Source organism: Mchenga conophoros, linkage group LG1 (assembly GCF_057382185.1).
Source record: "Mchenga conophoros isolate Kocher_MC1m ecotype Shallow Benthic linkage group LG1, M_conophoros_male_GT1.1, whole genome shotgun sequence".
NCBI classification, from domain to species: Eukaryota; Metazoa; Chordata; class Actinopteri; order Cichliformes; family Cichlidae; genus Mchenga; species Mchenga conophoros.
In genome coordinates this window covers 20607476-20668423 of record NC_140526.1, presented here as the reverse complement: position 1 = coordinate 20668423, position 60948 = coordinate 20607476, and the positions used below count along the sequence as shown (strand labels likewise).

The 60948-nt window shown below is 39.5% G+C and overlaps 2 protein-coding genes across 5 annotated transcripts in view; both read left to right on the top strand.

The window, feature by feature from the left end:
* Positions 1 to 1972: 1972 nt before the first annotated feature.
* Positions 1973 to 38453, top strand: cpne7 (copine VII). Of its 4 annotated transcripts, none has more exons than XM_085269755.1 (16): positions 1973 to 2144; positions 3265 to 3595; positions 9024 to 9206; positions 9440 to 9514; positions 14684 to 14758; positions 19186 to 19269; positions 19365 to 19454; positions 19676 to 19774; positions 19982 to 20068; positions 20361 to 20420; positions 21031 to 21164; positions 28313 to 28367; positions 31254 to 31305; positions 31660 to 31793; positions 32648 to 32884; positions 33934 to 38453. In XM_085269755.1, exons 2-16 carry the CDS (start codon positions 3422 to 3424, stop codon positions 34084 to 34086), a joined length of 1692 nt encoding a protein of 563 aa, XP_085125881.1. In that variant the 5' UTR covers positions 1973 to 2144; positions 3265 to 3421; the 3' UTR covers positions 34087 to 38453. The 4 variants fall into 4 exon arrangements, with proteins under 4 accessions (XP_085125881.1, XP_085125880.1, XP_085125869.1 ...); XM_085269754.1 differs by adding an exon at positions 3083 to 3150 and having other exon boundaries at positions 19676 to 20068; XM_085269749.1 differs by lacking the exon at positions 1973 to 2144 and adding exons at positions 2175 to 2993; positions 3083 to 3150 and having other exon boundaries at positions 19676 to 20068.
* A 20327-nt stretch (positions 38454 to 58780) lies between these two features.
* Positions 58781 to 60948, top strand: part of LOC146583300 (uncharacterized) — a 4657-nt gene continuing 2489 nt past the window's right edge. The window contains exons 1-2 of the mRNA XM_085271531.1: positions 58781 to 59026; positions 59274 to 59581. Of these exons, the coding sequence (XP_085127657.1) occupies positions 58781 to 59026; positions 59274 to 59581 (554 nt within the window). The remainder of the gene's footprint in view (positions 59027 to 59273; positions 59582 to 60948) is intronic.

The following is a 60948-nucleotide window of genomic DNA, read 5'->3' as shown; positions in this document are numbered from 1 at the left end:
CCTCTGAATACCCATGGAAGAAGAGGCAGTGAGGGTGAAAACTCCAGGAGAGATCTGCCTCTGTCGGAAAGCAGCCAGTGTGCGCGCCTGGCCGCTGATCCAGGCTTCTTTTGTCTGAAGTGCTTCACACGTAAAATCAACTTGAGAGCAATGCGTGTGCATTTTTATTTATTTACTTTGAATGAGTAACATGGTGATCATCTCAGCAGAGTAGTTAATTAGAAGCAGGGAGCCAAATGTTTTACATCTCATGCTGCTGGAATGATTTTATTGACCTGCCCATCTGCTTTGAAAGCCTCTCAAAGCCTCACATCCTCTTGATATAAAGACCAGATTTTAATGCGGCGCAAGTCAAATGAAAGCAAAGAATGTTCCACGTATCCGAAGGACATTTTTAGCACCGTGAGGTTTAAAAAGCTTTTGGAATAAAATGTTAAAATGTGAAGCCTACACTTTACTTTTGTCATTCACTTTGCCACAATGACTAACAGCCAGCTGCACAAGTTGCTTTCAGACAGCTCGAACTAAGCTCTTACTTTGAGTTCTTACATTTTCTCTGTTTTCGTCAACTGCTTTGTCTCTCACGGCCTTCAGTGCTGTTTTGCAGAAACTCGAGAGCTGATGTTTTTTTGTCAGCGCCATGTATGAATGTTATGCAATATCTGGAAATACATTCAGGAAAATAATACATTTGTGGGTGGACTGTGAAAAGGTCCAAGCATAGACGCAGTGTAGAAACAATACATTATATAACATACACAGCTGTCAAGTGATTGAAAAACTCTGTGAATCAATTCATTGTCACTTTTACTGAAGGCAACTTTACACTTGACTTGGAGCATTTGTGCGTGCGTGGACTCAGCACATATTGTTTATTACTTGTGGGTGCATGTGTGTATTTAGCAAAGGTAGAAAAGTCACCTGTCTTTAGCTGTCTGCAGCTTCCACACGGAGATTTGATTGCGATGTGCTGCTGCTGGATGAGCAGTTCTTTTGAACTTCCTCTTGCAGTTTTATGTATGTCTGTTTAAAACCTGACAATACTACTAAAAGGATAAAATCTCAGTGCAGAATGAATGGTTTCTGTTGAAAGACGGTCCCGTAAATGGGAAACACGCAGAGGAGGATGGCGAAAGGGGCACTATTGTGTTCACTGTTGACTCCAAAATTTTCATTTCATGTACTCTTCCTTGCTACAGCCCATCAGTTCATGCTCTGTCTGAAACATGCTTAAGGCCACCTTCCCTTTCGGTCAGCCCCTGTCCAAACAGAAAAGCAAGAGGATTGGGCTTCTGTTCTGAAAGCCAGATCTGTGTGCCTGAAATGGCCACTTTCAGGATGTCAACCCTCAATAACATCACAGAGCATCAAAGAGTAGAAAGAAAAATAAAACCGGTAATGTGCCCGAAGCCTGAGCTTCAGCTCACAGAGGTCACTTACACATATGCTAACCACATTATTTTTACCACTGCAGTATCGAAAATAAAGAAAAAACACAAATGCTGCATGCAGTTCAGCTTACATAAAGAAGCGTCTTTCCCCCTCTCTTTTGCACATATTTCAGTGCATCCTGCTCTTTCTATCCTCATAATCTTCAGTAAGCAACTTAATCCTGAGCGGGGAGGCTGCTGTAATAACTAGTTGAACATTTGGTCATAAACAGTAGTATTGTGTTGGAAAACAATCTGAATGGCATATCTGTCTAAATCCTGGTCCAAAATCCACAAAGGCAGCAGAGAATTAGCAGATAGAAATGAGCGACACCTTATGGAGGCGGGTTAAACATGAAAATAATGCTATGTCTGTGTTTATAGACAAGAATTTAACTAAATCACTCAAGATCTACGCACGCCTCCACCTCAGGTTTTGAGCTTCCAGATCCCAGCATTTTCCCACAGCCTCTTTTCCCTACCTCTTTCTTTTATGGACTCGATTTCTAACTGAACTCAAAATAATCGAGTCCCAACGAAAAGCCCATCCCTTACATCAGCAGCTGGACTCTCTCCACTCCCCATCCCTACAAGCCGAGCCTACTCCCTCCTCACCAGTCTAAGCCAATGAGTTTCGGCGGAGAAAACAAAAATCAAGCAGTGTGTTATGGGAGCGGATTAAACAAGTGTGCTCAAGAAGAGAAACAGCTTCAGGTAGGAAGCGAGTCTCCCGCTTAACCCGACTGTAAGCGCAGTTTATCGGTTTGGTGAAGTGCCGCTGAGTTTTTGATCAGCTGCAAATAGTCTCGGAAGTGAGTCAGATGAGCCAGCGATACACGAGGCTGTGAAAGTAGACTGTTCGCTTCACGCTTTAACTCGTATTTAACTGTTGCTGTTATTTTGCCCTCCTGAGCCTTGGTCGGTGTTGGGTTTTGAAGCTTGCAGATGAGCGGTGGCGTTTATTCACCGGGATAAAGTGTGAAGTAGCCGTTTAGCCGCCTTCCGTGTAAATTTCACCGGTGGATTGAGCAGAAGTTTGATTCATAACACGCGCGCGGTCGTATTTGGGAGCCTTTGATGCTGGCTCTGTTTTGAGCTTTCTGGAGTTCAGATTCATGCTTTGAGATAACATGTGGTTTCACAACTGGCTGAGAAAGACGCGTACGGGCGCTGTCCTCGGTGCTGAAAGCCAAGCGCCGAGTACGCTGCACTTCTTCGTTTGAATTATAAGGATGTGACATTTACAGTGATATTAGAGGAAATTACAGCCCCACCTTTAAAGCATTTAGGGGGGGTTATTAGTTGTGCGAAACCGCCGTGCTCAAGGACACTTAAGCAGGGCGTACGCTGCCCACATTAAACCCATCAAAGTCCTTTCTTTGACTACTACCTGCTAAACCCATCGCCTTTTTGGATCCATGATTCTTTCCATCTACTTTCACGTATTTGCTTGTTGTTTATTAGGAGGAAATGCACTTTAAATCCTTTAAACGCATCAGCCATCTCATATTCAGTTCTTGAAACAGGATAAAATAGTGAAAATACAGGGAAATCTTGATACAGGTGGGCTCTCTCCCCTTTAAATATTGTAATAAAGCTCGTTAGAATAAGAGGTGGCACTCAGCTTGATCATCTTAAACGAATTTTTGCAGGAATTTGAACTAGACTCCTAAAGGCACAACCCTGCCATCTTCATGCCCTCTCTGTCGCTGTTACCAAGGTGAGATGATAACCCTCAGGAGGGGGGACAGCTCTGACAGGCAGCAATAACAGCTTGAGTTTGCTTTGGTCCCCTGACACTCAGCAAGAATCTCTGTTTTTCTTTTTTTGACAGCTGTACCAAGTCAAAAGGGCCCGTCTCCTGTGAGAGTGCCACGTCTTTACCGAGATCCCTCAACCTATCACTGGATTTTTCCATCCCTCAGAGCTACACCACAGCCTCACCTCGCACTGCTTCGCTGGTTGGCAGATCTCTCTTGCCCTGAGCCAGGATGAATGATGTTCTGGAGGCCACCTCCCCTGCAACCAGCCTCAGCGGTCCAGCTACCTGTGTCACCAAAGTCGAGCTGCGCGTGTCTTGCAAAGCTCTGCTGGACCGAGACACTCTGAATAAGTCTGACCCCTGCGTCATACTCATGGTACAGAACGATGGACAGTGGATAGAGGTGAGACCTCATTTTATTCTTCAGTACTGGCACATATACAGGTGAGCCTCTGGGAGGGAAAAGTGTGACTAATATCTCCTCACTTAGCAGTCCACCTTCATTTATTAATCTCCCTGCCTGAGTCATTATCTGCATTATTTCAAGAATTGAAGTCTTGACTCACACATCTAGAGAGCTGAAATATTCAAATGCAGGCTCTTGAGGTGATTTAAATAACGTGTGTTCTTAATGTTATTAATGTTAATTGCACAGGGAAACACAGAGGAGACTTGCTCTCTTCCCTCCTTGAATCACAAACCTAAGATTAAAGATTGGTCATGTGTGAAATGTTGTAGATTGGGAGTGATATTGCTCTCTCTGTCTCTCTCCAGTCGTCACAAAATCTGTGTAGTCATACATGATCGACCAGGGAGATAAATCTGTTAATGGTTTGGTGAACTTGCAGCTGTTTTATTTTTTTTCCTTTCTTTTTATTTATTTATTTTTTCTTTGCTCTTTTGGAAAAGAGCATGGCTTACACAACAGATGCCTGATTCAGAATTGAAAATGTCAAATGGAGTATACATTTGCAGTCATCACTGTCTGTCTCCACAATTAAAACAACTTGCACACAAATTGTGTTCGCTGCCCTGTCGGATTCACATTATGTGCAGTATAATTCACTTGTCTACACGGGTAAACAGTGGGTTGGTAATTTGCAGCATGATGAGATGTGTTCCAGCTGAAAATGTTTACTTTCTTGGTTTGGTCCCAAGCTGATCTGAAGTGTAGGCAGCGGCTCTCTCATTTCCCTGTTAATTAAGTCATTTAGTTCATGAGGGAGAGCCAAAAGGCAGGTTTCCGTTAAGTAGAGGATGTGTTAATGTGTGGCAGAGGATATCTAATTATATAGATTTTTTTCCCCTGCAACCCTTCATCTAGAAAAAGCCTCTGTTTTCAGGGAAATGGGAGATGATTAGCCCTGACAGATTCCGGCCACATGGGAGTCATTTGTTGGAGGTGCGCACATTAATGTTTGGGCTATATGAATGTGGAAACCTCGAGATGCTATTTTTAGGTGGGGACGATAAAAACTTGCTTTGAAGTTGTCTGGGATTTAATTTGATGGGAGGGTGTTACATGAGATGACTGACCTGGGTTCAATGTGGCATGAATTTATGAGTGGCTATTTTTAGCTGCACTAACTGAAGCATATGCTTGACAAAAAAATCAAATAATAGCGCCATCACTACAGCTCTATCTATCTATCTATCTATCTATCTATCTATCTATCTATCTATCTATCTATCTATCTATCTATCTATCTATCTATCTATCTATCTATCTATCTATCTATCTATCTATCTATCCATCCATCCATCCATCCATCCATCCATCCATCCATCCATCCACCCGAGTCTTGACAATCATAACAGTATTCACCAGTTGTCCAATGCTCTGCTGTCAAATCCCTCAGTTCTGGGCGGCACCATCCCGTCTGCAAATTGTTTACTTACGTCAGCAACTGAGTAAGAAGCAGAGCCCACTCATATCGCCACCATATCACGCTCTTCCTATCGTCTAAGCTCATGCTGCGTGGCCCCAGTGGCTTTTTAAGCTGCACATATTTCAACGTTTACCTTTTTTTACCACCTGCTCACGGGGCAAATTAGGAGGCAGGTTGAAGATCACATGACATGTGCTGCTTTCGCAGATTTTGTCCTCTTCTTACGTAAACTGGACCCTGTACGCTTCTCTGAAAACTAGTTATTCCCAAAACTCGATCTCTAATTTAAGCTGCATGTATTTGTTATGATAAAGCAGCCTAAATAATGCACTGATTATAGAAATGAATTTCCCATGTCAGGAATCTCTTTATAGTTTCTGGCCCCACACCAAAAGCAAACAGGCGTCATGCACAGACTAGCACAAACTACCCTATGTAGCTCTGATTAGCCTTTATCAACAAACAGACTCATCAGACTCATCCCGAATCTGTCCATCCAGATGGCACAAAGAGAGAAAGAATAGGCAAGAAAGGCCAGTAAAGAATAAATAGGAGTAAATGTGACAAAGGAGGCCAAGTCTGAGCTGGTAATTCTTTTTTTTCTTTGCATTGCTTGCTTTGAAACAATAGAGCAACACCTGCTTTTTATTATTGCTGTTAGCCATACAGCTTTTCTGGTTATTAATCTAGAAGTCTGACATATGTTTAGAAACAAGTACATCCTTTTCCCCCCTGAATTACTAACCTGGAGCTGAATTACAAAAATAGAGGAAAATAAGATAAAAACTGACAATTGATCAGTTACATTATATTTGTGCAAAAAGTAAGTAAATAAAAATGGAAATGGTTGGCCTCATGTAATCCTGTCTACAGATAAAACCCCCACCCCTCAAAAATAACACAAAATGTTTACATTATTAATGTAAATGAATAAAGCAGAGTCGATTATTCACACTGAAAATGTGAGTATCAGAACAAACTCCAATGATTACAGTGTACACAAGACAGGGAGTAACAGGTGGAATGTGACTTATAGCCCTTTAAAGCCTTTAAAGCTCAAAACATTAAATAATTACCAGAAATGTCTTGAAAATTGATTTTTTAAATTAAATCTTCAGACAATTAAAACAAAAGTTTGCATATATGAGTTTTAATTTGTATTATATTTGCTACATCCAGCATTTTTTAAAAATTACTGCTTAAAATTAACAATTAAAATAATTTAGAATACAATTAAAACATTGTGGAAACTCATATACACTGGGCGCTAACAGGTTATACAGTGACTCTGGTGTTTACATGCACATGAAATGTGAAATGTCATCATGCAAATTTCAGCCTAAGAGAACATCTTAAATGTTATCACAAGATCGACAACACTTGCAAGTGTTTGTGTTAAAACTTCCTGCATTTACAGTGAGATTTGACCTGCCCAGGAGGCACGGCAGGGAAAAACAAAACAAATAAACATGCAATGAACACTTTGCTGTCCATAAAGTACATTAGAGCAAAGCTGCAGTTTGCGAGGGAACACAAAGGGCAAACACCGGGCTTTGTGAAAGACTATGCTCTAGACAGACATGTTTGGCAAAGACCAAACACAGCTTTTCAGAAAAAGAACATCATACCAACTATGATGGAAGTGTTATATCGTGGGGCTGCCCCGGTGCCTTAGGGAATGGGCAGCTTACAGTCATTGATTCAAGTAAAAATCCTGCATCATAACAAAAAGTGCTTGAAGATAACATGAGACCAAAAGCTGAAGTTGAACCAGAAGTGGACCTTTCAGCAGGATAATGATCCTAGATGCACCAACAAATCAATAAAGGAATGTCTCTGAAAGAAGGAATGGAGAAAGCGCAAGCAAGAAAACATCTTGCAGCTGAAGGAATTTTTTTTGAACATTGAAAAACTCTGATCTCAGACACTGATTCACAACTGTGCAAAATACCCTAAGGTCATTTCGAGTCCATTTTCTTTCTTTCTTTCTTTCTTTCTTTCTTTCTTTCTTTCTTTCTTTCTTTCTTTCTTTCTTTCTTTCTTTCTTTCTTTCTTTCTTTCTTTCTTTCTTTCTTTCTTTCTTTCTTTCTTTGGCAGAAGAATGGCACGCCCATTGATGTTGAGGTTGAATACTAACTTTATCTCTAGGCACAATTTAACATTTTATGTTTGTCCAAATATCAAAAAAGCCTACAATTTTCATTAGATGCACTTATTTGTTCACATAAAAAAAGCACAAAACCCCCATCAGGACTATAGGGACTCCAGTCGAATTATTCGTGCATGGGTGTTTTGGGCCCATGCCCTTCTTTATCATGTAAAGTGGCACCAATAAAGATGCTTCCGAGTAGGTGGGAGGCTTTATGTGGTTTGGGTCTCCTTGGAGGGAGGGCTCAGCTCAAGTTATTCTGAGTCATCCTTATTGTCCTACAATGAAACATTTCTATTCACAAATATGAGTGGGTTTCTTCCAGGTTGGTAACAACTCTGTTTACTGCGTGCGAGGATTCACTGAAAAGGATGACGAGGAAGTTTTATAACTTTCACAATATTCTATTCAATATCGTCGGTGTCCATTCAAATGTCTGAGAAATGCCACCAAGAATAACCTTAAATGTTGATGTATGAGTTTATTCGTGAAAGGCAGGATCTGAAGCTTTCCAAGTGAAAGCAAATTCCTTCCCTCAGTGCTGACTGATGTCTTGTGCAGGCTTTTTAATGATTTCCCATAATGTTCCCCCATGAAGAAAGTGTCACGGCTTATGCACACCTTGTCACGATGAAGACAGTCCATCATTCACTGTGGCAAAGATTATGCTTTAATATAGCATGCAAGAGGAAAGCTTCAGTTCCAATTATGTTGACAGCATCATTATTCTTTGGCATATTATTTATAAAAACCCTAAGTGGCTTCAAAAGGAAGAAAAAAACCATTTTAAATGTATAAATATTATATTGTTCCACAGATCTTGGAAGACTGGCATCACTCTAAAAATCACAAAATGAAGAAATACCTTTCAAAAGACCAAGAAAATCGATTACAAGAAGCTGTTGGCTTGTGATCTGAGATATTTGCTTGATGTTTGTGCTTTGATTTGTAGATTAGATGTATAAAATGTTGTGCGTGATGCAGGAATCACGCTTCTTATTCCAGTTCAGTCCTTCAGCTTATAGACTCTCCCAAAGCGAGAGATGAGAAATGGGAAAACACTGTCAACCGTTTGTAAAGTAATCAAAAGCAAAGTGTGGACCTGCCCCGCTGACAATGAAGAAATGACTTTGGACTGTGTCGTTTGGATGAGCACTTAAACCTTCCTCAGTCCTTCATTTGCTGCTGATAGATCAGTTCCATATAATGCACCTTGGTGGGTCTTTTCCCTTCTGGGTCATTCAACTATTTACACATTTAGCTTTAAGTCCCAAACATCGCTTATCAACGCGCATTTGGTTAATCTTGGAAATTCGTGACAATTTTTTTTCCTGTGTATATTTATTGTTCTTGTTAAATTTACCAGTACTAAAGCGCTGTTGACTTCAAAATGCTCAATGATGATTTGTCCTTGTGACAAATTGGGCAGTGTGGAAATGTTCATGCAACTGTGTGAGAGCTAAATTCTACATCACGAACAGATGGGGCCCCAGAGAGATCAGCTTTTCCTTGTCAGGCAGTCAAAGACAAGCATGGATGTTTCCTCTAAGCTGAGATTAAATGTCAGAGCCCTCCAATCATCTCTCGTATCATCCTCATGACAAACATAATAACGTCTGCCCTTCTTTGTAAAGAAGCTGACTCTGTTTCCTACATGCGATGTAAAACACTATAAGACAGTCTGTCAAAGGAGGGCTTCATTTCTTTACAAATGCATACAGTCTGTCATAATTAGGAACATTAGATAAACTAGTGTTGACATTCAAAAGTTCATTCATCATGTTCTCTTTCAGCTGGACAGGACAGAAGTGATCAAGAGCAACTTGCACCCAGTCTTTGGCAAGGTTTTCTCGCTGGATTACTACTTCGAGGAGGTTCAGAAACTGCGATTTGAGGTTTACGACATCCACGGCACTCACAGCATCGGAACCCGTGATGATGACTTTCTGGGAGGGGTGGAGTGCACTCTTGGCCAGGTAAACAGATGCTGCTGTCTTACTAACCCATTTTTGCCAGCTGTAGCTCCAGATTTGTGGTCTAATAACTGGGATTTGTTGGTGTAAAAGCACTAAAACATGCCCCCTTTTGTCTTTATTGGTAAATGGTGTATATTTGCTGCACCGCTTGCAGTAAATGATTCATGCTTATTAGTGATGGCAAAGGCTCAGATCTCTATATACTGCTGTTTTGTTTATCTTGTTCTTTGCAGATAGTGGCCCAAAAGAAGATGGTGAAACCTCTGTTGCTCAAGTATGGGAAATATGCCGGCAAATCCACCATCACAGTAGGTTCCTGACATTGCGTGTGTAATGTTGCTGCTCTGATGAATGAACTAATTTGAACACATAACACATTAGCCCTGTGTTGCTCCTTGGTATCACTGTAGCGGTGTAATTTTATTTTATAAGTCAGACATCTTCTCTATGGTAGTGTCCGTTTTAGTGGCACGGAGAGGGATTCCCACTAAAGCGCACAGGGAAGCAAGAGAATCCATAAGAAATGATGAATGCACAAGAAATCATGTGTCAAATGTGGAAGAGAATAGCTCTTGGTTCATTATCCAGCATCTTATAGTTAACAAGCCAGTGGCGGTAGCACATCAAAACATGACAAGGTAATCACGCAACCCTCCACTCAGGTCGAGAATACACAAAAGAATCTCATCTTCTCCTTTCTCTAATGAATTCATGGTGGACAAGCTGCTGCAAAGTCTGACAGCGTTATTATCACCGGGCTGGACTGTCACACACAGTACAGATGTTCCCGTGTTTGCGTCGGTCTCCTGCATGTTTTTGGTGTGAGCAAAAGTACAAAGCGTGATTTAAATTCAGCCCCATCTTACACACACAGACAACAAACTTCACCTCCTTGGTTCTCTTCACTTACTGAATACAGGCAAAAAAACGAATCACTCAGTCTTTTGCCAGATTTAGAATTTATTTAAAAAGCAAATGCATTATGAAGCTCTCGAGGGGAATGGTGAGGATTCTCACAAAGGAATAATCTGACCATTTCATCTGCACAAGCGCAGAGAATTCAGTGCACAAGCACAATGCTGAACCATTATCCGTAATGCTGTAGTGGCACACGCATAATGGCATTAAAAACATGCCTCTGTCGATTTATAATAGTGTAGCTCTTCATTATACTTTACTTGCTACGCGTAAAAAAAACAAAACAGAAAATATTCTTACTGTAGCATATTATATGAGACACGATGGAGATAATGTAGGAGGTTTTTTTCTTTGTAAAAAAAACATCCTAGATTTATAGACACATATTTGTACTTCTACACCCCCATTGACATGATGCATTATCAAACCCATGGGACCAGGATTAGGTAACGCACCAGGTATTTGAGGTTACATAATTACTAGTTAAATTCAAAGTCAGACCCCGTGGATCTCACCTCAGACAACGTTAAGATAAGTAAGAGAATGAACTGAGAAAGTATACTTTTGCCATATAGTTAGGTAGTGAGCTCAGTAGATCCACACCAAAAATGCCTGTTAGCATCTACTGTTTGCAGTGTGCCCATTAATGTGCAGACAGCTTGCTGCTGCTATACAGCCTGCTCTATTCTTTACCAAACAAATATATTTTCATTGCTTTTGCAAAAGCATGAGCCTGCTCCTTTCTGTGCTCACTGTATTATTGCCTTATGTATAACAAGCAGCAAAAACCATATCTTCAAGCGTGAGACAGAAGCTGTTTTCAAGCATGACTCCCAGAAAATGTGCAGGGAATCATGTTGGGGCAACGTCTGAAGTTGCCCTTTCCCACGTGAGTGCTACCCCATGCTGTCATGTGTCCTGCTTCCTGGAGGTGTGAATTCACCAGGCAATTAGTGCACTCTTCTTTTTGTGCACTCTTCTCACATATCTTCTGCACTTTTGAACAAACATACTTCTTAATGTTTATTAAAGGGCAGAGCAGGTGTGTTTCAGCTGAAAGCCTTTATCAGTGCAACTGGACTTAACAGTTGTAAAGACAGCTGGCTGGTAAAGGCTGCTTAATGTCGCATCCGACTGCTTCAGACATTTAGGGTCTCAGGCTCAACTCTTTTGGGTGTGAAAATGTCTGTAGCCACAGGCAAATCCTCATTCTAACTTTAATACTATAATCCTTAAACAGCTATTAAAATAGATCACAATCTACTCACGCTATACTACTTAATCTGCTGCCCTGGCAAAGATGGAAAGAGCACACCTGCCTACATTTTTACAAAGATTTTACATGCTAGTTGTTCTTGTCAGGACAAACTGGGTGATAAAAAAATAAAAAATGAAGCCTTTCCTTCCCTGTCATCACAAGCGTTGTCTAGCCCTGGGCATGCTTACTTTAGAGCCACAGTTCTGGCAATTTGATAAAATGTTGCTGCCAGTTTAACACAGAAGCAGAAAGCAAAGCCTTGTGTTCTGTGAGGTGGACAGACAGCACAATGGGAGCAGCAGAAGGTGCACTGTGTTTCTTACAAGCTGAACTTCTTCCTCTCTAAACAAACGTGGAAAGTGGAAAAAAATCTGATAACTAGCACAACTTTACTGTTTTGTTGTGGTAACGTTTACATCTATAACAATGTAAATTCACAAGTTGAGGTGATAACCTGACACATCAGTAAGCTTCTAGCTAAGGTGTCTCTCCACGCCCTGGTTTAATCCTACACCAAGTAAAAGCCACTCCAAGAAAAAATGCTAATGATCACAACGAGCTTCAACTATTTGTTTTTACAATAAAAAACATAGAATTATGTGCATATGCATGTGCACAGAAATATTACTGTTACAAGCAAGCAGGTAGACTGCAACCTGTAATTTGCATTTACCGTGTAATTTTTTTACAAATGTAAGGTGTCATTTACAGAGTATAAAATATGTAGGCACTGTAGAACAATGTAGCAACATTCGAAGGATTTCAAATAAATAAGAAACAAATCAGTAAAGACTAGCTTTGGAGTATTCTGAAAGAAAGTAGAGATCATTTATACTACAAGCCAGTCATTTTATTATATTTTGCTTCCAGGGAGTCAGAGTTTCTTGTTAGTACGTAGTCTTGAGGAATCATTTCCCAGGTTTTCTGAAGGTCTTTCACAATTTCTCTTTGGAGGCTGCTTTTCCACTGGTTTTTAGTTCAACCTAACTATTTTCAGAGGACTGTTTTTGTTTGTTGAGCCATAAACACTGACCTGTATCTTTCAAGTGCAAAAAAAGATTAACTCAAGGGATTAACCAATATTTTGTCTACACATAACAGACAGCTAAAAGAACCCAACCATTTTTAACTTGTAGCCTGTCACAAAAACACATTTAGTCAAAGAAATGTTTCTATTTCTGTAACTTAACCCTTGTATGGTGTTCGGGTCTGTGAGACCCGTGTTCAGTTTTTTTCAAAAGAAAAATTAAACAATTAATTATTTTTTCACGTGTAAATGTGTTGTGTCTTTCCACTCACTCCACTTGATTATAACTGATTTATTTATAACATTTTATATAAAAGAAAAACGAGAAGCACATTAATTCATAAATGTGATCTAACAAAGGTAAAGGGAAAAAATTAACCATGTTTGCTGTTCATATGTCTTGTAATTGGGATGAAGTAAACATCTGTTGAGTAATTTAACATAAAATTGTTTGATAGTGTTAATTTGGAAAGCCAAAACTCTAGCGGGTCCACCAGACCCATGAACAGTGGCTGAGTAACAAAAATACGAACACCACACAAGGGTTAATCAACTAAAAATGTCAAAGATAATAAAGTTTGACAGGCACAAAATAGTATTTTTGCACTAGTAAGGTCATTGCTCAGGTTAACACAGACAACTTGGCATATCTTGTAATCATCAGCAGTTTCTCCTTAAAAGATTTAAGGAAACTGGACATGTGGGAGTCAAAATCAAAGGTTTTGGGTCTAAAAAAAAAAAGATCTACAGCAGATGAACCTTCCAGTCTGGTCCTTCCAAAGACCTGAGAGATGCATCTGGCCCTTCAGGTGATCCATCTGCTTTTCACTGAAGCTTCATCAGAAATGGTCTCTGTGGATCGGTGGCTGTCAAGAAGCCATTCTTAAAGAAGGGAAACAGGGAGCAAAGGCTGAGGTATGAAACTTACACAAGAATTGGATTGAAAATCAGTGGCAACAGATCTGATGGAGTAATGAATCCAAATTTGAATTTTTTGTTTCAAACCATTATCAGTATGTATGGAGAAGTTCAGGAGAGAGGTACAACAGTGAGTGTCTGCAGCCATCTTTAAAACACGGCGGAGGCTCTGTCACGGTTTGGGCTGCATTTCACTAGGTGGTGTTTGAGATCTTTTCAAAGTTGATGGAAAAGTGCCGGCAGATTTGGATAGATTCTGGATTTCATCATGCAATACCATCCCAAACACACAACCAGTAAAGATGACATGGGTAAATTATCAGTCAAGAATTTATCTCCCCAGAGCTCCACAGAAATTACTAAAGGAGTGTGCGATCATTGTGACAGAAAACAGAACAAAATTTATAAAGTAGAGCTTTGACTATCATTTAAGAAGCCCGGAGAACTATTCCTGAAGACTACTTAAAGGAATGAAAGGAAAGCTTGCCTAAGAAAGTTCAGACTACGTCAAAGGATAAGTGGTGCTCATACCAAATATCCACATCTGTTTGCACGTGTTTCAATAAATGATGGCACTTCTCATTTTCCTAGCAAACAATAAAGAAATGAGGGGTGGCTCTGCACTCTTGTACAGTGCTGTAGTTAAGTGATGACTAACTTTGGAGTATTTTTCTGATGTTTTTTCTTCTTGCATTTTTACTCACTCATTCTTCTTTTCACCTACTGGTTAAACGTTTTACAGGACTTCACTCTAAAATCACTTTCATTTGCAATAGAAAATCAAAACAGTACAAATACTCATTATAACTGATGATAGATATTTGAGTCACACAGGGGCATTTAAGTTTTACAAGAGTGGAATTTCATTTGCCGTGTAATTTGTGGATTTGTCTGTTTAACTTTGCATTGACGTAAACGTCTCTTTTATCCTTTATGGATAGCATTTACGTAGCTTTTAAAAATCTCTTTTCCAAAGAGCCTCACAATGTGTCTGCCCGTTCCCACATTTATGCACATTCACACAGTGATGACAGAGAGCTTTCATAAAATTACTCATCAGGAGGATTTTGAGCTTCGGTGTCTTGCTCAAGGACACTGAAATAAAAGCACGATTCACTCCAGTAGCTAATGCAATAAAAAAAAATGGAGCCACTAATTATTGGCGATAGTTTGTTATAAATGCTGACAAATGATATTGTATTGATATTCTGGAGCTTGAATCACGACAGTCATGTTTGCGAGCTTTAAGGTCGTGTTTTGGAAATATATATCACAGTCTTAAGTCACATTTCTTTTAACAGTAATAATAGAAATGCAAACACAAAAACATCACTGCCAAATTCTTTTTCCTTCTAGGTGCACGCTGAGGAAATTTCTGGCAACAACGGATATGTGGAACTCTCCTTCTGTGCCAAGAAGCTCGATGATAAGGTGAGAGGAGTACACGTTTTTGATTGAAACACCAACACAGTTGTTTTATTAGACGCGGTTTAGAAGCATTAGATGGTGAGTAATATGAGAATCCTCCTGTCATGATACTGTATAGGCTAAGAAATCCATCCACAGTAATTCAATGGCATTAAATTTATGCTCACAGAAGGGAATATTTTCTCAAAAAAAAATCATGCTGTTATATACAAATTATATTAGTATTCAGAATTATTTGTGTTATTAAATGTTGATCTACTTTAAAGCTGCATATCACTGACCTTAGCTTCTCCCGGACTCATGCTGTCAGACTTTGCTGAAGGCATGTTTCAATCAAAAAGAGAGCGGGAGTTTACATCCAGTTACAACTCTGATGATCTGTAGTCACACCATGTTTTCAGGAACGAGCCTCGGGACTCAAGACTCATAGGTTGCCCTTTGATTTCCAGCTCTATTTGGAAAAAAATTCAAATTTTCTACAGCATGTGCATTTATTTTTGGAATTCCACTCTGAATTTTACCGCCACACTGACAGTGAAATTGAACCCGACTCCAACACATGGAGTACAAAATAATAAAAATAAATCCTTGTTGTGAAGTCCATTTTCTCCTCCTCGTAATGGCTGCCCCAAGTCTCCAGTTTCTGTTGAAATGCTGGAGAAACCACTCTAACCCAAATAAATTACTTACTTTTAGAGAAATGATGTGCAGTCACTTGCCACTCAGATGCAAAAGTGTTCATTTGCTCTGAACAAACAATATAGACTGTGATTAGATACTGATTTTATTTAGGAGCAAAGACAATTTAATTTTGGTTCCAAAAATAACCCATTGTATGTTAGCAAGGAGACACCTTTTGAAAGAACTGAACATCATTTATTAAGATACAGAAGTCAATTAATAACCTATTTGGTGATTAGACTCTGAGGAAACATCATAGAAAGTAGTCCCAGCAGTGATAGGACAGGACCCAGTGGAGTCTGGATGCTGATGGTGGTGAAGACAAAGATGAAGACAGACATGCTTGGATGCAGTGACCAGTGTGAGGTGGAGATGGAGAGATGGCGGATTGGGATGTAAAACTCATTTTACACTGTGGGCCACGTAAAGCCCACTTTATCATTTACTTTGGTGTAGATAAGGGGAGATCTTTATCAGCAGAGAAGCTGCAAAACTTTTAAGAATACAGTTAAAAATCCCAACAATACATCTTGCTTCACATTTTCCAGTGGGCCTGATTAGAGTCTTTATGGGGCCGATTCTGGCCCTGGGGCCCTATGTTTGACAACCCTTGACTACACTCATGATGTTGACAGGATGGGAAAGGGGAGCACTCAGGAAAGCAGACAAAAGATCACAGATTTTTCTTGTTGAAGTTACATATAAGCTTAATTTTTTAGGATTGTGGGCATAACTTGGTTTGGATATAAGAGACAAGCTGGTTGTAAGAAATTTTCCATCATTTTCAAAACATGCCTCTGAACAGTGCTGGCATCTCTAAAAAAAAATTGCATTTCTTCAGTGTCCTCTGCTCAGATGGGAGGAGATAATGTTGCAGATATTTGTGTTAAAGCTGGGGTAGGCAGGCTGTCGTTGGCATGAGTGGAAACCAAAAATCCATAGCAAGTTTTCAGCATATTGTAATTCAAGTCAGAGACAGAACGAGAATGGAGACTTTGGTCGGTGCCAGCTGTCTTCAGAGCAGATCAGGATAGTGTTGTTGTGGTGCAATAGGTTCAAGGCTTTCACCCGAGAGATGTTTTTTTTAAGTGATACTCATTGGGGATGCTCAATGTAGAGCTGCAGGAGAGGTGTTGTCTATTTTGAAATTGTGGTGTTTTTTATTAGATAGAAAAAAAGAAAAGAAGTTACGACTGGAAACCTTCTTTATATTAATAAGACAATTTTCCCATTCATGAAACTGTAGATACCCCAATCAGCACAATGTATACATTTAACCATTTTCTTCGCAACTGTAAAGATTGCAAAGCAAATATTGGAAAGAAAACCCCTTCCTGCTATTAGCAGGAAGAGACCAGGCTCAGGGATGGGCAGCTATGTACAGCTACCAGCTGGGATGACAGGAGAAAAACAGTGAACACAGAAAGGCAAGAGCAAAAACTGTGGCAGAAGCAAACTTGTAATATTTATATTTACATGTGGAGTCATGTCCCTAACCACATGTAATCCAACATATTGTAGGTTATGCAGGCACTACAAACAGATTCTGGGCATCCTCCAAAAGAACCTCATGAATGCCCTGATTTTTAAACTTCCATAAACTTATCACAGCTTATCAGTGTGGAGCACTTGAATAAATTGCACTGTTGAGACTCAATAAGAAAACCAACAATCAGTATGGGTCAAGATGCTGTAACAAAGGTTTTTATTTCAAGCTGGGTAACTACAGCTCGTATAATCAAGCCTATAAAAAAAAACAAAACGTCAGAAGTTAAGGAGTCTCGCTATGTTGGTGTGACAATCAGCAAACTGATACGCTGGGAGTGTACTTGGACTGAATGACCCACACTCCACTCAAAGTAAACCCACAACTTCCAGCATAAAATACCTAAAGTAATACCAGTACCACCATAAACATAAAATATTAACAGAAAACAATAACCTCCCACAGTAGGAGCCACAGCACTAAATACAAATAGAAGCTGTTTATTAGCACTGCGCTAGAGTTTACCAAGAACGAGAAATAAAATGATTAAAAGTGAACACTTTGGGCAACCTTCACTGCACCTTGAGACTACCACTGGTCCAGGATCGTGATGAAAGTTCAAAAAAACGAAACTACTTATATACTAATTATTATTACATTCACGCCCCAGCACCCCAGGTTACACATACATCCCTACGGTAAAATAATCCCAGCTGAAACAAGCTAATAAAGGTAAAACAGCAGGAATAAAACTAACCCACCTAATGAGCCTCTCAAAGGGTCAGGTGCTCTCACCTTGGGCCCCTGAATTGTGCCTGGGTCTTAGTGCCCTCCTGCTACAAGTGACAGGATGTCTTCTTAAGTAGTTTTTTAACAAAATAAATTAGCTGTGACAGGCAGCTTGCATATAGCAAATTATCTAACAAGGACAACAGATGATGACTGAAGCATGACTCTTTCTAATGAGCTGCTCATCAGTTGCATCCCCTCAACCTGCTGTAAATACTGAATGTAAGCCCGTTCACGTTGCTGAGCAGAAGGATTAATTAGGAGGCATGATAGATGGTGGTAACTGCTAATGATAAACATTACAGTTATTGTGAACCTGAAATTGAATTTTGACATGTTTGCCTCATGAGTCCATGCTACTGATGCCACTGGCTAGTGGTTGTCATGGCAACAAAGTAAGGATCTTACAGCTCTTTTTTTTTTTTTTTTTGCTCCTATCCCTCAGGAGATGTATCTGGCTAATGTAGCGGGAAATGCATCTTTAACCGTCTCATTCGCTGTACACAAAACTCCCCCTCACCCACTCAGCCGACACAGGCACACAGAACGACACAGACACGCAGACGCACACACAGTAATTATTTGTTTTCCTCCCAGAAGAATCAATTGACCTCAATAATCAGTGTTGCCTCTGCTCTCAGACGCCTGAACTTGAGACTCAGGGGATGATTCAAGGCTACCACAAATAACTATAAAAGATGCAAAATGTTCCACGTGTTTTCAGTTAATTGGGGCATTTACTAACACTGAAAATGGACACAAACACTAGTGAGTTGATCTGAATTCATCGTGTTCATTACAGCCGATCGCCGGGGCTGTTTAAAATGCACTTTGCGCAAGTTGCAACACGCAAAGGAAAGCGCAAATACTTTGCTAATGAACTTCAGCCGTAGCATGTACAAGCTATTTGCTGAAGGAAAATGTCAATACTTGAGTGAAAAATCTATGGCATGACTTAGAAGCTTATAAAAGATCAACCCTTTCCTCAATGATGTCTTATTCAAAAATTCCACCACGCTGCGTCTTCCTGTCCTTTAATCATGCAGACAGTTACCTGACAATTATTCCTCCTGCAATCAGCAAACGATGAATTAGTGTCTGCAGACATTTGTACAAATCACCTGGACAAATACTAAAAGCATACTGAGATATCATAAGCACCCAAGCCCGGGTGGAAATCGTCACAGCTTCATTGTAAACGCTAGCAAACGCTTGAAGAGACTGCAAATTGAATTAAACCAAATCCTTTCTGTTAAATGTGATATTTCATATCTTTTGATCTAACAGACATTGACCTCTGCGAGAGTCCATGAATGAATAAAGCTAAAAAAGAAAACCAGAGAAATACTAGTTTTATAGACTTTTCCTTTTCTGATTTACAGCAAGTAAAGGAAGAAAAATCTTTCCTGAAACTGGTTGTTTCTCACCTCCAGATCTAGTGGGTTAGTCAGTTTTGTCTTCTCTGTTTCTGCAGGATCTCTTCAGCAAGTCGGACCCATTTTTGGAAATCTATCGAATCAATGACGATGAAACCGAGCAACTTGTTTACAGAACTGAGGTAACCTTACCACATTCCCACCCCGGTTTCATCGACAGCTTTTAATGTGTTTCTAACACTTTACTTCTGTTGTTATTGTACTTGTTCTCTAACAGGTGATTAAAAACAACCTGAATCCAGTGTGGGAGCCCTTCAAAGTGTCACTCATATCCCTGTGCAGCTGCGATGAAGACCGGAAGCTCAAGGTAGGGAACGTTTTAGAACTGTGACTGCAAAAACCACAGTCAGTGAGTCAGAAACTGCATGACCAGCGTGATTCAGCTGGGGTCAGCAAACAGGGCAGAACACTGAAAATACATCACTTTGATTTGTATATGGATTTTCTATGAGTATACCTGGGATATATGAATGAGTTGTTGTATGTCAAAAGTAGTAAACAATGTCTGTATGTGTGTGTGCGCCACAGTGCCTAGTGTGGGATCATGACTCCAGGGGGAAGCATGACTTCATTGGCGAATTCTACGCCAGTTTCAGGGAAATGCAGAAAATTTCCAGTGGAAATAAGGTCAGTGAATGGAGAGGTGGAGCAGAGCGGAGGGGAGGGGAGAGACAGCTGTGTAACAATTTTATCCTTTCCCAGTGTGCCTCTGATTTTTCTCTGCTGAAATCCAGCACACATGGAAGGAAAAAACAATGTCAGGCTGCTTTGATATGTTCAAAATGCCACAAGTTGTTGCTTTTGTTCTTTGTCTTTCACTTGCTTTTGTTCAAGGTGTCGTGGGACTGTATGAATCCTAAGTACAAACAGAAGAAGAGAAACTATAAAAATTCAGGAGTTGTCATTCTCACTGACCTCAAGGTAGGAAACTCCTGCAGAAACATGCTTCAGAAGAAGCAACACCCTAGAGAGAATCAGTCAGTGTTTCATTGTCTCAGTTTACAAAGCGGTATAGACACTGCTGCTGTTTCTGTTATTGTTTTATAAAGGGAAGACTTTCCAGAGCATTTTTAATCTCCACTACATTTTCAGCATACAGCACAACATTTTTTTCTTACCTTTATAGCGAACAGATTTGGTGTGCTTTAATGACCTGGTGACATCATAACTTCTGCGGTTTTGCCTGAAAGATTTGTGTTTTTCTGCCTCGCAGCTTCACAGAGTCTACTCCTTCTTAGACTACATCATGGGAGGATGCCAAATTCACTTTACGGTAAATTAAACCGACTGTCTTTAATGACGCTTCGCTGTCACTGAATGCTGTTAACTGCAGCCTAGTTTCATGACTTACATATTGTGCTCGGCACACCGATCATGTTGCTACTCGATGAAGACTTTGGTATGTTTCCTTCTTTCCTGACCTTTTTGTTTGTGCACACATAGCTTTCTTGGAGGCAGTTTCATGAAATAAATTCAAATGTTCTGTAACTCTTGCCCTTTGGTTTGCCCTCTGTAGTGCACATTCTCGCTTTCTGGCTGGATCAGAGAAGCAATGCATGTTAATCATGAGGACTGCTGTGGTAGATGCAGTCCTCCCTTGTTGAAATAGCTAGCTGCTTGGATCTACTGTGTATGGGAGGTGATGCTGCTTCAGTCTATGTGGGCGTAAAAAAAAGAAGCAAGTTCTTACCTCTGATCATGTAATTTATACTGCCATTAGGTTTATTTCAGGCTCCCTCACTCATAATGGCTCGGAATATAATAAGCATTCAAGCAACCAAGTAAAAGTCTTTGCAGGAAGTCAAGTGCCAAAAGAAAAGCTTAACTGATTCTGATGAACTGTTCATGTTGCACACTTTGCAATTTCTTTCTCTTCCCACCAGGTTGCCATTGACTTCACAGCCTCCAATGGAGACCCCAGGAACAGCTGCTCCTTGCACTACATCAACCCTTACCAGCCCAACGAGTACCTAAAGGCTCTGATAGCTGTGGGGGAGATCTGTCAAGACTATGACAGGTTTGTCAATCTTTTGTTTCTCAGAAAAGGCTTTTTGTGGCCTACAGGAACTGTCACTGTCTCCTGTTGTGAAGCAGAGCTGCAGAGTGCTCCTCACATGCCATTTCAGTGGAATCTCTGCCAGTGAAAGGAGCCACTCCATCTGATCCACAGCATTAGGACTGTAATGGAAACAGTGCAGTGTTGAAACAGAAGGGCAGAGAACCCTGCAGGTCATTATAGCTTTGCTCGCCAGTTTTTTGTGACACTATGGGAACCGAGCTATTGACCACCGGCTCCTTTCCCTCGCATTTATTCCTTCATTGAAATGAATTTGGCACTTTTAATTTTCTCTAACAGACGGGTTGCAGTTTTAAGAAAAAAGTCAGCGGTAACTTGCAGCTTAAACACCGTCGTTCACGATAGTAAATACATTTTAATCTTCTTATAGATGAGAAAACTGTTTGTACCTGGAAAAACTAGAGCAAGTAAATTTTTGCCTCTGCTGGGATTATTTATGCATGAGGCTAATCTGGGGCTTGAAGATGGGTCTTGGTGGCAGCAGTCAAGGACACTTATGCAGTTTTGTGGATGTACTCCTTTACGGTCATTTTACATCAGGCAATTTCAAAGTAAACATTAGTTTTCTTCCCTCTGCCTGTGTGCGAGATAGGTGACATTCTGACCTTTTTCACCCTGTCAGCCACCGGCATTTAAATCTTGCAGACATCAGATTTTGATGGACAGAGAGTAATTATCAAATATGGGGATTTCTTTCGAATCCATTCAGGCGTCGTAGATTGAAAAATAAATAAAATGAAGTGAGACTAAAGTGTTTGGGTTAGAGTTGAACCCGGGCCATTGGACTTAGCCTGAGCACCCTGTAAACTAAACTGGCACCCAGTTTAGGCACACTTGTTCTGGCAATGCGAATATCTAATTAGCCAATCACATGGTAGCACCTCATTCAAGTATATAGATGTGGTCAAGACAAGCTGCTGAAATTCTAACCAAACATTAAAATGGGGAAGTGGGAAGTGAGGAAGTGACTCTAAACCTGGCATGTTTGTTGCTGTTGAGTATTTAAGAAAATACTGATTTATTGGAATTTGAATGGTCCAAAATATCCAGTCAAGGGCAGTTCTCTGGGTGAAAATGCTTTATTGATGAATAGCCAGAGTGCTTCCAGCTGATAGGAATGCAACAGGAACCCTTCAAACAGGACACCAGGTACCACTCGTGTCTCAAAGAACAGGAAACTGAGGCTACAATTTGCACAAAATTGGATAATAGAAGACTGGAGAAATGTTGCCTGGTCTGACGAGTCTCTATTTTTAATGCAACATTCAGATGGCAGAGTCAGAATTTGATGTAAACAACATGAAAGCATGGACCCATCCTGCCTTGTGCCAACATTTCAAGCTCCTGGTGGGGGTGTAATGGTTTGGGGGATATTTTCTCAGCACACTTTGGGCCTCTTAGTCCCAACTGAGCACCACCCGAGTACTATAGCTGACCATGTCCATCCCTTTATGACCACAGTGTACCCATCTTCTGAGGATAAAACACAATGTCACAAAGCTCAGATTAGCTCAGACTGGTTTCTGGAACATGGCAGCAAGTTCACATTTTAAGATGTTATGGAACAGGAGATTGTCATCATGGATGTGCAGCCAAGAAAACTTTTATCAAAAAAACGAAAAACTAAAGACATCTCCGTGTGTACCTTCTGTTATTTCATTATTTTCTATACAGTGCTATGTTGTTCCTGCCATGTTGATCAAATCATAATCATTCTTATGTAACTTTCATTTCCTGCCGCGTAGCTGCTAAATATTTTTAGTCTTGCGTGTCACAGGTAGTAGCCTAACTCTACCTGCGAGTATGTGGCGCTTCTTGCTGTCGTGCTGTTTTACATGTCTGTCATAGTTTCTTTGCTCTCATAGGAAGCTGCATGTGGCTGCTTCTCCTGTGGATAGCTGACTGATACAGTTTCTTCTCAGCATCTGTTGCAGCGATTGGTCCTCCTTCTTAGCTCGCACAGGCTCATTACCCTGATACAGACGAACACATGCTGAGATAGGGGCTGACACCAGGATAGCAGGCACTTCAAAAAGAAGTGGGAGGCATTATGGCTGGAGAAATAACAGCATGGTGTAGAATCTGATGTAAAGACAGAGGTGGTGCAGCATGAAGCCTGTTTTCCTCTGAGGATTCCTCTTACTGTAAATACTGGCTGATGTACTGTAGTTATAATGTTTGACTTCAGTCACATGTATTTTTAATGATTGGCCAACAGAGCACAAATATTACAGTATCGATGTGTAAAAAAATATCTTTAGGATACTTGCAGGTATTTGCTAATTAATGAAAAATAATTTGTGATATTATCTGTTTTGGAGAAAGACCCTCTCATCTGTCAAAAGTAAGCCAGATGAGGATTAACACCCCAACTCCTGATTTATGCAGATCCTCCTATTGAATATCAGGAGCACTGTCTGGCTAATTATAGCATGCAAGCGATAGCGCCGGAGACACTGAAATCCTGCCTGTGAATTTTCAGTTCATCTTTGTGGCTTTATTGCATCCATGTTTACACTGATGCACACCAGCATCATACATGGAAACATGTCTCTGGGCCAACAGCGGCTGCAAGTGTAGGCAGCCCTTCCCTTGGAATTGTTATTGAGGTGTAAAATGTGGGCAAGCAAACCTTTTAGCCTTTAGTGAATATAGGTGATGTGGGATTTTAGAGTCCGTGCAGAGGAGTGCATTACAGAGCTGGAGTGACTAGCTTTTGTCTGTGTGGGTAGAGGCTCGTTTACCTTGCTGAGAGGGCTATTACACCGGGCACATCGCCCTGTGGCTCCTCACGTGTGCTGATGAAGAGGAGAAAACTGTGACCTCCGTGGACTTTGGGCAAAATTCATATGATGAAAATGACTTGTGGCCAGTCTCCTCTGTTCTCTCGTCTGGGCCGATCCTATGTCATATCATATTTAATAAGTTTCATGAAATGTATTTGCTGTGTTATCACAACAGTCCCGGGGCCAGGATAATCAGTTTTCTATGTAAACAATAACAGGAACAGAATACACGCCAAAGCAAAATTGGCTCAGCTTGAATAACTGCTTCCACATTAAAATATTTTCATTAAAGCTCTTTCTTTACACTGGCAAAGCTGGTAAAAACCAATACAAAACCCAAAACATTTTTTCTTTCCTATTATCTTGCATTGATACAGAATGCCTCGATGTGTTTGAAAGGTCAAAATCGTGGGAGTAAAGCCTGTATTCAGTTGGAAAGGAAGGCTGTTTTTTTTTCCTCGATGAAAATGGATTTAACTTCAGTTGAAAACATTTAATTGTTGAAGGGGATATTAGAGCTGCTTTCATACTGTGGTATCACTTGCCCAATCTATTGAACAGGAAGTCTATAAATGTCAGTGGAGCACTGTTACTGGAGTATTTTAGCGCATTAGCTGGAACACGTATTCAAAAATAAGAATACATTAATGTTACACGGGCACCTGTTTGCCTTGTGAGCCATAATCAGTGATGCCTTGAAACTACAAGCTGATAATTTATTATAGTCTCAGATTATGGCAAAGTCCTTAGATTGTAACAACAACAATAATGAGTACCTTGGAGATGCATAATACCCATTAACTATTTTATGTATATCATGCGTGGAACTGCCAGTTATCACACACCGCGTATTTCCTGTTGCCACTAGGCAGCGCCATAAGTGCAGCGTAATATAGGCACATAGATGTCTCCAGAGTCCCATCAAACGTCAAGTTTGGAAGAGACTGGACAATGTACAACTGAGTTTCTGGTGTTTCCTGTGGCGAATACATTTGGCGAGTCACAACCAGTGTTGGTCAAGTTACTTGAAAAAAGTAATCAGTAACTAATTACTGATTACTTCCCCAAAAAAGTAATCCCATTACTTTACTGATTACTTATTTTCAAAAGTAATTAATTACTTAGTTACTTAGTTACTTTTTAAAAACACGATTTACAACCTGAATAGGTAATAAAGCGATAGATCTTTCAGCCCAATTCTGCTTTTTCTGCATAATCCATCATACAAAATGTAATCAAATGGAAAAGTCTCTTTTTTTTAAAAACTTGTTTTATCAGTTTTAATCTTTTAACTTTATGCATCAAGTAAAAATTTTATTATATGCAACATTCTCTGACTGGAAGAAATTTGTTTAACATTTAAACCTATTTTCTGCACATTCCAGCACATAAAATAAAATATTTTTTGTGTTTACACTCACTCTTTCAAATAGATGCAAGTGAAACACAGCAGAAAATAAATAAAGTCAAAGACTAGCGGTCCTTTTGCTCTATTTTCACCTGTAAAGCAGGAGTGGGGTAGGCGGAGGTTTGCCCTGGTGCAGGTGTGCCGCAGCGGTCAGTGAAAGAATCTGCGCGTTTCTCGGTGAATTTCCCATTACATCGTAGCACACGCACGTACTTTACTCGTTACTTTAAAAAGTAATCAGATTACAGTAACGTGTTACAAGTAACGCGCTACTGCCCATCTCTGGTCACAACAGACATGACCTTTTACGAAAATTCAAAAGCTTTGCAATTTAATGTTACTAAGGTCTTTAGATTGGACTCACCAAAGATCATGTCTGAAAATATCTTTAGCAGGATTTTTTTAATGTAAAAGGCCTGAAAATGGCAAAATAAATAAATAAATAAATTGCACTGAAATTACACTTTAAATCCAAAATGGCTGAGTTCCTGTTGGATTTTGGTTATGGTTCCAAGAGATCTCAGGACACTGCACGAGGCTGCCAAATTTCAGACAGATAGATGAAATGCAGTGCAGGGGATGATTTTTTGAAATGTTGTAGGTGGTGCTGTGGAGCCGTTTTACCATATTCAGTGATCAGAGCCCCCCCCCCCCCCCCCCCCCCCAAAAAAAAAAAAACAAGAAAGCTGTCATTAGGCTTGAGAAGTGGGGCAAATTTCTTGACTTTTCAAGCTTGCCAAGCACTTCAACAACAATTTCCTCTTTCATGCAGAATAGGCATGGCACCATGGCATGCATCACCACATTGGTTTTAAGGTGAATGCAATCAGCCTGAGAGGAATAGTACAATCAAAATTTCATGGCAAATTATTGGAATTCACCAACATGCCCTTCAACAACAATCAAAAGCGCCACACTTTAATATAGGCAACATCTGAAGTTTAAACTGGCCAAAGAGGAAGTTGTTTGGACAAAGTCAAAAGTTCAAAAAAGTATAAGGCCTGGTGGACTTCCTGTTGGGTTTCCATGAGTGGACCCCACTCGTGTGTAACAAACTTCATTCAAGTAGCTCGAACTATGTCTTGGTAGTACTTCATTAAAGATGTGTTAGGTGGCGCTATAGAGCAAAACTATTTTGAAACCATAAAATATGTAACTTTTCACCAGACTTTACACATGTGCTAATTTTGAGTACTTTTAGGCTTCATTACTTCATAAATAATAACAAATGGCGCAAATACAATGGGGCCTTCCCACTGTTACTGCTCAGGCCCTTATAACCAGTCATTTCTGTGGTAGTAAAATAACAATCCTGGTACAGCTATTACTAATTGCAGTACAACTAAAACTTGTCAAGCCGAAGTTAGTTCTTTCAATAGTTATCAGGCAGTTAAGAGTTATTGCTCCCTCTGAAAGTGTGAAAATCATCTCTGTGCCAGTGTTTATGTAAGTCCACAAACACCAGAGTTAATCGAACACTTCTGATAGCTCTGAAAAGCTGCCTCAAAGCCACATTAGCCACTATAAGTGGATAAACAGCTCTCCAATCAACACTTGTCCATGCACCAAATAACACAACTTCCTAACACTGTGCAGTTTGCTGGCCACCCTCTGAGGCACCCACACCATGTCCTGAATAAATGAATAAAAGACATGATCTCAAAATGTTTGTTCAACCCCAAACCAAGAGCTGAAGATGTTGTTTGCGATTGCACGGAGCTGGGTTGGCTTGTCAGTGATGAAGGCATGAAATCGATAAATGTCCTGATAACAGAACAAAGCTGTCTGTAGGCAAAGAGTCCCTGATGTGACTGAAAACAAGTCGTGACAGCTCCAGTGCTTACTCTAAATGCCCAGAAATTCCCAAAATATTACTGTAAATACTTTTTGTTTGCCGGAATACATTAGATTACTTTACAGGCATTACTGTATGTATTTGTATACTGCATATACAGTAGTTTTTTTTTCAATAAAGCTAATGAACAGGATGCTCTAATGGGGTGTAACAGAAAGTGAGTGACCAAAACAATATCCTTCAGTTTCCATAATGCAACCCAAATGTGTCTTTTGCTCCTATCCCGCCTGGTTAAACCCATGGCTTTCAAAACAGATCAAATCAAAAGAGCAAAAATGGAAACAGGACAACGAGAACAAAGCTGAGCTGTAAGATATGTCATGAAGATATAAAAATCATGTCTTGTATTGTAGGTAGTGTGCATTTGTTGTGCATTTCATGTTTGAATGTCTGAGTGAATGCTAGAGGAAGATATTCCACACAGGTACTGTGTAACTGTGAGTAACTTTCCAGCATTGCTGTGCAGTGGAGTTACAGGCACTGAATCCCATTAGTGTGCTGCAAACACTTGCTGTCTACAGCTGAGAAGGTGTGGGGTTCAGGGTCAGGTTCAAGTTTACTTTAAAGCTGAACAGGACGTTGCTTTTTCATTTCATAAAGGATATCCATACTTAGAATTCAGACACGCAAATAAAATTGTAGTGGGCAAATATAATACACTTTATCTGGAGTGTACTATCTTGTTATTCATACAAACTGTGCACCCTGGCCTCTGACTGGAGGCAGCGAATCCAGCTTAACAGACTTTTGAAGTAATATCTTCCTATCTAAATGGTACAGTGAAAAATGAAGAGGCTAAAAATCGTTAGAAGCTCTGTGAACAGGTGCAAATGCTGTCTGCACTGACTGTGGGACAGATTTCAAATTGTAATTCAAGCTTTTAACACGTTCTAAAATGCAAACAAGCATGAGGTATGCCCTCAGAAATACAAACAGATGGATAAGCCATCAATATTTTCCAGATTGCAATCAAAAGGCAACCACAGCTTAAAATGCAGTTGCTTTAATTTGTAACTGATTAATTTGCTTATCGTTTCAGTGACAAGCGATTTTCAGCTTTGGGGTTCGGCGCCAGAATCCCTCCGAATTATGAGGTGAGTATTTTTTGTGTGCATCTCTGTTCTCCCTTTTTACTCCTCTGTTCTAAACACTGTGCTTCTTCCAGTGATAATGATGTGTGCTGTATAGAAGTGTGCTCTTACCGAAACCAGGTATTTTCCACTAATCTGGGATTTGACGTTACGTGAGCCAATTTTCATGACCTGTTCCAGGACACAATTTGTCATTCAAAATTTCACATTTAAAACTAATTACCGAGGGTATTTTTATTCATAAGCCCCTCGTCTTAAAATATCCACTTGTCTCGAGAAAATATCACGTTACAATGACACAGAAGCCCCAGAGTGTTGATCCTCAATTTACATAAGAATTCATGAGTGTGAGAGCATTTGTTTAAGCAAATTAGACTTTGGGAACCGAAAGCCCTCGGTGATTCTGAATAGAGCCCCTGGGAGATGTCTGTCATGTGAACAGTGAGCACACACACACACACACACACACACACACACACACACACACACACACACACACACGGACACACACGGACGAAACACCATCCTCACATAGTCTATCAGACCAGAAGGGCCTGTGTTTAATGTAAGATTGTAATGTGCTATTCTTCAGTAGGAAACACTCATAATTATCATTTCAATCATGCTCAGCTTTGCAGCTCAATAATGCAAACTATTAATTTCTGAATTTGCCATAGCAGTGATTTCCTCACAGGAGCCAATTTTATTTAAACCGTGTCCTGTTGATCTATTGTCGCTGGTGGCGCAGGTGATTCTAAATTAAGCTATTCGATAAATCATAAAGTGCATCTGTGGACTCATAGGTTAGGGACTGTACTAGGTGCCAGAAGTGCGAGGGCTCTTCTGACCGCGGTACCATTTATTATGCATTATGCATAAGTATTAAAGATGTTAATTTAATGCTAAAGATTTATCACATACAGTATGAGCTGTGGGAATTAATGAATAAAAAAAGAATAAATAATTTTTTCTAACACAGCACAAATAATACAAAACAAGTAACAAGTAGTTGAGTTGTATTATTTCTACACATTTCATTGCAAAATCTTTGACCTTTTTCATTTTACTATGAAGCCTTTCTTGGCTGTAACTGCTGATACTCGTGATTAAATGTGTGTTATTTAAATCTTAAATACAGAAGAAAAAAAACTTCCAAAGGTTTAGTCAATAATGAAATTAGGATTGTTTTTGCACGTACGTCTCCTTGGTTTGCCTTTCAAACAACCACGATCTTCATTTGCATCTGGTCTTGGGCCAGTTGTTTTCTTCCAAGTGACCTCTTATGTGCTTCCCAGGTGGCCGGAAAGTATCCTTGATTTTTAGCTTGATTGTGACTGCCATTAGAGCCACCTGCTGAATGCAAACTGCTCAGGAGTGAGTGTGGCACATATTCATGCAAATAATCTCCTGACCACAGAGGCACATTCACAACAACTAGTGCAGTATTTTATACGATCAAAGGAACAAAAAAAATGTTACGAACACTACAGTTTCTTTAAGATTGTAATATTAATGTCTGACTGTCATACAACGGTTGGAATAGCTCAAATGAAACTAATAATATTACCAGTGCCTAAAAATGCTTTGTTCCATCTAAGTGTCTCTGAAAGCTATATGTGAACCAGAGGCACAATCAGAAGCACACAAATGGACCATTTAAAAGGGAGACGGCTGTTAATAGCATTATTAGACATAATGTCATTAATGTTACACTTGGGTGTTGTACTGCTGCGTCATGTGAGAAAGTCTGTTGTTAAACACTCTACACTGTGACTCACTTCAGGCTGTAAATCACGTTATAGACGTGATTTACAAAAGTGACGTTAAAAAAAAGTAGCCAGCTGGAGAAGAGTCAGTTGTCACTGATCTGGCTGACAGTTGGTGCCTGTGGGAAAAAAAAAACAGTTTCTTGTGAGAGGATGGATTGAGAGGGGGATTTTATTTTTGCCAATTAAACAGCTTTGAGATAAACAAAATGTATCTGACATTTGGATTGCAGGGAAAAAAACATTTAAAAGAAGAGTGGGTGCAAAGCCTGTTTTAAAAAAAACAGATATTAAGCACGTAATACATGCTTTATGCTCATTACTGTATAGTGTGACGAATAATTGGTTCGGGATATGTATACAAATAGCATAGATAGACTGCACCATTATGGGACATACGCAAGCCTCGTTAAAAAAACAATACGTGTCAAATTTCGGCAATATTTGATGAACATTTTAATCACAACTCTTGATGTTGTTGTCTGTTTACCACCTGATCTGATCTAGTTTGCCTTTGACTAATCTTAGGAAATGCAGTATTTCCCCTTGATTAGTTAAAAAAACAAACCCAAAACCTAATCCTCTTGTTGGACAACCACGCGATGTGAGTCACTATTATATTTACCCTGTGTCTTATTATCCTGCTGTCTTGTGTTTACCTTATATGACTTTTCCATGTGTTTCCTGTTTTACTGTGTGCATTATGTTTTGTTTCACTTCCTGTGTCATTAGTTAGATTTAGTTCAGCCATGTACTCACCTGTTTCTTATCATCATCATTGTCGTCCCGGGTATTTAACTGCTTAGTTTCAATCAGTTCGTTATCTTGTAATTTTCTAAGCCAAATGTGTGTTTCCCAGTCCAGTCCAGTCCAGTCAGCCAGTTGGTCCATTTGAAAAACTGTAATTTTTACTGGAATAACATGAGCACACAGAAAACTTGTCTTCAGTTTTGGTCAACTGCTCTTTTTGATTCTATTTAGATCAAACGTTTGTATTCACCTAACATTTTTTAACAGAATTGCAGTAAAAAACAAAACATGGAAGTAAAAAAAGGTTCGATTTCTTCACCAAATCCTAAATTGGAAGCCTTTCACACTTTCTCCTCTCGTTCCCCACTCACAGGTGTCCCATGACTTTGCCATTAATTTCAACCCAGAGGATGATGAATGTGAAGGTAGGTTGAAGGGCTTTGTTTACCTCCACTGATAGTAGTAGAAACAGCATCTACACCACCGGTAAAATAACACAAACTAATTAGGTGCAACCATTTCTGTCTCTCTGTAATTTTGTACTTACTTAAAAGTTAGTGTTTTAATGTGATAATATTCATGGATTTCATAACTGATTGGTTGAAACCTAAAGTGTCCGTCTTCAAATTGTGAAAAACAACAACAAAAATAATTCAGGCCAAGTTTGTTAGTATTCAGCAAATGAGTCATCTGACTGTACACTTCAGCCTGGACTTGTTAACTGACAGGTGTAGGTACCTGTGATGATGTTTTCTTCAATCCGCTCTTGCTTTGATCAGAGATCCAAGGAGTGGTTGAGGCATACCAGAACTGCCTTCCTAAGATCCAGTTGTACGGCCCTACCAACGTTGCTCCGATCATTAACAGGCTAGCCAAGGTGGCGGCAGGTGACGGCAACATTAAAGATGCTTCTGTGAGTGCACATTTTTACTCTTTTTTTCTTTTTCCTCAGAAATATTTGGTTCTTTATTTTATACGGCCTTTTTGTTTTTCCCGGGGTTTCTTTTTGCCTCCCAGTGAAATTCCTCAAGACAGCATTGCTAATAGTAGTAATTTCCTTTGGTCCAAAAGAAGTAGGAGCCCATTATAAAACAAGTAGTACTTTTTAAATCATACAGAGCTGTATTGACAATATTTCATTCAACATATTTTGATATCATTTCCTTTTTTGTACAGCAGTTAAAGTGTGTCTAATAGAGTTACTTGCTGCTCATGTTTCCTAATGCTGAGAGTAAAGACTCAGGATTTTGATCCACCGCCTGCACAGACATTGTGTTCTGAACTATTACACATACTGTGATTGCACTGACCTTCATTATAATTTATTCCTAAATGTCAGTCTGCCTTTTGAACAGTAACAGCAAACAAACTTCGACTCATTGGACCAATCCGAAGTGTTTACAGTACATTGTTCCATGTTAATATCCTGGGTCCATGCTGCTCAAGTAATTACACACTTGAAATTAATTTTGCGCACACGGACACAGATGTGGTGTCTCTGCTTGTGATCTAGTTGTTCTTTATCTTATGCTCTTTTTTTTTTTATTATTTGTTTTGGACTCTGTTGTTTTCTATGTAACATTTTTGACTAACTGACACAAACACATAATCTTTTCTACTCAGCAGAGGCTGTAAAATGATCCAGAACAGCATGAAAGGCCTCCTTCAGATGACAGCGCACACTGAGCTTAGAACCACATGTTGCGGTTGAAATGGGTTAACGTTAGCATGGATTAATTCACAGTGAAAGGTTTTATCTTCTTCCAGCGATACCACATCCTGCTCATCCTCACGGATGGTGTAGTGACTGACATGGCAGACACACGTGAAGCCATTGTACGAGCCTCCTACCAGCCTCTCTCCATAATCATTGTTGGTGTGGGCAATGCCGACTTCACAGACATGCAAATTTTGGATGGAGACGATGGAGTCCTACGCTCACCGAAGGGCGAGCCGGTCCTCAGAGACATTGTGCAGTTTGTGCCCTTCAGAGACTTCAAAACGGTCAGTCCTTCTCTCCATCTCTCTGCTTTTGTTGACTTGTTCAGGATTCCTTTCAATCCTGCTCTGTGTGACTGCTTAGCATGGGATGCTCTCAAAAATAATAATTATTATAATTTTATTAAGCCCTTGTCATTTAAAAGAATAAACAGGCAGCTTTTGCTGGTTTTTCAACTGCTACAGATGGCCATCATGGACTGGAGGAAATCCAGAAATGTGCACACACGAGAACGGTTTCTTAATGTTGTTACATCCAATTAGTAATTTTTCCGATGTATAATTGCACCGTCTGTTATAGATCCTTGTTCATGTCTCCCTATTTTCTGAAAATATGCACAGAATACACGGAATAACGAGTTAATGCATAAACTAAATAAAATCTTTTCCTGACTCTGCATTCATCTGATAGTACACATCAGCCAATTCAGCCACAACCATCAAAACGCCATATCAGTGAACACATTTCAAAGTAATGTTGTTCATTGCTTTGCTGGAATTACAGAGATTCGGACAGTCAATGCAAGAAGACCTAAAGCTGTTCTGGCCACTTCTGATGAATCAGATTCATTTTAATTTACTTACTGCATATTAGGTTAGTGTTTCAGTCTGAAACTATCAGTTCATGCAAGTCACTTAAGTTGAAAATGAATTATAAGATATGTTGCCACATTTATGTTCCTGTAATGTATATGTATAACTTTATGCTACTGTGCAACTGTAGATTGCCCCTTAATAGTAAGAAAAACACGAATAAATCAGTGGCAATACAGTAAAACAAACACTGCAGGACTTATTATTTTGGTTTATGTAACTCCTGGGAGTGAGACAGAACAGACTTTGTACAGAGTAATGCACACAACAGGTGCCATCTAATAGAGGTCTTACTCTGACGTACTTTTAAAAATTTGTCTGAAACAAAGAACATCATTATTGCCACCAGAGGCTCTAGATGTAGATGAGAAACCTTATAACCTTTATGTTCCTTATCACAGATTAAAACAATATTTAACAATTGTCTTAACAACTCCAGCTGTTCTCTAACTTTGTTGCAGGCATCACCTGCCGCCCTGGCCAAATGTGTTCTGGCAGAGGTGCCCAGCCAAGTAGTAGAGTACTTCAGCCACAAGGCCATCTCTCCTATGAGTCCTATGAGGGACTTACCGACTCCCATCCTCAGCCCAGTTGCCACCACTCCAACAGAATAACTGCACACCCTGTTCCCGCGACCAAGCTTTGACCACAGCATCAGTCTGGCAAACTGAGAAGGATGCTTGTCTCACTTTGGACATAAACTGGAGAAAAAAACCTTCTAAATGTGTTGTCGCTCGTGTATTTCATTTTTCAAAACAAGCAAAGTGTTTACACAAGGACGGTACTACAGAGATTGTGGGTTATATTTCTGCGCTCAGTGCGGATTGAGCACTCGTCTCTGACTGTGCAAATCGACCATCCAGCTGTTTCAGCATCAGGAGTCCTGGAGGATTTTTTCCCCCCATGATTTTTATGCATGCAGACAAATCCCTTAGTGACGATCTACTGATCGCGGCAGGCTTAATATTCTTTGTTGCCCATGAAGTTCAGCTTTTTCCCCTTATACATACAGTGTGTTCAGATATTGTTTTGGAGAGGTACTATACCAGATGATTTCATCGCAATTTGATTGTTTTAACTTAAGTATGGACGTGTGGATGGTTTAAAATAGTTAATAACAAATAAACAATTTGCCCTGCAAATCAAAATCTGTCTGCAGAATTGGCCAAACAACCCATGACCTGACATTGGAATAAATGAAAACGGTTGCTAAGGCTTAAAAGCTTTTTTTTTTCTTCCAAAAGGCAGCAACCATAATCAACAAATCAAGAGCAGCCCTCATTGCAAATGCAAGAACTGGCACTACTACTTCTTGGCAAACAAAAACAATTAGTGCCATGTGTGATTGACAGTTGGACTGTACAGGTTGCCAAATGTATGTATCCTGTGTAAAATAAGCGTCTAAATAACAGCTCTGAACCATTTCCCAAGAAAACCTGATGAAAAAACAGCAGCAATGGAAATATCTTTGTTGAGCGCTCTCATGCCAGACTTGTTCATCTTGAACTTCTGTGAAACTGCAAGCGACATAATAACTTCAGCAATCTGCAATATTTGCTACAGCTTCAGCTCTTGGTGTGCTTTTTCAGTTGTAACAGGGAGCCGAAAAGACAGAGCAAGACAGGAACGGAAGATGTGTTTGGGTGGTTGTGTAGTAGCGAAAGGTTGTAAGGCGCTGCCTTTTCTGCGGGTATCCGTGAGCAAAGCTCGAGTAACATACTCTCAAAGAGCTAATCGATGACTGCGCCCTATTTTTGGTCTCTTGTCTAGTGGCTACGATGTAAGCTGTGAAAGTCATGCTTTTTGTCGGGTGAATCCTTTCCCTCTGAATTGTCCATCTTTGTTTGTTGTCATCTCTAAACCATGCAGGTTGTACTTTCTGCAGTGACTTCTTTTTATAGATATATTTCCGTTCCTTTTTTGTGCTGCCTTTTATATGAAATATAATTCTACTTGATGTTTGATGATAGATTTAATGGGTGAGAAAGACAAGAAATGAAAGCACAAGTGAACCATTAGCGCTGTTATGCACAACTTAATATATCCATTACATTTACATCACATAGATCAAAATCTAAAACAATAGTATGACTGGTCACCAAATTTCCATTTTCTTCAGCGTTTCATAATAATAAAAAAGAAAAATGTCGATCCATGATAAACTGTTCTTTATTTCACTTCCATCTAACTCTTGCCTGAAGGTTTCCCGTTTACTGGATGGAGACCTTTGATTTTGCTGTTCTATTGAGCTTCACAATGTTCAGTATATAAAATACGTAACCTTCATTTTTATTTATCCTGCCTGAGCTTTGTCAGATTGTCTTCATATTGTTCAGAGTGTAGCCCGTAACCCGTGTCAGTCAGAAAAAGCTGTCATGTTTTACCCTTATTACTAATGCTACAGTGCTTAAAGCACAGTCTCTAAACTGAAACGCTTTGCAGCAGAAAAACAAGTTGCTGTTTTTAAAAAAAATATATATATTATTATTGTTCTGTGAATACCTGTGTGGATATTGCAATCTAAAGAAGAAAAGAGAGACTGTGTGTTTAAGCTACCGGCAATTATTTTTCAACGAGTGTGCAAAAAGTCAACAGCACCAGATAGTCCTTCAAAAGGCGTCCTCTTGGCATTTAATTAATTTTCAAGTGTACAAATAACCTTGACAACAAAAACTTTTGCCTAATCAAGTAACTATTTCCAAGAATGCAGATTTCACCTCAGCATTACATTTTTACTGATCAACACTCATTCAAAAGATTTTTACGTTTTGAATGAAATCTCTCCCTGGACTAAAGAAATCCTATATTTTTCTTAGTATTGTGTTCTCCTTTGGTATTCAGTTGCATATGCAAGGTTTGCTTTAATGACAGTGTTAATAATTACAAGTTTAAGCCCCACAGAAAGTGTTAAATTCCTCATTAATCATCTGATGACCATTGCTTAAAAACGTGATCATACAGTAGTGAGTTTCAGTAATAATAAATAACATGAGCGCTCCACGACTGTCAAGCTGGATAATGTGCAAATTATACTCTAACACGGTTTGGCTCTTCTTTATTTGACCCTGTACTTCGTATATTTATCTACAATGGTGCATTTGCACTGTGAATGATTCTGAATGGTGACAAATGCACTTGGAAAGAAACCACTCTGTCACTGCCAATAAATGTACAGGAAGCAAATTAAGTCTTTACAGCTACTCCATCATGCACATATCCACTCCAAACTACAAATACTAGTCAGACTTTGATTTGTCCTCTAGAGTTTAACCACCCTTCCCCAGACACAGATTATTGACTTCCCATGAAAGCACCTAAACACAGCTACCTCTGCTGTCAGCTGCTTTTTGAACTTTGATGATCAGCTATTGAGGATTCTTCTGTCACTGTGGATCACAGGATGAGACCTATTGATTCAGCAGGCCTTGATTCAGAGCCGTACTCGGTTACTCGAATGTAAATAATCCTGGAGGGAATTGCGTCTCACAGCTGAAGCGTAGAGCCATGTTACTAGTTTACAGCGGGGTAGGAATAAATGCAAAAATGAGGAAATTCTCGGCTGGAATAATCAGCATCTGAAGATTTTGGCTGGTTATTCAGAAGTTTTGACTTTCCTGCATGATGAATAATTGTTTTGCTGTTCATGCATCTTAATACAGTCCTTATTATTCTCCTGTGAACGATTTACAGCACAGAAAATGTTGCCATTCTTGGATAATTACTGTAACAAAAAGCATTTTTTAAGAGATTTTGTCAATGAAGCAAGCTTTGTACTTTATCATAATCCTTTAGCTGCCACTTATTCTAATGAAATATGGCAGGAAGTGCAGATATCAACTAGTATTTCTGTTCCTTGAGGGCAAACCAGCTCCCTTATTAATAACTAGAAGACATCCATGTTCATTCTGTGATTTGTGCCTTAACGTGGCAATACGCTTTTTGTCCCCTGTAACTTACAGTATCTCACTCTACGCAACTCTGCCTCAGGTTATGAGCTGCTCCGGCTCAAATGGTTCATTCCCTTATACCTTTAACATTTGCATGGGATGGGATTTTAAAAATGATCAGTAATTAACCACAGAATTCAGGCTAAACGTTATCCCTTATAAGCAACTTTAGTTTGCTTTTATCATCAACAATGCTTCATGGCTTATCTAAATTACAAGGGGTGTTTGATGGTTGTACAGCAGTGATGGATGGGTCTTCTATGCTTCACCAGATTTTCCGCAAACAAATCTTCGAAATCTTTACTCAAATCAATTAAAGATCCTATTCTGTTTCCATTTCCTTTTAACTACAATGATTCAAATATGGAATGCTGAAATAATAATTGTGCGCTTGTTTGCAAGAACTGCCCTGAACCCAGGCATCATCAAGGCTCAACAAACTTAATTCGATTTTTTTTTTTTAAATAAAATAAACGGCATTCTTATTCTAATGAGAATTTATCTACTGCACCATAATGGTGGAATCAAGAGTTAACTAAAGCAGTAAGACCGCAGTGCATGTACCCATCTTGCTCTGCAGATTGGAAAAAAAAAAAGCTGTGAGGAATTCACTGAGCTACTTATTCTCCCTTATCTATTCTTGCACTATTGTCAGACAAAATTAACAAGTCATAGGTTTTACACCTCCTCGTTGTATCGGAAATTTCCCATGCACTCTCTCTCTTTCTCTCTATCTTTCCCCTGCTCAGCAGAGTAGGGTTTACAGTCCATAACTGTAATATGAACCTGGTGTAACTGCCGGCCCCGTGGCCAACAAGGATCCCATGCATCATTAGTAAATATTTGATTTCTTTAAAGGGAAAAAAGGGATTTATTGCATGCATACTTTTATTGTTACGCTGTGCTGTACAGTCATTCCTTTGGATTTTATGATATGCTAATATGCAAGCCTGCATTTGCACAAACCTCTGTTCCTGTAGTTTATGCTCTTTGTCTTGCAGTTAGGTAAATAAATCTCATCATTTAAGTGAAAATGTCTCTGGGGTTTATTGTAATTAAATAAACGATTAATTACTGAATGATTCAAATCTCGAATCAGCATTAATCTGTTTCTTTTGTCATCTAGCTTCTTCTGATCCTACTCATATATTCCAGTGATCATCTCACAAAACATTTCCTCGCCTCACGCTGCCACACAAGCAGGATGAAAAGAAAAAGCGATACTGATGTGCTTGGTAAAAAGTAGGTTAGGCTATCAGCTACACATTTGCTTTGTGTGGTTTGCCGATGCTGTGAGTACCTTGCATGGAAAGAGGGACTAAGCCTACTCTTTAATTCCATCAGACAGCTCCTTTCATTTAACGGCTATTGTTGAGAGCACTGAATAACGGTTGTTTCCATGGTGACACCTACTTGTGGGGAGACGTAGACCTTCATTTTTGTCAGATTCAGGGACAAAGATGCAGGATGTGGCGAGGACTCTGGCAGGAGGTCATCTGCACATGTTTTATGAACGAAGGAGGGGTTTGATTGTGATGAAAACTGTTTTTATCAAGGCCACTAAATGTCCAGGATGGCTTTGAGCCTCAGGTGGGCTCTGAGTCCAGTATAGACGGCTTTTCCTTCTCTCGCTGTCGGGCTCTCTTCTGCAGCCCTTTTTGTGCCTGGTTGACTGATTTATGGCCACAATTAAAGAACACTCACCATCGCTTAACATTCACTGGCAATAAAATCAACAACAGGCTTGCACCCTGGGACAAGGTGCTGTTGTTTAGTGAAAGCAGCTCATTGCCTCCATGTTATCACATTACTTTTAATGCCTTTAAACTCAGCTGGGCTTCCCTCGCCCTGGTATTACTTGGAGGTCTATCTGGAGGTGCTGCAAAAGAAGTAAGGACAGGAGGAGGACTCATTGGTTGGTTTTATTCTCAGTGGCTGGTTGCCTATAATGAGGAAATGACTAATAAGTGATGGAGAATGGGAAATCTCTGTAGTAATTAGCTACTCCCCCTTCCCCGAGGGAACAGTACACACCTTTGAAATGCTTCCAGTAAGCTTACCCAGTGTTATCGCTCACATGCCCGTTATTCTCCTGTTACTTTGTGCACATACATGTATGTTTACGCATAGACATAGACACAAGTTAAAGAATAAAGCTGTTAATAATGCTTTTGTGAGGAGCACCTGTGCAAATTACAAAAAGGAAAAGCAATTCCTACGATTACATTATATTATCGTCAAATGATGCCGTGTTCTCGGGCACCAGCAGCTTTCTCAGCACCCTTGGTCGATCATGCATGCAGAGAGCCTGATTGAAGCGAGTCTCTTCAAACATGTCAATAGATGAGTCATCTGGAATCAGGATTCAAGCATCCTGATAAGGAAGAAGAAAAGACACAGCGCCACAGAGGAGAATGAAGTTTGGATTCCGAGTTCAATTAAATTCACTTTGAGAAAATGTTGTGCAGTCAAGCAATGTCATCCCGTGGTCCTGAATCGTGCCTCATTTGTTATCGCACTCTCCCGCACCCTTGTGCCGTCCACTGACATTCTCTCTTTTCATTTCAATTTTCACATTTATTTTGCAATTCAAGAGCCATTGTTACTGCTTGGGAGAAAACAAAAAACGTTCAGCATTCAGAAACTATCAGCATTCAGTGTAAGTTTTCCCATAACACAAACACTTAATGTGAAACCCCTCATCATAATACTGTGAGACCTTAGGAGGCTGCGTGCTTGAGATAAATGCTAATGCAAGGATGACAATACAGTCATGGTGACAATGCTAATATACTTTTAGCAAGAAATGTTTACTAGGTTCATCCTCTTTGTTTGCATTTTCATACTAAATATGCAAATTAAACAAAAAGATGCAGGTGAATTGGATGGGTAGGTCATTAATTTCGCAGGTGTGTTTGTAATAAATCAAATGAGAAAACTGCAATGATGACAATTGCGGGAGATTTAAAGTTAAGGGATCACTAAAGTTATTACACTTTCATCTATCCAGTCGACCCTTATTCAATCTGAAGAAATCATGTGTGGACAGTCCTTTTTTGTTCAGTGACATCTGTCAACACAAAAAGAAAGGAGATAAAGCACAAAGAGAAGAGGCATTATCACAGCTGGTTAAATAAAAATCACGGAAAACTTTCCGTTTACTCAACATGGTCAGTTAGACAAGATAATTAAAATGCAAATTAATATGAGTAACCATAACAAATTGCAAATAAAATAAATATTCCACCCATCCACTTTTTTTGTTTCTGCTTATCCGTTGCTGGAGCCTATCCCAACCGAGAGCCTGGGTACACCGTGGACAGGTCGCCAGCGCTCATTTTTACACCCATGTCCAATTTAGAATCACCAATGAACCCAACAGGCTGTCTTTGTACTGTGCGGAAGAAGTAACTATTCGACTGATAAAAGAGGTAATTAAAATGTGAAATAAAATACAGTGGCGTGAAACTAGTAGAGGTGCCCTGATTTAAAAAACAAAAACTTAAAAGAAAATCACATTTGTAAAAGGTTTGAGTGTATTGGGTTTTGTATTTTTCCTACTGGAGTCGGGAGAAACGAAATTAAAAGCAGCCTCTTCATGTTCAGAGCTAAGAAGAATCTGAAAGGTGACGTTTTAATTTTCCAGTAGGGACTGGTGCCAGTGACTCTCACATCTCTCTTTAAGCGAAGCCCACCTAATGTAATTATATGTAATGAGATGATATGTACTGTAGGCATTGTCAGGTGTAAGACACATAAGATGTTAAGAGGATACATGCCTATAAATCATCTCCGTCTAGGCAAAATGCCCCAAGAAGGAAGCTCATTATACAAAAGTACAGTGTCTCCGTGCCACAGCCCTAGATCCATCTACACCTCTGACACCAACAGATATAGTCGTATAAATTAGACTCCCTCATAAAATCACAACTTTAACTCTTCTTTCCCACCGGCATAGCGTCTCCCTTCCCTCTCACTTCCATCCTTTCAGCTTTACTAAAACGATGTGAGAATCCTACCTGCAATGGAGTCACACAACCGTGGCGTTATCAATACAGAGATCTAGATGAGTTAGAGTGGGAGAGCCTTCTTCCAGTCTGTCAAGATTTTTTATTTTTTCACCTATGCCACCCTTTTTTATTTCTCGAGTAGCGTGAGCAGACGTGATCCTGGATCACTGGCTGCTTCATTTTTGTTAAAAGTAAAAAAAAAAAAAAAAAAAGGAAAAATACTGTAATTAAAGGAGCAAAAGAAAATACTGTCCTGATTCTTCTGCAAAGGAGGTTTTGTCTTTGGTAGATTCTGTCTGTAAGCATGACAGCTTAACATGTTTTGAATGAGTCCTGATAAAACTTGTAGGGGTGTAGATCAGGGGTCATGTTAACAATCCATTAAAATTTGGCTACCGTGGTCTTCATGTTCAACTTAATGATTTATTGAATAAAAATGTATTCTTACAAATGTATAGTGTTTATTGTCAACATATAAAAAGTTGACGCAGTTGACGTCTAACCTTTCCTTCAAGGTCAATAAATTGATTTTAAGGTCAACAGTGACTTTTTAATGATATAATTAGAATACATGTACTATAATCCTGAATAATTATTATTTCTTATATATATTATCTCGGGGTCTTGTTCGCGAATGATGGGAGAAGGGAGCCGGAGATCGACAGACGGATTGGGGCTGCAGCTGCAGTAATGCGGACGCTGCACCGGTCCGTCGTGGTGAAGAGGGAGCTGAGTGTAAAAGCGAAGCTCTCGATTTACCGGTCGATCTACGTCCCTACCCTCACCTATGGCCACGAGCTGTGGGTAGTGACCGAAAGAACGAGATCGCGGATACAAGCGGCAGAAATGAGCTTCCTCCGAAGGGTGGCTGGCCTCTCCCTTAGAGATAGGGTGAGAAGTTCAGCCATCTGGGAGGGGCTCAGAGTAGAGCAGCTGCTGCTCCACATCGAAAGGAGCCAGCTGAGGTGGTTCGGGCATCTGACAAGGATGCCCCCTGGGCGCCTCCTGGGTGAGGTGTTCCAGGCATGTCCCACCGGGAGGAGGCCCCGGGGCAGACCCAGGACACGCTGGAGAGATTATATCTCTCGGCTGGCCTGGGAACGCCTTGGTATTCCCCCGGATAAGCTGGAGGAGGTGGCTGGGGAGAGGGAGGTCTGGGCCTCTTTGCTTAGGCTGCTGCCCCCGCGACCCGGCCTCGGATAAAGCGGATGAAGATGGATGGATGGATGGATATATATATTATGAGTTGTGCTTTGCTTTTGTTTTCACTGGACCACACGCCTTTTAAAAGTATGTTTAAAAAGAACAAAGAAGACATACAAGGTATAATACTGTTCTCTTAAAAGTATATACTGCATAGAGACAGAGCTGCCTTGGTGGAGGTTTTCTTGTTTGACTTTGGACTTATACTGAATTTTATCAGGACCTGTTGCAGTCAGTTTTTGTGTTTACTCATCCACCAGACACAATGTTAACGCTCACCTGGGAATGTGCACACTATGCTCTCACAAGGCATAAAAAGCACTGGGTCACTTTTTCTGACTCTTTTCATAATAAGACGACAGACATGCTGGAATACTGCTTCACAATTTCATTGGGCAAAGGTTACTTTGGGTTTTTGCTAGATTATGTAACTGAGGAACCTGAAGGGTGAAAAGTAATCTATAGAGGAGCTGCAAATATTCTGCTGGGCTGGGATGATTGGCAGTTACGTGCTAATCGGGTTAAATAGAGCGGTGTACACATGCTCGTGCTAATTGTTGGAATCAGCAGAAGAGCTGTACAAATGCAGAAATGTTATGATGTTGACTTTATAATAAAAGGAATGGAAAGGTGAGCCGATGATGCTGTTCAACACATTATCAAACAGTTCAAGTTACACTCCAGTGCACATCCACTGGCCACTTTATTAGGCATACCTGTTGTCAGAAGTATTTAATCAGCCAATCACATTTTAGCAACTCAGTCCATTTAGGCATGTGGACATGGTCAAGGCATGGCTATTAGCGCCAGATAGACTGGTATGAGTATATCAAAAACTGCTGATCTACTGGGATTTTTCCACATAACTGTCTCTAGGTTTTGCAGAGCATGGTGTCAAAGCAAAAAATATCCAGTCAGTGGAATTTGTCTGTGTAAAAATGCTTTGTGTATCCCGAAGGAAAATGGTCAGACTGCTCTGAGCTCATAGAAAGGCAACATTAACTCAAATAACAGGTGGTTGCAATCAAGGTATGCAGAAGAGCATCTCTCGATGTACAACATCTTGAACCTTGAACTAGATTGGGCTATAGCAGTAGACCACACAAGGAAGACACAACTGTCAACTATGAGCTACAGCTGGTGAAATAGGTGAAACTAACAAAAGAATATAAAACAAAAAACAAAATAATATATAAAACAAATAAAACTAAGCTCTTTAGTACCACCTGAGCATTGTTCAAATTGTACAACCCACATCAGCTGAACATTTCCACTGTGCACCCATCTTCTGATAGCTGTTTCTAGCAGGCAACATGTCAGAAAGCTCAAACTGGTTTCTTGGACATGACAATGTATCTGCAGCAGCTGTGCGATACTATTGTGTCAGTGAACCCCTACTATTAAGAATCAAGGCAGTTCCAAAGTCAATTGAGGATCCAACCTGTTACTGGCAAAACGTAACTAATCTCCAGTTAATCTTATGTCGAACATAACTGATTTCTATTGTGCTATACTTTTAGCTTAGTTTCTCCCATCAAAACACTGTATTATATTCTACTGTTTTGGGCATTTTTTGTATATCAATTCATCTGACAGAAAGTGTAATGTTCATGTTAAAAAAAGAGAATCCCCCTTTCTCACTTTTGCGCATTGGCATTTAAAAGTCAAGAAAAGAGCAAGAAATGCCAGTATCACTGATAACACTCTCAATCCTCACTGAAGCACACTGCAGGCAAAAGAGAGTAAAGCACATCACAAATGAGCTTTACACACACACACACACACACACAGACACACACATATGGTAGTTCGATGGTAGGGAACAAACTACCAGAAGGCAACGTTGCAGACATAGAGGGCAGTTACAAGTACCTGGGGATCCCACAGGCAAATGGGAACCATGAGGAGGTCGCTAGAAAAGCTGCAACCACCAAGTACCTGCAGAGGGTCAGGCAAGTCCTAACAAGTCAGCTGAACGGTAAGAACAAGATCTGGGCTATCAACACCTACGCCCTGCCTGTGATCAGGTACCTTGCTGGGATAATAAGTTGGAAAGCAGGAGATAGAAGCCACTGACATCAAGACCAGGAAACTCCTAACCCTGCATGGAGGGTTCCACCCCAGGTCCAGCACCCTGAGGCTGTACGCTAAGGGGGGGGGGGGCAATGAGTGTCAGCAAACATCCATCACATCACAAATGTGCCGAATACGGCCTGGAAGTCCTGAGGTCAAAATGGGAGATGCACCCAAGGGTGGTGGAGAATGACCGAGCTAAGATCCTGTGGGACTTCCAGATACAGACGGACAAAATGGTGGTGGCTAACCAACCGGACATAGTGGTGGTAGACAAACAGAAGAAGACGGCCGTAGTGATCGATGTAGCGGTTCCAAATGGCAGCAACATCAAGAAGAAAGAACATGAGAAACTTGAGAAATACCAAGGGCTCAGAGAAGAGCTCGAGAAAATGTGGAGGGTGAAGGTAACGTTGGTCCCCGTGGTAATCTGAGCACTAGGTGCGGTGACTCCCAAACTAGGCGAGTGGCTCCAGGAGATCCCAGGAACAACATCCAAGATCTCTGTATCTGGAAGTCCCACAGGATCTTAGCTCGGTCATTCTCCACCACCCTTGGGGGCGTCTCCCATTTTGACCTCGGGACTTCCAGGTTATACTTTGCACAGATGTTCCTGTATACTATGCCGGCCACTTGGTTATATACAAAGACCAGGGTGCATCTGTGGTTCACCATAAACCTGCAACAGACAACCTTGAACATGCATTTTTTTATGTAGCAATTATTTGATATTTCATACACATTTCTTTCCAACACAAGGTCTAAGATGGAAAAAGCTTATCATGTAAAAAGATTGATTTCTTTGTCAGGTTATGTGATTCAAGTTCTTTTTTCTCTTGATGAGCTGTATTGACCAGAAAATTACACTGCAAATCAAGTTCTTCCACATTTATTGATCTCAGCGTGTATTTACAAGAGTGAACGCTATTCCTACTCATGAGGAGAATCCGAAAACAGCACCAAGGTGTGTTTAAATTGGGTTTGTGAAGAGGCTGCATTGATTGGTGATGTCACTGAGCTGAAAAGAAACCTTCTCAGAATCTCTAAATATGTTTGTTGTGAGGTTTGGGTTCAAACCTGTTTTTCACAGGGCCTCTATGACACCTGTTTATGGTTGTGTAATGCCATTTAGGAAGCTAACAGAAGCTAACCCTTTACTTATGTTAAATTAGCATAACTTCGATCTTTCTACTGGGCTGTTTTTTATTTGTTTGCTTATTTTTTGTTTGTCACAGACTCATGATGTATTTTGTTTTGCACCTTTTTTGCACCTTCCCCTTTAAGGATTTTTATTGATCAGGGATGGCAACAACTGCCTGCTGTCTTTCCTTATTGGTAGAGTTTTAATTGCCTATATTTCCTGAAGTTGTATAATGAGAAACACGACAAAATATTAATATCAGAAATGTCTTTTAATAGTTTAGGAGTTAAATTTATTGTGTAATAAGTCACTAAGTCTGTAATAATCCCTGTTTTCACAGCATCGGTTTTTACAGCAGAGAATGTGAAATAATTATATAATTCACTCTCATTTTTCTTGGGTGTAACCTGGTTGTTATTATTGCTGATTACACGAGAATCAGAACTCTGAGCTGAGTAATAAACACGCAGTTCTCTAATATTTCTTATAGCCTTTGATAAAACGTAGTCAAATAGATTTTTGTCATCTTCAAATATTTCTTTGACCATCAGTCAGCCAGTCAGTACTTTAAGCCACACTTCTTCTGATTGAGTTTTCTGTTCACCTACTGTCACTTCAGAAGAATAACTCTCACCTGTGACTGTGACATCACCTTAAATTTCCTGATAATCAGTCCCTGCAGCAGATCTGTACATTCTTTCTTCTTATTTTCTTGTTTTCTGTTCATCCTTCCCTGCACCTCTACCTTTGCCTGCTCTCTGTGTTTTGTGACCATGAACTTGATTTTTGTGAGTAAAGCTTACTTTTGCTTTCACAAACTGCCTCTCAGGTCCTCTCAGGTCCTCTCAACTAAACTCTGATACACTTTCCAAAAAGCTTCAGTGCTTTTAGCGGATTGATGCTTTTAAACTGGACTGAGCACTTGTTTGCAAAACCACGGTGAGAAATTAACATATAAAAATAAAAAACATAATGCCTTGCATTCATGGTCTTTGTTTTGAGTAAGTGAACAATTTACAGCCTCCAGTGGCTCACTGCCTCTGCAGGAGATAAATTGGCTTAATTTTGTCCATTGCCCAGCCTGCATGGCTCCATTGTAGACTCCAGAAAGAACATAAAACAAGCTACTAGCACACAGATGCCAATAACTCTTTGTTAGAGATTTTCTACATTATACATTATAACCAAATCTCTATAATACAATATAATCAAGTAAGCCTTATATTCTAACCAAGTAAGCCTTATATTTTAACCAAGTATGCCTTATATTTTGTGTGTTCATATATTTTCACATAACCAAGCCTATTGTTGAAGAATCACCTAACCAAGTCTATTGTTAAAGGAAAACTGATGCATTCCTTACCTCAGTGTCTGAGATGTTTGACAGCATGATATAATGATGCATTCTTTTCCTATAGTGTCTGTGATGTCAGATAAAGCATGATATACTTCTGTATTTTTATCCCAGTGTGTGAAAGATCAGATAAGCTGATTTAATGTTTAACCTCTCGTCAATATCTGTTAAAAGAGGAAGTACTATGTAACCCATTTTTGCCTTATAAATAAAGCAAGCGAGCCTGTGCTCGGTGTGTGTGTCTTCTCAGAGGCATTCACCCGTGCGCACGTTTTCTAATTACACTCTGAGTCGGTCTGCAGTTGTCTCATTTCTCTTGCTTGTGTTTGAACAAATGTCTAAACCCTTGACATTTAATTGGTCCTTCGTAGCCGGATAACTGACTGTTATTTTTAACGTCTAGTTTTCCACAGACGGTCTCCATCGGGTCCTGACGTCGTGACGCCTGCGCTGGAAGAAATCTGATCAGTAAAACGAAAAACCCGGACACGTGAATTCGATCTCCGGTCAGCGTTCGGCCTTCACGGCTCCAGGACCCGATGAGCACCGGATCAAAAAACGCAGCGCCACAGTAAGGTGAATATGAAACACTGCATTCCATCAAGCGCTAAAATACGTTGATATTGAGATTTTCCTTTAAAATAGTGTAAACCTGGTTAGCGCCGACAGATCTCAGTCCAAGAGGGGCTTAGGAGACAACAGGCAAGAGCGAAATTCTAGAAATCGCTATTAAAAGTTCCGGTTGCTCTGGGTAGCAGCTGTAACGGAACGAGTTCCGGTCGCTCTGGGAGTGGCTGCAACGGAACAGGTTGAAGGTGTTACATGAAATAGGCCTACGGAAAATCTCAATAAAAATTATAAAAACGCGCTTTGTTTGTGTTGAAATAGAGGAGTGAGTTGTTTTTACGACCCAATAAGCGGTCGAACCACTTCTCAAACTGTTTTCCTGTGTACACTCACGTATTGGTTAAAGTGGAAAAAGGGTTGTGCTTCATCACGTAAAATCAATAACCGCTCTCTCGGATAGCGGGAGAGTAGAAGCCTGTTATTGAAAACCCATTCCCACTTTTTCATGCCAAAGAAGGTGTCACAGTTCTGACGTAATTAGTTCAAAATGGGTAATTCTAAAACTAAAGTAAAATTAACAGCAGATGAAGAAAAGCTTGAAAAAAACTGTCAAAATGCAGGAAGAGTCAGTGCAAATAGGTGGAGAAATCCACATAAAATTTCTTGTCCAGCCTGGCAAGGCAAATGCAACCCAGAGTCAATAAATGCTTTAAAAACCGCTTTGCAAAAAGAGCTATATGAGGAAAAAAGTCAAAAGAAAGTAAAAGGCAGGACAAAGAAGGGACAAAAGAGAGATTAAATGCTGTAATTGTGGAAAAAAACGGGCACTTTGCTCGAGACTGCAGGAGTGTAATTCAGGAACAGGAAAGTGATGAATGACTAGCACGAGAGGAAGGAAGTGAAACAGATGAAGCGGAGGTTTACAATGTAGAACAACTACTGTTAGGTTCAGAAGACAAGCCAACAGTTGTAATATATGTGAAAGGTGTGCCGTTAAAAAATGTTTTGGGACACAGGAGCTTGTAAAACAGTTTTAACTGTAGAAGTCCCAAATGTAACATTTTCAAAAGACACTTTAATTGTGAAATCAGCCTCAGGACATGTGACATTGCAACATCTAACCGATCCCCTTTTATGTCACATAGAGATAGTGGCTGTGGCGGCAAAAATCAGTGCATTTATGACCCATCATGCCCAGATTGTATGAAATAAATAAAAGGAAATCATTCATATGAAGACCTTTTCTATAAAAAAAAAAAAGAGAGATGCATAAGGTAGATTAAGGAAAGTGTGTGAAAAGATAAATGTTTCCATCCTGGAGGGTGGGTGAGACTGCAGCTCACTCACAGTCCCTGATGGATACAAAATAAAATATAATAATCTGAAGGTTGGATCTGAGATGAGGCAAACAGAAGACCAGTCTAAAACTAGGCACAAACCTGTTCAGAGAAAAAGCAAGTTTTGTAGAGATTGGATGAACTATAAATTATCTGTTTGCCGAGTAAGATGATCCTAACTATTAAATTGGCTCAGTAGTAGTATAGTGATATACACTAATAAAATATTGTGATATACTATTGTTATTATATAGGGAGAAAAAGATGATAATAATTAATAAAAAATATAATATTAATATTGACAAGAAGTATCTTAGCCAGTATGATGTGAGATGGACAATTGTTATGAAGTAGTCTGCATCAAGCTTAAAGGTTTGCTCAAACTCAGTATAATGAAATATGAGATGAAGAAAATAAAAGCAATATCTAAACCAATTAGGTGCATAGAGGCACTTAACCTGCTTGAAAACCTGTCATTTATCCTAGATAAATATTACTGAGATACAGAGCACATCTATAATAACAACTAATAAGCCAAACCCTGTAAGATAATAACTAAACCTGCAGGATTATGAAGCTGAATTAAATGTGTGGACACCGCTAAGTTGATAAGCATGTTACACATTTTCTTTTATTTTTTATTTATTGGTTTTTTTTAGAACAGAGGCTGCATGCTATTAAAAGCGAACACATGCAGCTGTCTGTGAGCTCAGTTTCCCCTCACACTTCTGCTCTGTTTCTGGCAGCATTTTTCTTTGTCTTTTTGTATCCTGACTCATGTATGTTTTTGTTTGTTTTTGTTTTTTGATTATTTTGTTGGTTTGGAAACAAATTTGTGCCAATACTTGTGGATTATGGTGACACATAGTGATTAGGCATATGATTTACAAATGCATATGATTTACAAATGCCCAGTTTTAGAACTGTGAGCTATGAACAATGCAAAGTTTAGGAAAATATATATATATATATATACACAAAACAAAAAACTTCAAAGTTTGAAATATGTAAGACGTGTGAATTCTTTGAAAAACTAGAAGGTATTTAAAAATGCCTCAAGTGAAAATGAGATTCTCTAATGACACTCTGATAGTTAGGTCAGCATCAGGGCCAGAAGGCCTGTGAAACCAAAATAGCCCAACACTGTATGCAGAAGCTCTAAAGAAAATCAATGTCATCTTGCTCCCTCCCTGCTCCAGGGCAATTCCTGCTGTATGTAGATGATATATTGATTACAGGCCATACACAGGATGAGTGCAAAGCAAACACACTGATAGTTTTGCAACATCTCGCAGAGCAAGGCCATAAAGTATCACAGCATAAATTGCAGTTGTGGAGCCAGGAAGTGACATACCTTGGCCACAAACTGACAGGACAAGGCAGGCAGCTGTTAGACAGCAGAAAAGTAGCTGTACAAAATGCTCCAAAGCCAATTACTAAACAACAAATGATGAGTTATTTAGGTCTGTGCAATTTCTGTAGATGCTGGATTCCAGAGTATGCACTGCTGGCCCAGCCACTACAGAACCTCATTTATGGTAAAGACCTAGCATTAAAAGACAAAATACAATGGACCCCAGAAGCAGAAAACAGCATCACTGAGTGAACAAAAATCTTGGTTGAGAGATGGAGCAGAATTAAAAGACAACCTCATGATGTGTAATGGCAAACCAGTCCTTCCAAAATCTTTGCATAAAACTGCCGAGTGATCTATCTCCAGTCTCTTGCAGGTTGAACCCCGGTGATTGGATTCTGATTAAAGTCCTCCAGCGGAAAAACTGGAGTTCTCCACGGTGGGAGGGTCCCCATCAGGTGCTGCTTACTACACCAACAGCTTGCAAAATCGCTGAAAGACCTTCGTGGATCCATCAAAGTCACGTGAAGAGAGTGTTTGCACCACAATAAGACGCCGGTTCCCCCGACTCTCAAGTGATCCCCTGGTGAAGGAAAGGGCCGATTGGGTATACCCCGCCCTTTACCTTCTCGCCAGTGGTCTCCTCACTTGGAGCCCGGGTGTGCCTGGTCGCCCTGAAGAACAAACACATAATAAAGAGTGACCCATCCCACCAAAGAGAGGAACCAATGACAACACCGGGGACGCCTGGAATGCAGAGAGCCAGCATGATGAATCTAGGAGAAGAAGAGCCACCAGCCCCAGCCCCAAAGCTGTTGTGCTTAAGTGCTTGTAAGTTACAACTCTGGACCAACGGCCAGAAGGTAATGCACGCTTTGTTTCCCTGGATCGGAGTAGGAAAGCACGCACTACAAATAGAGACTTTAGACTATCGTTTTGGACTGTTTTTGAATGCTTCCACCCGCATTGACAAATCACAGAATGAAGAAATTGATGCAATCCGCATCACTGTCATGCAACACCGAGTAGCTTTGGACATTGTTCTTGCAGAGAAAGGAGGTCTCTGCATACTGTTTAACAAGACATGTTGTACTTACATACCTGACAACATACACTCATTAAACATGACAAATGCTTTGAATGTTCTGAAACAACTAAGAGACGCTCAGCAACAGGACTACGTAACCAATGAGCAAGGCTGGTGGGACTGGTTGCTGAACGGCTCCTGGAAATCTTTGCTGATTAAAGGCCTGTTGGCCCTATGTACTATGATGTTTCTATTTTGCATTTTTGTTGCTTGCATTGTCCCTTGTCTGAAACGCATGGTGATGAATATGTTTAACCATACTTTAGGAAATTATGTCTTGATCCAGAGAAATGTTGAGGATCCCTTTCGCCAGTATGATATGCTAAACATAGAGGACAGAGTGGAGAATTTCTATTCTTATTAGGAGCTGATGTTTAGATACTTCACTGAATGACATGCAAGTTGAAAATGTGATTTAACAAGTGACTATGCATTGATATAAACCTGTGAAATATATTAACATCAGGAGGGAAATGTTAGAGGTTTTCTACATTATACATTATAACCAAATCTCTATAATACAATATAATCAAGTAAGCCTTATATTCTAACCAAGTAAGCCTTATATTTTAACCAAGTATGCCTTATATTTTGTGTGTTCATATATTTTCACATAACCAAGCCTATTGTTGAAGAATCACCTAACCAAGTCTATTGTTAAAGGAAAACTGATGCATTCCTTACCTCAGTGTCTGAGATGTTTGACAGCATGATATAATGATGCATTCTTTTCCTATAGTGTCTGTGATGTCAGATAAAGCATGATATACTTCTGTATTTTTATCCCAGTGTGTGAAAGATCAGATAAGCTGATTTAATGTTTAACCTCTCGTCAACATCTGTTAAAAGAGGAAGTACTATGTAACCCATTTTTGCCTTATAAATAAAGCAAGCGAGCCTGTGCTCGGTGTGTGTGTCTTCTCAGAGGCATTCACCCGTGCGCACGTTTTCTAATTACACTCTGAGTCGGTCTGCAGTTGTCTCATTTCTCTTGCTTGTGTTTGAACAAATGTCTAAACCCCTGACACTCTTCCTCTATGATACATGAACAATAAAGGAGGATACCAGTAAGTTCCCTTTTTTACTACTTGCTTTATTTAACTTTCAAATCTCAGTAAAGCTTTAGATCACAGCCTGCAATGTACAACATAATTACCCCGGTGTTATGTAGTAATCTTTTGTTCAAACTGTCTACATATGGGAGAAGATGTGAAGGTAACAATTCAGAATTTAACAAAGAACCTACATGGATTTTATGGCTTTTTCCTCTTTTTTTCCTGAATGAGCATTCAGTTATGTACAGTCACAGCAAAATAAGAAAGTACACACTCTTTAACGTCTAAGATTTTTTGCAGCAGGGCGTATGAAAAATAATCTGTTCTTAGCAGGTCTTAACATTAGATAAATGCAACATCAGATGAACAAAAAACATTTTACCCTGTTGTCATTATTTTATGGAAAGAAGCAATGTGTGAAAAACTAAGTACAACCTTACTACTTCCATCAAGAGTATAAGTAACAGACAGGTGCTGCTAAGCAAATGCGCTTGATTAACTGGTCATCAGCAAGTGTGACTACACCGCTCTACAAAAGCAGAGGTTTGGGCAGTTTGCTGAACTGGAACATTCAGGTCCATGTGAGCACAATGCCAAGGACGACATACATCAGTGATGAATTTAGAGGAAAAAGTTGCCACCCATCAATCTGGGAGGGGTTAAGAGGCCATTTCCAAACAATCAGAAGTTCATCATTCTATCCTTAGAAAGATTATTCACAAGTGGAAAACATTCAAGAGAGTTGTGAATCTCCCCAGAGGTTGAAATCCCAGCAAATCCCTCCAAGGTCAGACTGTACAATGCTCAGAGAAACTAATAAGAGCTACGTCTCAGACCCTACAGGCCTCAGCATATTAAATGTTAAAGTTCATGACAATTAGAAAAAAGCTGAACATATATGACCGTTTTGGAAAAGCTACCAGAGAAAGAAAGTGGAGAAAGAACAACAAAAGAACAAAAACAAATAGCTTAGCTTAGCTTGCAAAGTTGTGCCTGAACAAACCACAACAATTCTGGAGGAATGTGCTTTGAACGGATGACACCAAAGTGAGAGATGTTTAGCTGTAATGGCCCGCACTGCGATTGGACAAAACCAAACACAGCATATAAGCACAAATCAAATGTCAAGCATGGTGTTGGAGGACTGATGAGGCTTGTTTTGCAACCACAGGACATGTCACCTTGCTGTCACCTTGAGTCATCCATGAACTCTGTGTATATACCAGAGTATTTTAGAGTCCAGTGTGAGGTCATCTGTCTGATGGCTTGATCAAAACTGGAATGACAATGACAATGACCACATTGCTGGGATCATTGTCAAGGTGTTGCAATGGCCCAGAAAACTTCTTCAACCTGATTGACATGCTGTGGTGGGATCTCATGAGAGCTGTGCATAAATAAATGACCTGAAGCAATCCAGTTAAGAAGACTGGGCCAAAATGACTCCACTGTGATCTGAGAGATTATTATTTCAAATTATTGTCTCTAAAGGCGGTCTTAAAGACTATCAAATCATTATTTGGTGTTCTTAATTTATCACACATTGCTTCTGTATTCTAGAAATATTTTTTCTTTAATTAATTTTATGGCCTGCTATTATGTCGTAATAGGTAAAACTTTAGAACAAGCAGAGGATTTATGCTGTTTTTAGTGCAACCAAGCAATGATGTGAACGCTGGGAGTAAGCTAGAAATAAATTTGTATCGTACTCATTAATTTTACAAGTGGTTGCCAGTCAGTACCATTACAGACAACAATATGACCATAAAACAGACCCAGCTGTGAAGATTGACTTCTCATCTCACCGATGATCATCAAGAGGCAGACCGCATTATTCGTTTATATTGCCAGGATACTTAAAATAATTTTAATAATTTAAATTATACAGTATATTCATTTCCAACAAAGGTCCAGGGGAAACTATATTTTCATGCATCTTGTCGGCTGCTGAAGACTGCCTTAGCTTTTTTCAACACATTACTTCATTACAATTCCTCATGGCAGATTACACCCACCCTCGATAAGATGTTTTCGGTGTAATTAAAAACTATTTTCAAGTGTTTTCAGTATTGAACATTTTTCCACAACTCTTATAGTCAGCCAGCATTAAAGTTCCTAAAGCTGTAATTTCCCCTTGTTTTATCTCTGTGCACAGCCCCGTTTATCAAGGTGAATCAATTTAAATATAGCAAGATAAAACAGAAGGTTTGGATAACAACACATATGTATGATTAATATACTTCTGTAAGAGAAAAGTGTGTAGTTTGTTTACTTTGTTCCTTGATGCCAGCAAAATCAAAACCTTTTCTAGTTATAGAAGAGATCTCAGATGTTGTTCGTGGGTTCTGCTGGAGCCACTCGCCTAATATATAACTCTCTATATGTATGTAGATCTCTAGTTTTATGTAGTCTTCTTGTTACATTACATATAGCTTAATTTACTTCTCTCTCTCCAATTGGTATCTTAAAACTTACAACATTTTTTTAGATACCTGCTCATGAGATTAGCTACTGTTGTAACTAATTGTCTTGTACTGTTACTGATTCAAGCATTCCTTTCTCAAAAATAAGAGGTCTTATACACATAAACAGACATGAGCACAACATAAAATCACAGGAAAGGTCGAGAACGGTTGCTTTCCTCCTTCATACTTGGTTCATGTTGTAGCAATCATTTTTAGTTTGGAGCTAATAAGCTGTTTAGAACTTACTAAGCTGGTTAGTACAGCTTTAGGGTGTTTTATTATGTGAATATACTTCAGTATAATAAGATGCCAAATAAAATAATTAGTCTGTCACAATATGTGACCTGGATAAAGACCCCCATTGTTCCTTCATAAGTTGTTTAAAAAAAAAAACTATTTAGAAAATTGCAGAAAAAATACTCATCTACACTGAAAATTAAAATTATAATTACAAGCTAAAACCTCAGATAACTGTAATGTAATTAAGAGGGAAAGGTTATCTCAGGTCACCAAACCTCCATCCAAGTATGTAAAAAGTCTATTATAACAGAGCTTGCTCTTGGTTATAATGGACATTATGAGCACAGGCGGAGGTTTTTTAATTGTTCTTTTGACCTTTTTAGATTAAAACTGATCCTGCTTTTTTTTCCTGGCAGCTTTTTTGTAGATATAATCAACCTTTTGTCCTAATGTCAACATTATGTTTAATAAAAAGAAGAGCAGTATTACAAGTGAGGTAATGCTCAACAGTGCAAAATAAAAATCATGGGAAAAATTAAACACAAATAATAAGTGATAATGAAAAAGAAAACATTAAAGTCGGTAAATAAAAAGCAAAGTGATAAAGATTACACTGACTTGCACAAAAAACTGTGCCGTGGTATAATATTGATTATAAAAGGTTCGTTTTGAGTAACAGCTAACATAAACATCACAATTCATGCTGAAAACTTGGGTTGGCTTGTGGTGTAAAGTATAGTTGTGTTTATATATCATAAATTAAAGTATGGTTTAGTTTTACATAGATACTTATATACTCTATATGGGCAAAAGTATCAGGTCACACCTCTTAATCTTTGAGTTCGGGGGTTTTTGTTCCCTTTGTCACAGCTTTATAAAATCAAGCAGCTAGCTGTGCACGCTGCAGGTGGGCCGTTGTAAAGCAGGAATGTCAAACTCATTTTACATTGTGGGCCACATATTTCAGTTCAATTCAGTTTTGTTTATATAGTGCCAAATCACACTATATGTGATTTGGCACATATATAGTGCCAAATCACAACAACAGTCGCCTCCACGCGATCTTAAATGGGCCGGAACAGTAAAACTACATGATATATTAGTGTGTGTGTAAAATAAAATTTTTGCTAGTTTACTGTGGACACATGAATTAACAGTAACTTTAAGTCATTTGATTGTTTTTCTATTAGGTAATTTCTTTTATGTCGTATGAAAGGCAGTGAGGGTGGCAGTCTTTATCAACAGGAAAACCTGTAAAAATTAAAAGTTCAAAATCTATCTGTACACTCCTTCACCTTTCTATAGCTGTCCAGTTCAAGTCTTTAGCATCATAAATAGTTTACAGAAGCTCAAGTGTGATACTGTAACATAATGCCACCATTTCAAGAGGTTAATCTGTTTTGTCAAATCTTTATATTCCACAATCAGTGACAGATTGTGTAAACTTACAGAGTACAGAGGAGCTCAGGGCATTAAAGATTTAATAAATGCAGAGCTCCAAACCTCCCCTGGCATTAACATCTGCACAAACACTGTGTGCTGGCAGCTTCGTGTATGGGTTTCCGTGCCTGAGCAACTCCTGTAGATGCAACTCATAGGTGGTCCAGGACTTTTGTTCATACAGTGGATACAATTCAAAAACCAACTTGTAGTGTTGATATATTGAATAAAATAATATTAGATCTTCCCTGTAACGGATGGTTATTTCATCATTTATATGTAATTCATGTTGCAAAACTAATAACAGGGTGAGGAGTAAATATTTGTTGTTACTGTTACAAATACTTACAAATGCTGTTGTGGGCCTGACAGGGAGAACCTTAGGTAATGTTAAAAATGACGGATAGTGATAAATATGGGCTTATAGTATTTACTTGATATGGATTTACTCATATATATTTTACAATTAGATTCAGTTGCTTGCCTCTGTGATCTGATGAATGCTGGACAAGAGCCGTCAGTGCTGCACTCTCTAAACCTAACAAATGTTCCCCCAACAGAAGGCTAGTAATATTTGTTTTGATTTTGTCAATAAGACAGAGCAGTCTGTCTTCTCCAAACACATTCGTTGTCAGAGTAATGCAGTGCTAACATTTCTCCCTTAATTTCCTTGAGCAATATGAGGAGAACAGCTTCAAAACAAGACATTTTGTTTAAATGGCCACCAAGTTACCACTGCTGACAAAGGTGCAATCCATCAGCACTGAAAAACTGCATAAACACATCTGTCACCCTTTTTCATGAACGTGTCGCTATTAATCACATTCCCTCGCCGTATTGTGGACGATGTAATCAATTATTACTGCTATATATTATCATTAATGGACACTTTAAAAAAAAACTTGCATGAAATTAGTCTTTTTCCGGAAGGAGAGATATAAGTGCGAGAATGGTTTGAAGAATAACTGAATTAATTTGACATGGTGCGGACAATAAGTCGAAAAAATCATTGATAAAACTTCACAGTAAGCGTTCATTAGAAATATGAGCATGATATGGTCTGAATACTGATAGAGGAAAAAATGTGAAGAGCTATATCAGACAATAAGGCACATGGAGTGGATACAGTGATGACCTTGGTTGAGGTACCAGTAGTTCTGAAAAAAGCTGAAGCTAAATGGATCGGAAGGTAAAGAAGTGACACTGAATCGTTTCACACAGTCTTCATCAGGGAATAGTTTGCTTAGTAGATGTTCAAATTTATTTTCTGTCCCTCTCACTCTTCAGATTTTTCCATCATATGGCAGCTTAAAAGTTCATTCTTGATCAGAGACATTACAGTGCTGCTTCAGGTCATTGTCTATCTATTTATTTAATTTTGTCACGATCCTGGGTCTCTGAGTCAGCGTTTTCAGTTTACGTGTTGAGTTCTTAAGTTATTCCTTTATTATGTTGAGTAATTGGATTATATTTTGGTTGCCTTTAGTTTCATTATGTTTCACTTAGGTCTTCTATGTTAGTCTGTCATATTTCTTGTCTTCTTGTCAATGTTGTGAAGTTGTATTGTCATTTCTGCTTTGCATTCTGTTTCCTGTTTTATTTTGAAGGTCTGTGTCCTATGTCAGTGTAGTCAGCTTTGCTTCCTTTGTCTCCTTATGTCAGATTAGTGTCAGCTGTTTCCCCATGTGTTTCCACTTCCCCCTAATCACCCTTGTGTGTATTTAGTCTGTGTGTTTCTGTTCATTCTTTGTCGGGTTGTCTGTTGTTCATGTCATGTTCCCCATGCCATCTAAGGCTATGGCCACACGTACCCGGGTATTTTTGAAAATGGAGATTTTCCGTTTTTGTTTTTAAAAAACATCCCGTCCACACGTGCAGTTTTGAAAAAATATCTCCGTCCACATGTAAACGCCAAAAACGAAGGCAAACGCTGTTATGAACATGCCAAAGCAACAGGCGGCGATATAATCCGAACCGTGTGGAAATGTTGGCCAATCAGAATTCTAGAAGCCAGGGCGGGAAAGAGTACAGAAAGATGGCGAATAGAAGTAAGACTGAGTCGTACGTGTGGACAGACCATGAGGTGGAATTATTCCTCGACCTAACACTGGAAATACGGGGAAATACGCTGACATTCACACTCTTTTTTTTAGAGCAGTACCCCTGTGAAAAGTCACAAGAATTTCCTCATCGCACGGAGGATATAACCAGGGCCATCATCACCACCAAGCTGAAGGCAATAAGGGGGAAGTATAGGCAAGGCATGCCTTACTATATTTTGGTAGCCCAATTATAGATGCCTTTAGCACATTTCAAGTTTGACCTAGTAAAGACGCAGCTTAGCTTAATTTCATGTTGGTGTTGAATCCCTACTTCAAAAATGTTGTGGCGTTGAAAGCAGAGGGAAAGAAAACACCTAACTTAAAATATTTAAGTACAGCACTTAAGTAAATATTAATCTTGTTGTTCCACCACTGATCTATTGTGGTTAATTTGTTTTTCATTATTTTATTCTACCTTTTGTCAAGGCAAAACTCAAGGGCCACAGACAGGACAGACTTAAAAGAAGACTTTCAACTGAGACACAGCTGCTGAATGTTGCTGAGGTGGACATACAGATGAAGAAAAGAATTCTGGATATGATGGAGACATCTGAGAGGCGAGCGTCTGAACATTACAGTAAATTATCAGTCACTCTTGAGAGACTTACAAGTTCAATTGCAGATGGATTTTCACTGCTAAGACAAGCCATGCATCCACCACCACTACCTTTCAACATGCCACCACTACCTCTCCTGACTCTCTCCCCTTCTGATGTCATGCAGTCAGCTCTGTGGTAAGTCTGTGTGGCTGGCTGGTTGTCCTTGTCCTGCTGAATTACTTCAGTGACTGTATTCTCATCCATCATGTCTTTGTTGGCCTCACAGTAGTTATGGAGCACAAAACAAGCATAAATAACAAGGGGAAGTTCATTTAGATTAATGTCCATTGGCCTCCGCAATGCTCCAAACCGTGCTTTCAGTCTGCCAAAAGCACATTCAATGACCATTCGAGCTCGACATAAGCATAGTCCAAAATACTGTTCCTGAGCAGTGCTTCCCCCGTTGGCGTACTCTTTCATTAGGTAAGGAAGCAATGGATATGCTGGATCCCCAATAAGAAAAACTGGAATTGCCTCCTCATGTTCCACAATTTGTTTTTTTGAAGAGGGAATCCTGCCAGTCTTCAAATGTGTGTTCAGTGTGGAATTTGCGTCATGTACACTGCCTGGCCATTTCACCACAACATCAATAAATGAATAACTATGGTCACAGGTGGCTTGTATGTGCAGAGAAAACCTCCCCTTCCTGTTAACATAGTCCATAGAATTCGTGGATGGTTGCTTTATTTCCACAGGGGTCCCATCCACAGCACCAATACACTGAGGAATTCCATAGGCTCGGTAAAAACCTGCTACAAGTTCCTCTACTTTGGACTCTGTGAGTGGTAACTGTATAAACACAGGCCCCAAGTGAACAGTAATTGTCGTGCAAACTTGTCATATTATTTTCGACACCACTTGCCTTGATAGCCCGAAAGCGTTTGCAGTCTTTCGTAACCTCCCCATATCAGCCAAATAATACAGTGTGCATGCCACCTTTTTTACAACGCTAACGGGCCGTGACCGAAATATTTTGGGTCCTCTTTACAAATTCCTACAGTGTGCTTCCACATACTGTGACAAATTTGGTATATCTTCAAGACAAAAGGTGTTAAGATATGCATATAGAGTGAATTTCTACTTATATTTTTAAGTAAATCTACAAAAAAAATAAAAGTCTTGAGATATCAACCCTGATAAGTATATCAAATAAAATAATCTGCGTCATTTTTGGCCAGTTTATACGATACTTATGTGTTTGCTAGATCAGTTTCACAGCTGATAGTCAATGTAAATCCAAACCAAAATGCACTCTTTAAGAACCTAAGTTGACATCATTAAATTATTTATTTATTGGTCTTTGTTACAATGAGCTTTTAGTGGATTCAAAGATTGTAAAGTGACTAAAAAACGCTCCCCAGAACGACATCCTCGTGAATGGGGTTGTGTTACTGTTATATGGGGCAACTGGCATGTACAGCAGCAGATTATATGGTATCATTGACTGAAACTATAGTGTCATCTTCCGGTATGCACCGTATGGCTTGTCTCCTTTCGATTTT

Excerpts from the sequence above, each read along its gene's own strand:
- cpne7 (XM_085269743.1), top strand. The coding sequence starts at position 3,422 with ATGAATGATGTTCTGGAGGCCACCTCCCCTGCAACCAGCCTCAGCGGT. Across the intron at positions 9,515-14,683 it reads CCGGCAAATCCACCATCACA|GTGCACGCTGAGGAAATTTC; the intron begins GTAGGTTCCTGA and ends TTTTCCTTCTAG. Across the intron at positions 19,270-19,364 it reads AACTTGTTTACAGAACTGAG|GTGATTAAAAACAACCTGAA; the intron begins GTAACCTTACCA and ends GTTCTCTAACAG.